At 50.1% G+C, this 70,423-nt stretch overlaps 4 protein-coding genes across 4 annotated transcripts; 3 read left to right on the forward strand and 1 right to left on the reverse strand.

Annotated features, from left to right (window-relative positions):
* Positions 1-6,837: 6,837 nt before the first annotated feature.
* LOC136470365 (uncharacterized) lies at positions 6,838-8,216 on the forward strand. The gene is made up of 2 exons (XM_066468237.1): positions 6,838-7,167; positions 7,266-8,216. The coding sequence occupies exons 1-2, from the start codon at positions 6,838-6,840 to the stop codon at positions 8,214-8,216; spliced, it is 1,281 nt and encodes a 426-aa protein (XP_066324334.1).
* A 4,872-nt stretch (positions 8,217-13,088) lies between these two features.
* On the forward strand, positions 13,089-31,570 carry LOC136474333 (glutaredoxin-like). The gene is made up of 4 exons (XM_066471925.1): positions 13,089-13,826; positions 30,336-30,424; positions 30,972-31,070; positions 31,194-31,570. The coding sequence occupies exons 1-4, from the start codon at positions 13,534-13,536 to the stop codon at positions 31,295-31,297; spliced, it is 585 nt and encodes a 194-aa protein (XP_066328022.1). The 5' UTR covers positions 13,089-13,533; the 3' UTR covers positions 31,298-31,570.
* A 2,353-nt stretch (positions 31,571-33,923) lies between these two features.
* On the forward strand, positions 33,924-36,984 carry LOC136474334 (two-component response regulator-like PRR1). Its single transcript, XM_066471926.1, has 6 exons — positions 33,924-34,570; positions 34,772-34,933; positions 35,020-35,153; positions 35,269-35,436; positions 35,628-35,709; positions 35,824-36,984. Exons 1-6 carry the CDS (start codon positions 34,408-34,410, stop codon positions 36,678-36,680), a joined length of 1,566 nt encoding a protein of 521 aa, XP_066328023.1. The 5' UTR covers positions 33,924-34,407; the 3' UTR covers positions 36,681-36,984.
* Positions 36,985-61,987: 25,003 nt separating this feature from the next.
* On the reverse strand, positions 61,988-63,871 carry LOC136474335 (transcription repressor MYB6-like). Its single transcript, XM_066471927.1, has 3 exons — positions 63,627-63,871; positions 63,061-63,190; positions 61,988-62,961 (listed from the first exon to the last, which is right to left on the reverse strand). The coding sequence occupies exons 1-3, from the start codon at positions 63,763-63,765 to the stop codon at positions 62,412-62,414; spliced, it is 819 nt and encodes a 272-aa protein (XP_066328024.1). The 5' UTR covers positions 63,766-63,871; the 3' UTR covers positions 61,988-62,411.
* Between the last annotated feature and the right edge of the window lie 6,552 nt (positions 63,872-70,423).

Here is a 70,423-nt window from a genome sequence, read left to right on the forward strand (position 1 = left end):
GTCAAATTCTTTAGGCAAGGAAGCAAAAATCAAATGAATAAGAAACTCATCCTTGAGTGCCAAATCCATTGGTTTGAGCTTAGATGCCAGATTGCTCATTCTCAGTATGTGCTCTCTAATGCCACTGCCGCCACCAGAGTACCTTTCTGTAACCAGCTGCTTGATCAGCTGGGTTGCATATGTCTTTGAAGAGCCAGTGAACTGACTCTTTATTCTATCTAGGTACTCTGTGACCGTGTCATAGTCTAGAATTGAGCCCACAATAGCAGGCTCAATCGTGTTCTTTATCACTGCCAAACACTTCTTGTTGGTAGTGACCCATTTCCTATGCTCAAGGTCATATGACATCTTTACGGGAGCAAAATCCCGCTCTCTGTTCTGCCATGCAGCATCAGTCTCATCTGTCTCCCTCACCGGTGCCACAGGTTCTTTGGGACACGGTGTGATGACAACCCAGTCCACCTCAGTGAGGATAAAGGCCAGGTCTATCTTTTTCTTCCACTCAATATAGTTATCACCTTTTAGAGTGGGGATCTCTTTGATACAACTCATTAAGTTATATCCTCCTGAAAACATAATTCAAATAGGGTAAGAACAGAAATAACAACAATAATTGCATGCCTTAGTTCAACGTTGGTCAAAATTAAAACATACAATTATTTTCTACACTAATTCTACATCACCGTTGGGCAGAAATAGAATTAATGTATAACAAAAATATTATAATATTGCCATTAATCAACGTTGGTAAGAATAACAACAATATTATAATCAATTTAAATCATTTCCATTTTCAAAATTAAATTCTCCCGTTGGTTCGAATTTAATAATGAAAATTACATCTTTAAATACGCAGCGGAAACTTTAACATTTAATAATCTTTTTCCTATTTTCCAGAAGCAAATTTACTATTTACTGAACAAAAAATATCGTTGGATAAATTTTGTACAGAAAATTATCATAAAAAATCAATTCAAATTGATCAAACTGTTTTCTGGAAAATAAGAAAAACAAAAACTGTGACTTTACTATTTATTTGGCCATTTTGGCCCAGCCAGCACACGCGCGGCCCATGGCCTGCTCACGCGCGCGCGCGCCAGCGCACTCGGTCCAGCTGCCGCGGCCCATCCGCGCGCTCCAGCGCACCCCCGCGCCCAGCCGCGCGCGCTCTCTCCCCCGCGCCCAGGCCACAACCTGGGCCTGGGCCGCGAAACCGTTTGCCCGCCTGGGCCTAAAGCCGGTCCGGCGAATCCTGATCGCTAAATCGGATCGGACGGCTATCCGGCCATTTCGCCCGAACAAAACCCCTGGCTGGCCCCTCTCTCTGAACCCTAGGTTCATTTCCTCTTTCTCCTCTCCTCTCCCACGGCGACGGTAGCGAAAAACGAAGGGAGCGTGCGACCACCTACCTCGTCACCGGAGAAGAAGGGAGGACGACACCGGTGCTAAGCCCCTCGCCGGTGCGCACGCTCGCCCATGGCAGAGCGCGCCGCCGTCGAGCGGCTTTGGACCGCTGTCCTGAGCCACGGCCGAGTCGGGCCTTTGTCCGCTCGCCAACCATGGCGGCGGTGATCACCGCCCGCACGGTGGTGGCTTTCCGCGCGACGGCGGTGTCGGGAGGACCGGGTAGGTTCCCCTCTCCATCTTTTTCCTTCCCCAAAACCCAATCTAGGGTTAGGGTTTCATTTCTAGGGTTAGGGTTCTTTCTCATTCAATCCGAGATCGGGATCCTTTTCATCCTTTTCCGGTTTCTTTTATCCCGATTTTGCACGATTTCTCGATTAGGGTTAGGGATTAGGATTGGGGACGAAACTGTTTTCTTCTCCCCCCTGATTTGAAATCAGTTTATTTCTTTTCTGAGTCAGTCACCGAGCGGTCGCCGGATCCCGGCGTGGTTCTTTTGATTCTCAGTCAGTCCCCTTCCTTGGTTAGGGTTAGGGTGTCGAGACCATGTCTCATTCTGTTCTTACTTTTCCCGTACCCAGATCTACCGCTAGAAAAAAAATAGCTCCGATACCATTGTTGTGATTTTGTGGATCGACTAGGGTAGATCTAGACGGATGAACACTTAGATCCGTGAAGCACATGCATATTTAGATCTAGAACACTACACCGAGAGGGAGATAGGGTAGAGAGGGGCTGGTGATGAACCTGAGCCTCCGGATGAAGTCGCGGTTGTGCTGGCCATCGCTGGTTCGGTGATGGAGGCAGCACACAGGCAGTGACGGGTGGAGTAGAGGTTGCACGGACGTCGATGCAGTGCGGTCGGGCGTAGCAGTGACGACGGCGAGGATCAGCGGAGCTTCCTGTCGCTGGCTGCGCGCCCTCTTAGATCGGAATTAGGGTTTGTCGGGGGGGTTTGCGGCTCACGGTGAACCTCGTGCTTTGAGCCGCCGGCCCCCACCTCTTTATATAGCGCAGTGCGATGGGGCCCACCAACCATGTAGGGTTGGGCGCCCCCGATCAGGGCGCGAGACCAAGGCCCAATAGGCCGTTGGGCTTATTGGTCAGGAGATCAATCTAACAGAAACAAACGGGAACTTTGATTTGTTAGGAGTGACTTGTAATCGGACCTCTTTAGTTAATCAAGCATCAAATTCATGCTCCACTTGTTTCTCTTTTCAAATCTGAAATTATTCTTTTTATGTGATTTCGCAGCTATTTTTGGTGAATTTTCGTTCGTCGAATTTGCCTGTGATTGGGGTGAAATTTCTTTGAGGGATTTTGGTGCAAGGACATGTGGTGATGCTACGCCATGAGTGAATCGAACAAATTGTTATGCAGTCCAGCCATCACCGATCATTTGTTTTAGTCCGAGTCGGTGTCTGTAAATAGCATTTACTTTTATTAGTCAGTAGCTAAATTTAGTTAAGCTTGCGACAACTGGTGAGTCGTGGGATGGCACGACTAGTAGTGCGCTAGGTGCTGCGCGTTTTGTGGAGAATACCTCCCCACTTATGCATGTAATTTTTCTTTAAGTAATGTAATTATATATGAAAAACGCTGCCAGTTGATAGCACCAAAAAACCTGTGGTAGAACCTCCTAAGTTATAGGGCCCACATGCACCTGTCACTGTCCGATGACCTTTGACATCTATGCATATGTTTCTATGAACTTAAAAAGACTGTTGGGTGTCCTTGGGGAACCCCGAATCATCCACGATTTTCGAGCAGGATCACGTTACAGAGTCATTGCAGTATTACAATATTTATTCAAATATCAAAACCAGAGTAAAAACAGCGGAAGTCTTACGGTAACATAGTTTACAAACTAGTTGTTTCAAACCTTACACACTAAGTTCAATAATTATTACAAACCATAGTAGTAGTGGAGTGGCATAATTAACATATACTTAACACGCAAAATAAACATCCTGCCCAAGGATCACACATTTACTTCTCATCGTCAGATCGAACGATAGTCATGCAGCATGATCCAAAACAGATCTGCTCATGAGGCTCTCCTACAACAAGGGTCAACGAACCCTGAGTACAAAAGTACTCAACAAGACTTATCCGAAATAAAACTGATAAACTCAGTAATGTAGGCTCAGGGATTCAAGGTATAGCTATAACAATGATCAAAGTTCTTTTGCATAAAAGCTCTTTTAATAAAATTCTTTATATAGAAGACTTCTTTAAGAATTATATACAAAACTGACATGATCCACACTGAGATCATGAAACTTCATATCCAACACTTTTGCAAGCCTTATTCAAGTTCCAGTTATTAATACTACGATGATGAACAGTGTGTTGAGTCTCCATAACCGAGGAGCAACGACGATTTGAACCGATTAAACCCAGCTGGGGATTCCAGACCACACGACATATGCAGGTCCCCAACCTACATATACCAACCTACCCTTGGATCCTCTAAAACAAGAACGGGTCCACGCCACCTGAGAACACAGTACTCCACCATTTCAGCCTATGGCCACGTGGGTACATGTTATTCCCGCCATCTCTCCACTCCCAGTGCACGAGTAGCCATTCTCGTAATAGAATTGCCAAGCTCAGGCTTACCGGAGTATGTGGTTAGTACTACAAATTCTCACCTCATGCAATTCAACAACGGACGTGCCTTAATCGACACAGGCGGAAAAAACCCGCTCACAAGACCTCCATGTCTTGTGGCTCACACACACCGAGTCCGTCCGGTCTAGATTTATTACTCCACATTCCCATATCACATGCTAACATAGTTAACCAATGTTCCGTTTAAAACTTGCAGGTAACAGGTAGTCATCCGACTTTCATCGTTCTACGCATAGCTAAGCAAAACTAGGCATATACAAGTTTAAAACTAGTAATATGGTAAATATGGAATAACAAGGGTGGTAATGCACCAATTAGGCTTTTACTTAACTCCTAATCACTTAATGCAGTAACGGAAAGCAAAAGCGAAATTAATTTATAAAACACAAGGTAGAGTTGTATGCATCCGGAGCTTGCCTTCGTTGATGGAAAAGTCTGATTCCTGCGACGTTACACAAGGATTCGATCCGACCTCAACAGACGGATTAACCTCCTCAACAGCTTGATTAACTACCATATTTTTACCTTCGTTCACTACACGTAATAACAATGCCATGTTTAACATGATGCGGAATACGAAACATAATGCTCGATGATGGATGCAAAATTAACAATTTGAATACAACTTTTTTTCGCGGTACAGTTGCAAGTCAAATAACTAAATCTTTTTCATAACACATACATCAATTGCCAAGGATCATCATCAACTAATGACCCAAGGTCATCACTCAATCCAAAATTTCAAACAAAACCTAAATCATTAAAGGTTACTATTTACTTTTATGAATTAATTATTTAATTCAAAATTATGAAATAAATCAACTTATTCTAATTGAGCTCAAAATTTTAGTACATGTTCATTACATGATAAGTAAGTGGCAAAACAAATTTCATAATTTTTGGACAATTAAATAAGCCTAGAAAAATTATGGAAATCCATTTATTAATAAATTAAGCAATTTTTATCACATTCAAAAAGTACTTAAAAACATTATTTCATATTTTTCTTAAATACTATACATCACAGAGAAGTCACACAAAAATTTTCATAATTTTTGGAGCTTTAAATAAATCTACACAAAAATAACAAAAACAGACACTATTCATTCAAATCTGAAAATAGAAAAATCCATTTGAACACTGAGTCACTGACAACCCGACCCCACCTGTCATCCCTAACCTCGCGCGCTGACCACGACGGCGACGACGCTGACCAGCGATTTCTCACTGACGGTGAGTCCAACGGTGACTGCAAGAGTACTAACATGATCACTACGTCATAGCGCATCGATCTATGGCACTAACACAACCAATTACGGCCCGAACCGAGTACTACGCCGACCATGGCGGACGCGGTGGCACGGCAGCGTTATGCCGGCAGTTACAGACTGGTAGAGCTCAAACAAGGGATCCAGGAAGCACCAGTGGCTCACCCCGAACATGTTGAAGCAAGGAGCGATGTCGGAGAAGCAACGGAGAGGCGTGACGACGATCACGGTGATCACGGCGGAGCAAAACGTCGTCGGCGATGGTGTACCGGCAACTGCAGTGGTCAAAATGAGCAACCAGCTATGGATAAAGTACTACAGCATCGAGACGAAACAAAATCAGCCAAAACCAGAGATAGAGATGCACCATGGAGCTCTAGCCGCGGCGAATCGTGCTCGGCGGAGGAATTGCCGGCCGCGAGGAAGAAGGGCGTGCATCGTGAGTTTCCGGTGAAGACAAGCCACAAGGACTGGTTTGCTGGACGCACAAGGAACTAGCGGAGCTAGAACACGCTTTGCTGCGATGGCGTGGGCGCTGGTTCGACGGCAAAAGCTCGACGGAGCTGCGATGGCGGTGACTGGAAAACAGAGGAAAGGGGCGGGGGCAAACGGCGACGGCTCTGGTTATAAAGGATGGCCAGGAAGCTCAAGAAAGCGACGCAGGAGACGTTTTCACGCCAGCGCAAAGCCGAGGACGTCCACGCGCGCGCCTGGAAGCGAACCGAAGGTCGCCGGCGGTGTAGCTACGGCGGTGAACACTGTTCACAGTATTTATAAGTTTGTCATTCGCTAAAATTCACAAATTACTCCTAAATTTTCATAACAACTCAAAAATCTCCAAAAATAAAAGTTGTTCAAAATCAAAAGTTCTACAACTTTGCTTTTATAACCATCTCCTAATTTGGTCTAGATTTTGAAATGAACTTTTGAATTTGAATCGGGAAATTTAATGAATTACGCCTTTTTGAATTACTCGAAATTTTTCTAAACAACTTGAAAAACTCCAAAGATAAACTTTGCTTAACTTGCCAATCTCTACACTTTTGCTTTTGGGCCTAACCCCAAAATATGCTTAGATTTTGAAATGGATTTTCAGGGTAGGATTTAAATGTTGAAAAACGGGGTTTTCTCGAAAAATTCAAAACCCAGACAAACTTTGAACTTGAGTCAAACAATACAATTCAACACTCATTACACAAATGTAAACTTGTTTTAGTAAATGCATATCAAAGTTTTCACCGAATGCCAAATGCTTTGCAATGCATATGATGACATGTCAGATTTTAATATTTAAACACCAGAGGTGTTACAAAACCCGACTGTGTTTTCTGAGTGCGTCTTCCAAGGATCACCGGCTGCTTCTCACCGGCGGTTCTCCAACATTTGGTATCAGAGCGGTTAGAGTCCGGGAACGATGTCCGTCCCACTGTCCGGTGGTCGTTCGCCATCGCCACCACCGCGTCGTCGAGTTTCTCAATCGCCAGCGTCGCGCTGAGGGCACCGAGGTCGCGGCGAGGTCATCATCGAGCGCATGGTCAAGGAGCAGACGAGCGGTGCCATCCAGTACCCCATGCTCATGCGCTCCAACTATCAGGAGTGGGCGCTCCTGATGAAGGTTAATCTGCAGGCGACGGGCTTATGGCACGCCGTCGAGCCAGAGGAAGGGGAGGAGGTGCTCATCGAGTACCGTGAGGATCGCCTCGCCATGGCAGCCATCCTATGGTCTATGCCCTCCAAAATGCTGGGCTCACTAGCCCGCAAGCGGACGGCGCGATCGGCATGGGCGGCGGTCAAAACCGTTCGCTTGCGGGCTAGTGAGCCCAGCATTTCAGAGGGCACGGACCGCATGATGGCTGCCATGGTGAGGCGATCCTCACGGTACTCGATGAGCACCTCGTCCCCTTCCTCCAGCTCGACGGCGTGCCATAAGCCCCCCGCCTACAGATTAACCTTCATTAGGAGCGCCCACTCCTGATAGTTGGAGCGCGTGAGCAAGGGGTACTGGATGGCGCCGCTCGTCTGCTCCTTGACCATGCTTTCGATGATGACCTCGCTGTGACCTCAGTGCGATCGGCATGGGTGGCGGTCAAAACCGTTCATGTCGGGGTGGACCGAGTGCGGGAGGCCAACACCCAGCACCTACTCCGGCAATTCGGCGACATCGGCTTCAACGAGGGTGAGTCCGTGGACGACTTCTCGCTCCGTATCATGTCTCTCGCCAACACCATCCGCACTTTGGGCCACGACATCACCGATGCCCAGATCATGAAGAAGATGCTCCAGGTGGTTCCTGAACATCTCGAGCAGATTGCTTACTCCATCGAGACGCTCCTCGACGTCAACGAGCTCTTGGTGGAGGAAGTTGTCGGCCGTCTACGCGCCATCGAGCAGCGCAAGAAGAAGCCAGCCTCCGCAGGCGCGTCGTCCACCGCCAACAAGCAGGGCCTCCTGCTCCTCGCGGAGGAGGAGTGGATGGCGCGGCTCAAGCTGCGCGAGTTTGGCGAAGGCTCCGGCAGCGGCAAGCGCGACAAGACACGCCGTGGCCACGGCGGCGGCTCTGGCGGTAGCTCCGGCGGCGGCCAGGATGGCAAGGGACACGACGGTCAAGGGAAGCCTCAAGAGAGGAACCCTGACAAGTGCGTAAACTATGGCATCAAGGGCCACTACGCCAAGGACTGCCGCAAACCGAGGCGGGAGCAGAAGGCGCATGTCGTGGAAGGAGAAGAGCAACATGCGCTCATGATGGTTTCGGCAACCGCCACGACCATCAACGACGCGCCGTCTTCTTTTTCGTCGCGGCCCGCCACCTGCGTCGAGATCCACGAGGCGGAAGTCTTCGCTGAGCTTGGCCCCATACCGATCGAGACGCTCGCAGGTGGGTGCTCGACACCGGAGCGACCAATCATATGACCGGTGCGCGCTCGGCGTTCGCGCACCTCGACACCAATGTGGGCGGCACGGTCCGTTTCGGTGACAGGTCCATGGTCGAGATTGAGGGATGGGGCTCCATCATCTTCGTCCTCAAGAACGGCGAGCACCACACCCTCGTCGGAGTCTACTACACCCCTCGGCTGGTGGCGAACATCGTCAGCCTCGGTCAGATGGAGGAAGCCGGGTACCGCATCGACCTCTACGATGGCACCCTATGGATCTACGACGAGGCGCGGGATCTGCTCACCAAGGTACCATGTGGGAACACTCACCTATACATCCTCGAGTTGGTGATCAGGCGTCCCGTGTGCCTCATGGCGCGCAGCTCGGAGACAGCCTGGCGGTGGCACGAACGTTTTGGCCACATAAGCTTCAAGTCGCTCTGCTCCCTCGCCACCAAGCAGATTGTCCGTGGACTGCCGCACCTAGATCACATCGATCAGGTCTATGATAGTTGTCTCGCCGGCAAGCAACGCAGGACCCCCTTCCCCAGCCATGCAAAGCGGCGCGCGGAGCACGCCCTGGACCTTGTCCACGGTGACCTGTGCGATCCAGTGTCCCCACCGACTCCAAGCGGTAACAAGTATTTTTTGCTACTCGTTGATGACATGAGTCGCTATATGTGGCTCCATCTTCTGTCAAGCAAGGATCAGGCGGCAGCGGCCATCAAGAACTTCTAGGCCACGGTGGAAGTGGAGTCGGGCAGGAAACTCAAGGTGCTCCAAACCGATCGTGGGGGGGAGTTCACCTCCATCGAGTTCGGCGAACACTGTGCGTGCCGTGGCGTGCAGTGGCAGCTCACTGCCCTGTACACTCCGCAACAAAATGGGGTGGTGGAGCGCCGTAACCAAACAGTCGTTTGCATGGCGCATTCGATCCTGAAGGCAAAGGCACTCCCGAGCTTCTTCTGGGGTGAGGCCGTCCACACCGCGGTGCATCTCCTAAACCGGGCCCCGACGCGGGCACTCGATGGTAAAACCCCGTTCAAAGCCTGGTATGGAGAGCGTCCGACGGTCCACTACCTGCGCACTTTTGGGTGCGTCGCGCACGTCAAGACAACAAAGCCGGGGCTACAGAAGCTAGATGATCGAAGCACGCCCACGATCTTCGTCGGCTACGAGAGCGGCTCCAAGGCATACAGGTGCTATGATCCTTCGACCAAGTGCGTGGTGATCTCCCACGACGTCATCTTCGATGAGGCGGCACGCTGGGACTGGTCGTCGAGCCCCGACTTGCACCCTGGCGACAATGAGCCGTTCACCATCGAGTACGTCACCGAGGCGGTGTAGGTCCCCGGGGCAATGCCGTCAGCATCCCCACCTCTAGCACAGTCACCATCGCCCGGATCTACTGCAACAGCCACGCCACAAGGACCACCAGGCAGGGCCTCATAGCCATACTTCACCATGCCACCGGCGGACGTGGACCATGACACCCTGGACGCGGACCATGACGACAATGCCCCGCTACGGTTCCGCGCCATCGACACCATCATCGGGCCAGCGTCTCCACCTAGCCTCGCGGCTAGAGTACTAAACGAGGAGCTCATGTTCACCTCTGCTGATGAGCCAGCTTCCTTTGGCGAAGCCGAGCGCGCGGCGTGCTGGCGTCAAGCAATGCGCGACGAGCTACGTTCCATTGAAGAGAACGCGACCTGGGAGCCTGTCCCACTACCTGCTGGGCACCGTGCCATCGGGCTCAAGTGGGTCTTCAAAGTCAAACAAGACGAGCTCGGGAACATCATCCGCCACAAGGCCCAACTGGTGGCGAAGGGTTATGTCCAGCGCGCTGGGATGGACTTTGACGAAGTGTTCGCCCTGGTGGCCCGCATGGAGTCGATCCACACGCTGCTGGCCCTAGCGGCGCACGAAGGTTGGAAGGTCCACCATATGGACGTGAAGAGCGCGTTCCTGAACGGCGATCTCAGGGAGGAAGTGTACATGTCACATCCACCGGGCTTCATCGTCGGCAACGACGACGGCAAGGTGCTACGCCTTCGCAAGGCGTTATACGGACTACGTCAGGCGCCGAGGGCCTAGAATGCCAAGCTCGACGAATCAATGATTTCGCTTGGTTTCCAGAGGAGCAGCTTAGAGCACGACATCTACACCCGCAGCACTGGTACGTCGCGGCTGGTGATCGGCGTCTATGTAGACGATCTGATCATCACCGGCACCAGCGGCGACGCGATCACCGACTTCAAGCGCGACATGATGCGACTGTTCTCCATGAGTGACCTTGGGTTGCTCTCATACTACTTGGGCATCGAGGTGACACAAACCAAAGCTGGCATCACCCTTTGCCAATCTGCCTATGCAGGGAAGCTTTTAGAACGCGGCGGTCTGGGCACCTACAACCCAAGTGCGCTGCCAATGGAGCCCCGCCTGAAACTGAGCAGATCAAGCACCACTCCCACAGTGGATGCTACGGTGTACCAGCGCATAATTGGTGGCCTGAGGTACCTAGTTCACACGTGGCCTGATTTGGCTTTCGCGGTGGGCTACCTTAGCCGGTTTATGGAGGCGCCGCATGAAGAGCATATGGTGGCTGTGAAGCGAGTACTTCGCTATGTGGCAGGGACACGCACCCATGGCCTCTACTACACGCGCCGTGAAGAAGGACGGGCACGACTGACCGGGTTCAGTGATGCTGACATGGCCGGGGATATCGATACCCGAAAGAGCACCACCGGCATCGTCTTCTTCCTCAGCGGGAACATCATCACCTGGCAATCGTCGAAGCAAAAGGTTGTCGCTCTATCCTCATGCGAGGCGGAGTACATAGCAGCAGCAACGGTAGCCTGCCAGGGAGTGTGGCTCACTCGACTTGTCACTGACATGGCCGGCGTCGAGCCTGGAGCACCGGAGCTTAAGGTGGACAATCAGTCTGCCATAGCTCTCAGTAAGAATCCTGTGCATCATGATCGGAGTAAGCATATTGACACTAAATTCCACTACATCCGTGAATGCACTGAGGGGAACAGGATTGTCTTGGGACACATCTCGACGGAGAAGCAATTGGCAGACATCCTGACCAAGGCGCTGGGGCGAGTGCGGTTCTTGGAGCTGCGTGAGCTGATCGGCGTCACTGCGATCGGTGGAGAAGGCATGAACTAGGGGGGGAGAAATGTTATGCAGTCCAGCCATCACCGATCATTTGTTTTAGTCTGAGTCGGAGTCTGTAAATAGCATTTGCTTTTATTAGTCAGTAGCTAAATTTAGTTAAGCTTGCGGCAACTGGTGAGTCGTGGGATGGCACGACTAGTAGTGCGCTAGGTGCTGCACGTTCTGTGGAGAATACCTCCCCACTTATGCATGTAATTTTTCTTTAAGTACTGCAATTATATATGAAAAACGTTGCCAGTTGACAGCACCAAAAAAAAACCCGACTGTGTTTTCTGAGTGCGTCTTCCAAGGATCGCCGGCTGCTTCTCACCGGCGGTTCTCCAACACAAATTCCAGAATCGGGGGATTTTCGTTTTTGGGAGAAAACTGTGTTTTTGGTTTCGATCTGAAATTTCCCGAAGTTTGAGTTGATTTCGGGCGATGATTCTTTCGGGTAGCTCACCAACTCCATAGTGATCTCCTGTGTAAAGTTTGAGAGCGAATCATTTTGATTTGGAGGAGATCCGAGAGCCCGTTCGTTTGTTCGTATACGATTGTAGATTATAAGCTGGAATAGTATTTTTCTCTCACACCAAACTAGTCAGCGGTAAATCACCCTATTCGCTGGTTGGTGCTGGTGCTAGTTTTTTGTGAGAGAAAAACACTGTTGACTGGTTGAATAAACCTGACTGAAACCAATAAGCGAACATGATGAATAATCTATGATCGTTTACGACGAAACTGGTCATTCTTGCTTGAAGCCGTCCCGCTGTTCGTTCTATTCGTGCGTGGTGTCAGGCTCTGTTCTTCTAGGTCTGGCTTCAGTTCGTGCGTTCCTGTTTGGAGACGGGTGACCTCCGGTGAGGGCCAGCCTGCCGTGGAGCACCTCTTGTTAGTCGCGCCCTGTAGGCTCGGTCCTGGAGTCCGGCGTACAGCAGTTCGGGTTGATTTCGTTTTCTCTCTGTTCGCTGCTTGCTTCCTGGTCCGATTCCCTCTTTGCTCGGCGGTGTGCATCCCCTCCGCCCGAGCTCTTTTCTCTTGCGTGTGTCGCAGAGCAGGAGAAGCAGGGCGCTCTCAGCGACGAGCGCATCATCGCCGTGCACACCAGGCTCAAGCCGGAGTTCGCTCGTCACAGGTTGGCAGTGCTCAGCAGTCAGCACCAGTGCTTCAAGCACCAATCGGTGCTCATCCAGGAACCTGTGCACGCACAGCACCAATAGCAGGAGCAGCAGCTTCTCGTGATTTTCAATCCTGGCTTTTGGAGATGTCTCGATCAAGCAATAGTGTGTGCAATATTTAATTCCTTCTCAAGCTAATTGTTGTTTAATTCCTATTGCTTGAGTTGCTCTCTCGGTTAATTTTCTTTGTGACCGGTGCTGCCTGTGCTGTGACCCTGAAATTTCCAGCCTTTGCTCTCTGAATTTCCGGTTTATTATTCCCGAGCTCGCTTTTTATTCTCCGGTTTATTCGTTTGAGCTCTGATTCGTGTTCAGTCTTTTGCATTGACTGTCTACCGATCCAAGGAACCTATGCCCCATTCGTTTGTCTTATAATCCGTATTTTTCGATTTGTCTTTTCAACAGAAACAATATTTTTCTCTCACAGCAAATCAACCGGAACAATGTTTTTCAACGAAGCGAACGGAGCCTATCTAGGTACTCTCATCACCAGTTGGCTTGAGTATTTTAGATTCGAAAACTCGCTTCTTCTCAATAGGAGTTGAGTATCCTCTTTTCTGTTCCTCCATTCGGTGCGAGTGCTTCGTGGTTCGTTTGCTTTGTGGTGTGTCGCTGTATTCCTAGGAAACGTCCACCGACTTATTTGGGTTGTAGACATCTCTGTGATTGTTTTTGTGCGTTTGGTGGTGATTTGGAAAACATTTTGAAAGAAAATTTAGGGCTCCCATTCATTCATCTGGTCGCCATTTTTTTTGTCCTTCAGTTGTCTTTGTCAGAGGCCCCTCGTCGTACGACTGAATTGTGAAAACTATGCATGCCCCTCGCCGTACGGCTGAATTGTGAAAACGAATGCTCTTGGGGGTCACGCATGACGTAAAACGTAATCGCAGCTGCGCCCGGCGAAAGCATGCTGTTCAATCGTGGATCCAGAATGTTCCATCCAGTTGCGACTGGGACGAGAGGAAAGGACGAGCCACAATTTCTCTTCAGGTCGTGCGTTAGTGCGTTCGTGGCATGGATTTGCTAGCGTGCAGGGTGCGTCAACGCGGCTGCCGCCGGCCGGGCAAAAGAAATTCCAGTTGCCGTCGACAAATCGTCGCCTCCCGCTCGCGTATAAAATTGGACGGGAGGGGGTTCGGCACGGAAAGCACACAGCCGTCTAGTTTTTTTTTTTTCTGGATCTGGAAACAACATATCCGTCTTCTTTCCTTTCCCCATCTAGCTCCGCGCTCGGACAACTTTGCAAGCCACATGGCTGTCGAGAAGGCCAAGGAGATCGTCGCCTCCTCCCCCGTCGTCGTCTTCAGGTCTTGCAAATCAAATCTTTCTTTCTAGTATTACCGCAGTTGCAAAACCAGTGCAAAGCTTCGTGTTGGGCCATCTGCTACATAGGTGATCGTGTAGTTATCCGGTAGCAGGTTTCTTTTCTCCCTTTCGAATTTGCAATCGTTCGAATTTGCAATTGACTGGGACAGAACAAATAGTTTTGCTTGGTATAGACATGATGAATTGGGGCTGGGTGGATAAGGAAATTGGTTGTCATTTGTCCTTGTAGCTTGAACTTTGCCTCAACTTTGTGCCAAAGACTGAATATAGTAGTTTTGCAGAAATTATATATTTTGACTTTTTTGGCGCATCAATTTTTGTGACGTATTTAGGTATAACGTATGTCTAGATATATATAGAAAAAACTATATACCAAAAACATCAAAGCGACTATAATTTGGAACAGATGGAGTAGTATAGATTGAAGTCTCCACTATTCCTTATAGACTACTAGAAAATTTTGGATTTAGTAAAGTAGCACTTATTATCTTTCACTTTTTTTTTGTTCAGGACTCATTCTTACCCTCTTCCTTTACTATTAATATACATGCTTCCGCCCTCATAAAACGAAAATAAATAAATGTTTCCTCAGTTGGTTTGTTCTTTGTTTTTATGAGGTAATTCTTTACTTGTTTGTGACGATAACAAATGATTTATTAATGTATGATCACTTTACACATTCGTTATGATGAAGTGTCATAACAAAGAAAAGGAATGAATATTGCTGTGCCATAGAACAAACTCTTTGTATTATTTGAAGTGTTAGAGTTGCTCTATGAGTTATTTGTATAAAATTTTCCTTACGTTTTAATCTTATAGACACTTATACTAATTCAAATAATAATTACTTTGTGTCGGGTACCTTAGAATGGGGTACCCCAAGCAAAACATCAAATGGGTTGCCCAAGTCCCATCTAAAAAATAATAAAAGCAAAAAGGTAAGTCGTGGGCCCCTCCCCGTCGCGATCAGGCCCACTAGGTCCTCCTCCTCCTCGCCTCGAGCCCCGAGAAGGAGGTCTCGGCATCCTGGCAAGGCTCCCCAGGGAAGGCCTCGGCAGGGAACGCCGTCTCCGCCTCGCCCGAGGCTCTCCACAGAAGGCCTCGGCAGGAGGCGCGTTCTCCGTATCGCGCGAGGCCTTCCGCGCGAGGCCTCGGCAAGGAGCCTAATCTCCGTCTCGCGTGAGGCCGCGTTCTCCGTATCGCGCGAGGCCTCGGCAACGAGCATTCTCCGTATCGCTCGAGGCCAGCTCGTCCGCGGTCCCTCGCCCCCCGCCTCGGCCGACCCTCCCGACAGCGCGTCACGTCTCATTAATACTTTCAACCACTCCCGCAATCTCAGCCGGACAACAGCTCAACGTCACAGAATGGCCGACGCGACCCGAAGTCGCATCAGCGCCATACCGACCAGGACAGGGCACTGGCGGGGATTACCGGCCACTGTGTCCCAACACTATGCCCACGATCAGCGCCTGGGACAGGGTATGACGGGGGTTACCGGCCACTGTGTCCTACCACTGTGCCCACGACCCGCCGCCCGCTCGAGGCCTCGGCACTGTACACCAGGGCCTCGACAGTCTCGGGGTTCGTGCCTGCCGAGACCCCCCACCGCAGTACAAGCCTCGGCACCGACCAGGCCTCAGCCTCGCGCACAATCTGTCCACCGTGGCTTGCACGTTCGCCGCCACGTCTGCTCCGAGACACTCCCTGGGCTCCCACGACGCACAGGACCTGATGTGACGACCACGCCGCCCCTTTACTCCCAGGACGGACTACTCCGACGGCCACGCCGCCACAGGAACAGGCCACAGGGTTCGGACATGCCGCCCCTGTTGGCACGATGCCGCACAGTAATACATGTACTGTCCCTGCCCTCCCTTCAACTATAAAAGGAGAGGACTAGGGCCACTTAGGGGGAGACCGAAAAACACACACGCACACATTCCAGCCGCTTGAGAGCAACGTCTCAGACGGTCTACACGACACCCTGCCGAGACCTGGGACTAGTTCCCTCTCTCCCTTAGCTTGTAACCCCCTACTACGAGCACTTCGGTGCAAGGAATACAAGTTCGATCTCTCAGACTGGACGTAGGGCACCGATTGCCTGAACCAGTATAAACCTTATGTCTCTTTGCATCACCATCCGGAATTAGGAGCACGCAGAACAAATTCACTAGTCGGTTGAGGACCCCCCAGTCCGAAACACCGACAGTTGGCGCGCCAGGTAGGAGCTCTCTGCGTGCCAGTTTCGTCATCCGAGCAGGTTTCGGATGGCAGACCCCGTACGACCATTGCGCCTCGGCACCGTAGTTTGGTTTGGGAGCCTAGAGTTCATGTCTCTAGGGCATGAGTACGACATGGTACTCCTCACTCCCCGAGCCCCACTGTCCGACAATGAAGTTACGCATCGGCAGCCCAGGCGCAGGCAGCGCCCGGGCGACCGCTCCCGCTGCGCTCGCCAGGCACGACGCGAGCAAGGCCACCCCGATGCTATGCGAACCCGAGGTGGCACGCCACTCCCCGCTGATACCCTACGACCAGCTGTTGGTACGGGGTCCCTGGCTGGGGACCTGTCTGGCCTGAGCCTGGACAAAGGGAAAACGCCGGTGGCTTGCGATGGTGCCCAGTCGTCAAGCTCCACTCCACCACTCCCTGGAGAACTGACCCCGGCGGAGCAGAATCCGGCGACGGCACCATCCCCATACCCCTTTGGGTTGAGAAATGCCGCCGTTTCTTACGCCTACACCTACGCTGCCGCTCGTGAGGATCCCTCAGAGCGCTGCCAGCGCTTCGGTCTCGACCTAAGCACCCACGCCGACTCCTCGGATGAGGACGAGGCATGGCCCGGAGTGGATTTCTCCGGGCTCCACGACCCTGGGACTTTGCGCCAGTTCTTGGCCGCAAGCGATTACTGCTTCGGTCACTCCGACTCCGACGACGAAGGCACTTACGACCCTACTCGCGAGTGTTTTCACGTCGGGCTCGGGATGCCGAGGGCAGGCGAAGAGGATGAGGGAACAGGTAGCCGCTCCCCACTTCGTCCAGGGGCGGGCGCCGTCATGCCCCCACGCAATGTCCTGCCGGCCGCACGAAATGAGAACGTCGCTCTTGCACGACCTCAGCGCCCAGACCTAGAGCAGCTCCGTGAGCTCCAGGCCAAGGTCGAGCAAGACCAGCTCCTTCTGCAGCAGCTTCGAGACTCTCTCGAACAGGAACAGCGAGGCCGCGGCGAAGGCGGGGGAGCCCGACGAAGAGCCCGCGATGTGCATCACCGCATCCATGACGACGAAGGGAGCGAGCAACCCCCAGTCTTCAATCGCGCCAGCCAGAACGTCGCGGCTGCGGCAATGCTGGTCCGCGCAATGCCCGAGCCTTCTACCACGGAGGGGCGGCGGGTCCGCGGCGAGCTCCGCGATCTCCTAGAGACCGCTGCGGTTCAGCAGGCCGAGAGTTCCGCCTCCCGACGGCGCGGGGGCGCCTCGAACCTTCTCACGGCACCGCCTCGGCAGGACAGGGAAGCCCCGGCTCGTCCCGAGCCCGACCGAGCGCCAATAGCCCACAGGGTCCCCGTGCTTCTGGACCGCCTCGGCAATCGACGCGAGGTGCAGGGAGACCATGAGGTGGTCAGCAGGCGACGACGCCACTGACAACGAGGGGCCCGCTCGGGGCTACCACCCACACCGAGGCGGTCGCTACGACAGCGGTGAAGACCGCAGTCCTTCCCCTGAGCCGCCAGGCCCTCGGGTCTTCAGCAGGGCCATCCGCGCTGCTCCTTTCCCCGCCCGGTTCCGACAGCCGGCCAATCTCGCGAAGTACAGCGGCGAGACCAACCCGGAGCTCTGGCTCGCCGATTACCGCCTGGCCTGCCAGCTAGGTGGCGCGGACGATGACCTGCTCATCATCCGCAATCTCCCTTTGCTCTTGTCGGACTCGGCGCGAGCCTAGCTCGAGCATCTCCCTTCCTCGCAAATCCACGACTGGCGCGCCTTGGTTAGGATCTTCGTCGGGAACTTCCAGGGCACATACGTGCGCCCTGGGAATTCCTGGGATCTCAAGAGCTGTCGCCAGAAGCCGGACGAGTCTCTCCGAGACTTCATCCGGTGCTTCTCCAAACAATGCACCGAGCTACCCAGCATCGGCGACTCGGAGATCGTCCAGGCTTTCCTCTCCGGCACCACTTGTCGGGACTTGGTCCGAGAGTTAGGTCGCAACGTCCCGCGCTCTGCTGCCACGCTCCTCGACATCGCCACCAGCTTCGCCTCAGGGGAAGAGGCCGTCGGAGCCATCTTCCCCGACGCCGACACCAAGGGTAAGCGGAGGGAAGAGGCCCCCGAGGCCTCAGCCTCCCACCTCCCTAAGAAAAAGAAAAAGGGGCGCCTAGGGAGGCAGGAGGTACTGGAAGCTGATCTGGTCGCGACCACAGAGCGCAAGAATCCCCGAGGCCCCAAAGGCCCTAGGCCCTTCGACGACATGCTCAAGAAACCCTGCCCTTACCACCAGGGCCCGGTCAGGCACGCTCTCGAGGATTGCACCATGCTGCGGCGCTACTACGCCAGGCTCGGGCTCCTCGACGACGACGCCAAGCAGAAGGGTGCCGGCGGTCGGGACGAAGACAAGGACGACGGGTTCCCCGAGGTACGCAACGCTTTCATGATCTTCGGTGGGCCCTCGGCATGCCTTACGGCGCGGCAGCGCAAGAGGGAACGCCGAGAAGTCTTCTCGGTCAAGGTGGCCACCCCCTAGTACCTCGACTGGTCTCGAGAGGCGATCACCTTCGATCGAGGCGACCACCCCGACCGTATTCCGAACCCCGGGCAATACCCACTGGTCGTCGACCCGATCATCGGCAACACCCGACTCTCCAAGGTGTTGATGGACGGAGGTAGCGGCCTCAACATCCTCTATGCCAACACCATGGAGCTCTTGGAGATCGACCAGTCGAAACTACGAGGCGATGTCACACCCTTCCACGGCATCGTGCCAGGGAAGCGCACGCAACCCCTCAGGCGCATCGACCTTCCTGTCTGCTTCGGCACCCCTTCCAACTATCGCAAGGAAGTCCTCACCTTCGAGGTAGTCGGGTTTGGGGGAGCCTACCATGCCATTCTGGGGCGACCGTGCTACGCCAAGTTCATGGCAGTGCCCAACTATACCTATCTCAAGCTCAAGATGCCAGGCCCTAATGGTGTCATCACAATCGAGTCCACGTACAAACATGCGTACGACTGCGACGTCGAGTGCATCGAGTACGCCGAGGCTCTTGCAGAGGCCGAGACCCTCATCGCCCACCTCGACCAACTCAGTGGCGAGGTGCCTGACTCCAAGCGTCGCGCAGGGGCGTTTGAGCCCGCTGAAACCATCAAACTCATCCCGGTCGACCTCGCCTGCCCCGACGACCGGGCGCTGAGGATCAGCGCCACCCTCGACATCAAATAGGAAGCCATGCTCATCGACTTTCTCCGTGCGAACGCCGACATATTCGCATGGAGTCCCTCGGACATGCCGGGCATACCAAGGGAAGTCGCCGAGCACGCCCTGGACATCCAGGCTGGATCTAGACCGGTGAGGCAACGCCTGCGCCGCTTCGATGAAGAAAAGCGCAGGGCCATAGGAGAGGAGGTACAGAAACTCTTGGCGGCCAGGTTCATCAAGGAAGTATCCCACCCAGAGTGGTTGGCTAACCCCGTTTTAGTCAAGAAGAAAAATGGGAAATGGAGAATGTGTGTAGACTACACCGGTCTGAACAAAGCCTGTCCAAAGGTCCCCTTCCCATTACCTCGAATCGATCAAATCGTTGATTCCACCGCAGGGTGCGAGACCCTGTCTTTCCTCGATGCGTACTCTGGTTACCATCAGATCAAGATGAAAGAGTCCGACCAGCTCGCGACTTCTTTCATCACACCGTTTGGCATGTACTGCTACGTGACGATGCCCTTCGGCCTCAGAAACGCAGGAGCCACGTACCAGCGGTGCATGACCCAGGTCTTTGGCGACAACATCGGGCAGACCGTCGAGGCCTACGTAGACGACATCGTGGTCAAAACCAGAAAGGCTGAGAATCTCGTGAATGACTTGAGGGTAACCTTCAAATGCCTTAGAGAGAAGGGCATCAAGCTCAACCCCGAGAAGTGTGTGTTCGGGGTCCCCCGAGGCATGCTCTTGGGATTCATAGTCTCAGAACGCGGCATTGAGGCCAACCTAGAGAAGGTCTCGGCTATAACCAGCATGGGACCAATCAGAGACCTCAAGGGAGTGCAGAGGGTCATGGGATGCCTCGCGGCCCTGAGCCGCTTCATCTCGCGCCTCGACGAGAAAGGTTTGCCTCTGTACCGACTCTTGAGAAAGTCCAAGCATTTTTCTTGGACCCCCAAGGCTAAGGAAGCCCTCGACAGACTCAAAAGGCTGCTCACCAATCCTCCTGTTCTGATACCCCCGGCCATGGACGAGGCCCTCTTACTCTACGTCGCCGCAACAACCCAAGTGGTCAGCGCCGCCGTAGTAGTAGAGAGGCAGGAAGAAGGGCATACTTTGCCTACCCAGCGACCTGTCTATTTCATCAGCGAGGTGCTCTCCGAGACCAAAGCGCGCTACCCCCACATCCAGAAGCTAGTCTACACCGTGGTCCTAGCCCGGTGCAAACTACGCCACTACTTCGAGTCACACCCAGTGACTGTGGTATCATCCTTCCCCCTGGGCGAGATAGTTCATAACCGGGAGGCCTCGGGCAGGATAGCCAAGTGGGCTGTCGAGCTTATGGGGGAAACCTTGACTTTTGCGCCTCGAAAAGCGATCAAGTCTCAGGTCTTGGCCGATTTCGTGGCTGAATGGACAGATACTCAACTGCCACCTGCTCAGATTCAGACGGAGTGCTGGACCCTGTACTTCGACGGATCCCTGATGAAGACCGGGGTAGGCGCGGGTCTGCTCTTCATTTTGCCCCTCGGAGTACACATGCGCTACATGGTGCGGCTCCACTTCGCCGCCTCCAACAACATGGCCGAATACGAGGGCCTCATCAATGGCTTACAGGTCGCCATCGAGCTTGGAGCACGGCGCCTCGACATCCGAGGCGACTCGCGGCTCGTCATAGACCAAGTGATGAAGGAGTCAAACTGCCTCGACCCTAAAATGGAGGCTTACTGCAAGATGGTGCGACGCCTAGAAGACAAGTTCGACGGTCTCGAACTAAATCACGTCGCGCGAAAGTACAACGAGGCCGCCGACGAGCTGGCAAAGATGGCCTCGGCACGGGCCCCGGTCCCCCCAAACGTCTTCGCCAGAGACCTCCACAAACCTTCCATCGGCTGCACCTCGACAGCAGAGGAGGGCCCACCTAGGGAACCCATGGCAAAGCCCGATGCCCCCTCTGCTGCCGAGACACCCTCGACCGAGCCCGAGGTCATGGAAGTCAGCACCAAGCCTCCGTAGACTGATCAGGACGTGGATTGGCGAGTCCCGTTCCTCGATTGGCTTGATCGGGGGGAGCTTCCCGATGACCGAACTGAAGCACGACGGCTTGCGCGCCGAGCCAAGACCTACGCCCTCTACAATGGCGAATTATACAGGCGAAGTCCCTCAGGTGTCCTTCAACGATGCATCAGTTCCGAGGCGGGCCAAGCCCTGCTTTGGGACTTACACGCAGGCGCCTGCGGGCACCATGCGGCGCCTCGGACGCTCGTAGGGAACGCTTTCCGCCAAGGGTTCTACTGGCCGACGGCGGTCGCCGACGCTACCAAGCTAGTACGCTCCTGCGAAGGATGCCAGTACTACGCTCGGCAGACACATCTCCCGGCCCTGGCCTTGCAAACCATCCCCATCACATGGCCGTTCGCCGTGTGGGGGCTCGACATGGTCGGGCCTCTGCAAAAGGCCCCCGGGGGCTACACCCACCTACTGGTATCAATCGACAAGTTCTCCAAATGGATCGAGGCCCGTCCGATCAATCGAATCAAATCCGAGCAGGCAGTGCTGTTCTTCACTGACATTATCCACCGGTTTGGGATCCCCAACACCATCATCACCGACAACGGGACGCAGTTCACCGGCAAAAAGTTCCTGACGTTTTGCGACGACCACCACATCCGTGTGGCCTGGTCGGCCGTAGGACACCCAAGGACCAATGGCCAAGTAGAGCGTGCCAACGGCATGATCCTACAAGGCCTCAAGCCAAGAATTCACAACCGGTTGAAAAAGTTTGGCAAGAAATGGCTCGCCGAGCTCCCATCGGTCATCTGGAGCCTGAGGAACACTCCGAGCCGAGCCACGGGGTTCACGCCTTTCTTCCTAGTCTATGGGGCCGAGGCCATCCTCCCCACCGACCTAGAATATGGTTCCCCGAGGCTGCAAGCCTATAACGAACAAAGCAACCGCACAACCCGAGAGGACGCCCTCGATCAGCTGGAGGAAGCCCGAGACGTCGCGCTACTACACTCGGCCAAGTATCAGCAGAGCCTGCGGCGCTATCAGGCCCGACGCGTACGAGGCCGAGACCTAAAGGTAGGCGACCTGGTGCTGAGGCTAGCACAAAGCAACAAGGGTCGCCACAAGCTGACCCCGCCATGGGAAGGACCGTACATCATCGCCCAAGTCCTGAAGCCCGGGACCTACAAGCTGGCCAACGAGAAGGGCGAAATCTTCACCAACGCTTGGAACATAGAACAGCTATATCGCTTTTATCCCTAAATTTCCAAGCATTGTATATGTCGTTTCTCGAAATGCAATTAAAAAGCGTTCTTTAGTTGGTCTTTATTTTTCGAGAAACCCCTCGAGCCCACCGTAGGTCTTGGCAGTACAATAAACACAATAAGGGAGACTCGGCTCTGCCTCGGCAGAACCAAGCCTCCCTCGGGGGCTAGATGGGGGACTTCCCCTAGGTCCCACGCACTATTTTTTAGTTGCTTTTCAAAAAAATTCCTACGCCAAGTCTCTAGCAGGCTCTGACGAATCATTTGTAGAGACTCCTTGGACCAAGGTCTGTTTCCTAAGCAAGAGGCCGGTTGAGTCGCGAGACGGCCTACGCCCCCGGGCTACGGCACTCCCTCAATACCTCTCGCTCAAGGGACGGCTTAGGCCCCAAAGGGGTGTTTTGCAAACGAAATCTGATCAGGAGCAGCAGAGGGCAAAGGCTCGGAAACATGAGAAAAACAACTAAGAAACACAAATACGTCAGAAATAAAGGCCTCGACGGCCACAAACGTTATGGTACAAAAATAACCCCTATTCTATCTTTACATAGCCCCCGGGGCCTAGATCAAGGCTCAGGGCCTCCAGCGCCAGCAGATGGTAGGGGAGGAACCACCTCCTCTTCAAAGAGCGTCGCCAGCGCCGTGCCAGGGCCTTCCGCCGCCTCCAGCAGCTTCGCGACCACCGCGTGGGCCTCCTCGTCATCATCAGGCAGAACATAGCCATCACTGATGGCCGGGAGGTCGACGCCAAGGTAGTGAGAGGAGAAGACGGCCATCGCCCGCTTGACACCCGTGTGCAGCGCCCCTCGGAGCCGCTCGCGCATCTGGCTGCTCAGCGCAATCAAGCGGCTCCCAAGGGAGCTGCCCGACTGAACCCCCTCGACTTCCAGGGCCTCGCAGGCGGAAAGGGCAGCACACTTTAGCACCTCGTGCTCCCCGATCTCGGTCTCGAGCACCGTCTGCACCGCGCTGGAAGCCTCGACAGCCCGAATGATCTCCGCCTCTGACTTTGCACCACGGAAAATGGAATGAGGTCGAGCCAGAGAAAAAACAACCTAAGTTAGGGACGGAAGCCCACGGAGCTCACCCTTGGCCTTCAGCTCCCAGCGTCGGGTCTCGGCCTGACAGGCCTTGGCTTTCTCCTTCAACCGCTGGGCCTCGACTCGAGAGGCCTCGGCCGCCCTAGAAGCTTCACTCCCCAGCTCTGCGTCATACAAGGAAGTTAGGGAGCAAGCATAAGGGAAAGAAAACAAAACAAGGGGACTCAAACTCACCCTCGACCGTCCCCCTCAAAACCACAGCCTCGATTCGTGAGGCCTCAACCGCAGCAAGGGCCTCGTTCAGAGCGCCTCTGGTCAGCCGGTGCGCACTCTCCTCTGCCCCTAGCTGCCCGGCGAGGGCCTTGCTCGAGGCCGTCGCTTCTTCAGCTCGGGATCTGAAGGCATCCCGATCGCTGATGGCACGGGTAAGCTCCTCCTCCAGCTCCTTGATCCGCGCCGCCAAGGGGGCAAGCTGTGTCTGGGCGGTGGCCGCCTCGACCTTCGCATCGGCACAGCGAAGGCGGAGGTCTTCCACCTCCGTGCTTCGGGCCGACAGAAGCTCGTTAGCATCGGCAAGAAGGCCCCTCTGCCTCTGAAGCTGGTCCTAGATTCCCCTCTCCTGCCGAAGGAAGACCGACTTCCCAAGGGACCGGCTCTCGAGCTCCTGAGGAAGCAGAGCAAAGGTCCTCGATTGCAACAAAACCAAGGAAAGAACAACGTCGCGCGAGAAAGGGAAAACACGAACCTAGGCGACTCCGGGCAGTTCGTCGGCCACCATGGACAGCGGTCCGTAGCGACCGCTCCGCCAGCTCGCGGTACTGCTCGAAGGTACTCAAGCACCCGCCCTCGGCCATGTCCTTGAGGGCGAACAGAGGCTCCCCCTCAGGGTTGTCCCGGCTCCGCCACAGTACCCGCGGGTGATCCCACCCGCGGGGCTCGGGTCGCACCCGCATGAGGGCCGAGCTTCCCTCGTCTAAGAGCGGCGCCGGCTGCTCCACGACATCGGCCTCCTCGGCACCGACGACCTCCCGCGCCCGGGAAGTATCGTCGGAGGAGATCGAATAGACCTCCGTCTCCTGGGCACTCTCCCACAACAACAGTGGGCCCTGAGCCAAGGGCACGGCCGAGGCCTCCACCGCCGACATCTCTGCCTCCTGCACAGACAGCCTCGCTGCCGTCACAACGGCCGTGGTGACCTCAGGAGCTCCAGCCTCTGCAATCACGGCCTCGGCGGTCTCGGGGGCTCTGGCCTCTGTCATTATGGCCTTGGCAGACGCAGAAGCACCGGCCGCGGACACTGTGGTCTCGGCGGTCATGGGCACCGGGGCCCCCATCGCCTCAGCCCCAGAGGCCTCGGGAGCCTCGGCAACAAAGGGCACGATGGCCCCATCCGACCATTTAGGGGCCGCCTCGGCAACCCTTCCCTGGGCAGCCGGTTCCTGTGGGTCGACCCTCGCCGACGCCGCGCCACGCTGGATGGTGGCTTGTGCCTCCGCCACCCAGTGGGCAGAGGAGCTGGGGCTCGCCTTAAGCGCTTTAAGGGGCGTCAAGGGGAGGTCGTCCGCAGGCCGCTTCCGACTAAAGAAAATCAACCTACAGGGTCAGCACGAGACCAAAAAAGCGAATGGAAGACACCATAACCCCACCAAAAACACACTTACTTTGAACGGGGCAGCCCCAGCTTCACCACAGCAAACCTCCTCCGCAACGGCGGAGGCGGCGGCAGTGGTGTCGCATCCGCATCCATCGGCGCCGGTCGGTCCTCGGCGGACCCCGGCGCCCCTTCGACCCTCGGCGGGGCCGGCGGCGCCGCCTCCACCGCCACCGGCTCCGTCATGACCGCCGAGCTTACAGGGCTGACGGCGCGTTTGCCTAACGCCCGCGCCTCAGGCGTGTCGGCCTCGGCCCCGGAGGGGGCCACCGCCGGCCCCAGGTCCGCTTCCTCTCCCCTTCTCGGGGGTGCCGGGCTGCTTATCGACGCCCCGAGCGCCACCTCCTCGATGTCTGGAAGGTGGTCTAGGGGGCCTCGCCCCCCCCCTCGCCCTTGTCATTCCCGTCCGAGGCCTCCGTCGACAACGACGTCGACGAGGATTCCTCCAACGGGAGACCATCCTTCCGTTGCTGACGGCAGCATTTATCCAACGCCTCGCGCGCAAGGATATGCTTCGTGCGCTTCGCCGCCTTAGCATCCTTCCGCTTCTTCTGCGCGTCAGCATGAGCGCGGTTGATCGCCCGCTGCCCCGCGTCCTCAGGAACAGGCGGCGGGGAGGAGCGCACGTCCCTCATCCCCTAAAGAAACGACAAACGCGCATAAGGAAACAAAGGATAAAGGGAGATCGAGGAGGTTCAGAGGCTACAGCGGCGCTCAACTTACCAGCGAAAGGAACCCCCGCGACGGACGCATCGCGAAGGGGGTCAGGTTGCCACCCCTCAACTTCACATCTACCGTCTCCCCCACCCGACGGTGAATTTCCTCGTCGGAGAGGGCGGAGGAAGACATCCGGGTGCCCTCGACGGGCTCACCCGGCCTCATCTCGAACAGTCGCCACCGCCGAGCCATCAGCGGCAGCACCCTCCGGCGGTGGAAGGCGGCCACGACCACAGCGACGGTGAGGCCATGGTTCCGTAGCCTCACCAGCCCCTCCAGGAGCGGCTCCAGCTTGGGCTGGTCGACCTTTGGGACGCCCCACTTCCATTTCTCTGGGCAACTCCCCACAATCCGCTCGGTATAAGGGGGAAGTCCTCCGTCGTCGTTGCGGAGGTAAAACCAACTCGTGTACCACCGGCGGTTGGAGGACGCGAGTTGGGCCGGGATGTAGAGATGCAGGCGGTCCTGACGCACTTGGAGGGTGCAGCCTCCGGCCCTCGATGCCTTCCTCTTGCCCGACGTGCCCGTCGGCTTGGTAGTATGCCCCGCCCGGAACAGGTGGAGCCACAAATCCCAATGGGGAGCGATCCCCAAATACCCCTCGTAGACGGCAACAAAGATAGCCGCCTGAGCGATGGAGTTAGGATTAAAATTGTGGAGCTCCATGCCATAGTAATGCGTGAGCGCCCGCATGAACCGGCCCACCGGAACGCCGAGGCCGCGCTCGTGGAAGGAGACGAAGCTCACGACATAGCCGTCGCGGGGCCTCGGCTCTAGCTCGCCGTACGGAGCAATCCACTCCGGCCTACTAGAGTCTGTCACTGGGCGGAGGAGTCCACCGTCGATAAGCGACTGGAGCATCTCCTCAGTGACATCCGACGGATCCCAAGGATCCGCCTCGACAACAACGATGTTGCCGGCCATGGATGCGATGGAGGAATCGGGCGCGGCGGTGAGTTTTTCTCTCTCCCTCCACGCTCTCGCTTTTTTCTTGCTTTCCCCCTAGGCTCGCTCTTCTCTCCTCTTCTTCCCAGCACCCGCGGCTCTGGCGACGGCTCGACGGAGGTGGCAGGCAAGGTAAGATAGGAGGGGCGAGACTCTTCGGGTATTTATGCAGGGGGAGGTGAAACGAACAGGCGATGAAATCGGGGAGGTTTTCCCCGTCCGGCGTGGTTAACCACGAGCCGATTTCGGCGGCCCACGCACCCACGTCTCCCGCATTAAATGCGAGGACAGTTATGTCCCATCCATCACGTCGCGCTCGGCCACTACGGCAGCAGGCGTCGTTTCACCTCCCCACGAAACCACCTCAAAAGGCGCGTCCCCCGCGGCCGAGCCGATAGGGAAGATATTTCCCGCGGCCTGTTCCTTTCACAGGAAGGAACCGGGCTCTGAGCCTATTACGATCCAGGGGTTCGAAGGCTAGACCCCAAAGGGTTTCGACAGCCGCCCTAGGATAACAGAGTTAGGGTGACTGCGGGCGAGCCTGTACGAGGCCGAGACCCAAACGAGCGAAACGCTTGGGACGCCCAAAGTCGTGTCCGAGACCGGCAGGAAAGTATCCGAATGGGATCCCACCGTAGGGAGGCACCGAGCCACCGAGGCCCAACGAACGGCCTCGGCACCCACTAGAGAAATCCGCTGGTACTCTTGGAGTGTGTCTCTGGACCGCTAGCCGTCCCCTAACGAACGGGGTTCGGACCTCCACTCGGACTACCCGATAACAGCTCACCGGAAGTGCCACCGCTCGTGCCCATCGAGGGTAGCGAGGCACATTCCACCCCTCCTTCCGAGTGAAAAGGAAGCGCGAGGGTCGCATAAAAAGTCAGGGAACCCCCGATGGCCTTCTCACCCTATGCAGAGGCTAGGGGGCTCCTCCTGCAAATATGCCGAGACCTCACGACCCGGGCTCGCGCCCAAAGAGGCCTCGGCAAACAAACCCTTATGCGCGAGGGGCGTATAAAAAGTCAGGAGAACTCCCGACGGCCCTCTCACGCAGAGGCTAGGGGCTCTTCCTGCAACCTCGCCGAGACCAGAATGGGCTCGGCAAACTAACCCTCCGTTCGAATGAAAAGGACACGTGAAGACCAGGTGAAAGGGCCAGAACACCCAAGACAAAGACAAACAGTCCAAAACCGCGCTAGAAGTTTCACTACAAACACGATAAAAGGGCGCTGAGCCCGTTACGGTCCAGGGGTTCGAAGGCTGGGCCTCCAAAAGGTTTCGACAGCCGCCCTAGGGCAACAGAGTCAGGGACGACATCGGGGCGAGCCTATGAATGGCCCAGACCCAAGCGAACGGTCGCTCGGGGCGTCCTAAGTCGTGTCCGAGACCGGCGGGGAAGTATCCGAATGGGATCCCACCGTAGGGAGGCACCGAGCCACCAAGGCCCGCGAACGGCCTCGGCACCCACTAGAGAAACCCCCCGGTACTCTTGGAGTGCGTCCCTGGACTACTAGCCGTCCCCCAGCGAACGGGGCTCGGGCCTCCACTCGGACTACCCGCTAACAGCTCACCGGAAGTGTCCATGCTCGTGCCCATCGAGGGTAGCCTGGCACATTCCACCCCTCCTTCCGAGCGAAAGGAAGCGTGAGGATCATACCCAAAGTCAGGGGACCCCTGACGAACCTCTCGCTCCGCGCAGAGGCTAGAGGCCTTTTTCCCTGCAGCCTCGCCGAGACCCCCGCAACCCGAACTTGCGCTTGGGGGCTTGGCAAATGCAATAAGAACTACTCGTTCAGACACGGAAATGAAGAAAACCCCTGGAGGAGTAACTCCACTCCCCTAGGGGCTCGGGGGCTACACCCGGTGGGTGCGCGCGACAAACCTCAATTCCTACGGAGCAGGTATGGACCCAGCCTCGGCAAACCCTCAGGGGGAGTGCACGCACTCCCCCCGAGGCTCGAGGGCTACTATCGGGTACCTTAGAATGGGGTACCCCAAGCAAAACATCAAATGGGTTGCCCAAGTCCCATCTAAAAAATAATAAAAGCAAAAAGGTAAGTCGTGGGCCCCTCCCCGTCGCGATCAGGCCCACTGGGTCCTCCTCCTCCTCGCCTCGAGCCCCGAGAAGGAGGTCTCGGCATCCTGGCAAGGCTCCCCAGGGAAGGCCTCGGCAGGGAACGCCGTCTCCGCCTCGCCCGAGGCTCTCCACAGAAGGCCTCGGCAGGAGGCGCGTTCTCCGTATCGCGCGAGGCCTTCCACGCGAGGCCTCGGCAAGGAGCCTAATCTCCGTCTCGCGCGAGGTCGCGTTCTCCGTATCGCGCAAGGCCTCTCGCGCGAGGCCTCGGCAACGAGCATTCTCCGTATCGCTCGAGGCCGGCTCGTCCGTGGTCCCTCGCCCCCCGCCTCGGCCGACCCTCCCGACAGCGCGTCACGTCTCATTAATACTTTCAACCACTCCCGCAATCTCAGCCGGACACCAGCTCAACGTCACAGAATGGCCGACGCGACCCGAAGTCGCATCAGCGCCATACCGACCAGGACAGGGCACGGCGGGGATTACCGGCCACTGTGTCCCAACACTATGTCCCAACACTATGCCCACAATCAGCGCCTGGGACAGGGTATGACGGGGGTTACCGGCCACTGTGTCCTACCACTGTGCCCACGACCCGCCGCCCGCTCGAGGCCTCGGCACTGTACACCAGGGCCTCGGCAGTCTCGGGGTTCGTGCCTGCCGAGACCCCCCACCGCAGTACAAGCCTCGGCACCGACCAGGCCACAGCCTCGCGCACAATCTGTCCACCATGGCTTGCACGTTCGCCGCCACGTCTGCTCCGAGACACTCCCTGGGCTCCCACGACGCACAGGACCTGATGTGACGACCACGCCGCCCCTTTACTCCCAGGACGGACTACTCCGACGGCCACGCCGCCACAGGAACAGGCCACAGGGTTCGGACATGCCGCCCCTGTTGGCACGATGCCGCACAGTAATACATGTACTGTCCCTGCCCTCCCTTCAACTATAAAAGGAGAGGACTAGGGCCACTTAGGGGGGGGACCGAAAAACACACACGCACACATTCCAGCCGCTTGAGAGCAACGTCTCAGACGGTCTACACGACACCCTGTCGAGACCTGGGACTAGTTCCCTCTCTTCCTTAGCTTGTAACCCCCTACTACGAGCACTTCGGTGCAAGGAATACAAGTTCGATCTCTCAGACTGGACGTAGGGCACCGATTGCCTGAACCAGTATAAACCTTGTGTCTCTTTGCATCACCATCCGGAATCGGGAGCACGCAGAACAAATTCACTAGTCGGTTGAGGACCCCCGGTCCGAAACACCGACACTTTGTATATAAATTCCTTACGTTTTAATCTTATAGACACTTATAGTAATTCAAATAATAATTACTTTGTATATAAATTCCTTATGTTTTAATCTTATGACCACAGCAAAACTTACTGTCCTTTCTGCACCCGAGTGAAGCAATTGTTAGCACAGCTGGGGGCAAATTACAAGGCCATTGAGTTGGATGTGGAAAGTGAGTATTTTTCTTAATTTTAGCACACTTCTTTATTTTTGGTTCACTTCTATACTTCACAAATAGTCTGATTCCCAAATCTCAATTGTCATAAAATAAACCAACAAATGAAGGGTAAGGTTTACGATACCAAATGATGATGGCTGTAGAAGCGACTGGTAGACTTATCAGCTCATGTATCAACTGAAAGATATTGCAAAAGTTAGTTCTGATCAAACTGCAATGCTGAAAGTGTCCATGAACTAATGAACATACTACCATTCAATCAAATTGGAGATTAGTTTAGTACTTCTGCAACTGCAAACCATGTTTGAGTAATCTCTTTAATATTGTTAACACGTTGCGAAATGATTGCTCCAAGATTGATTAGACCGTCTTAACACAACTACACCAATGAATATTTGTGTGAATCTATAAATGTGACCGAACACAGTGAACATTACATGAACCATTTTAACATGTCTCGAGCACTCATCAAGAGATAACAAACTTATGCATTCTATGAGAACTGTTTGCTGAATTTTATCGTTTTAATCACTGTGCGAAGGTGATGGCGCTGAGCTGCAATCAGCTCTCGCTGAATGGACTGGTCAGAAAACTGTTCCCAATGTCTTTGTGAAAGGGGAGCGCATTGGTGGCTGTGACGGTGAGTTTACCTTCTGTAGTTCTGTCGATGTCATTCTCGCAAGAAACTAAAGTTGCGTTCACTTGGTTTCTCATTTACATCTGAATTGGTTTTTTAACGATGTATTTACCGCGTGCTGAGCAGCAACCATGGCAATGCATGACGGTGGGAAGCTGGTGCCTCTGCTGACCGAGGCTGGAGCAATTGTCAATGCAAAGGCCTCTGCAACTGCCACTCCGTCTTTGTAGACATGTTTTACAGCGTCACCCCGCTCGCTGGGTGGCTGTGTTGTATGGAGTACTAAACTCAATACGTAGTAATAAATAAAGATGAATAGACTTAAACGTTTCTTCATGTCGACTGTATTTTAATCTTTTTTTTTTTCTGTCGAGCCTCTCTGCAACTCTGTATACACTACCTCATCATCCTCTGGACTGCGAGCTCAATGTGTATGCCTCTTAATTTTCGTGTCAGTAAAGTGTACCGTGTGATTTGTGTCACCTAAACTTGTCATCTGAAATGGTGACTGTATGAGACGTTGTAGACCTGCTGTGCAAAAAAAGTCGATACCAATTCATGTCTCACTCGACTAAGCTGAAAGTTGACACCATCAGGTTTAATTAAACTCGTGAGAATGTCCTGAGGACCAATACTGCTTTGACGAGGACGTCTATTTGGGCGTGTCGGTCTAGACGCCCCCGCTCTTCGGTCTGCGTATCGATTGGGCCCAACACGTAACGTCTATTCTTCCGCTTCTGAATATTTTCCCCACTTGTGACCGCTATCACTTTCCGGTCTGTTTCGTCTGGGCTGGTTTGGCTTTATAAGCTACGATTAAAAGTACTGTTGGCTGATTTAGTATGAGAGGAAAATATTATTCGTTGGCTGATAAGCCATGACTTATAAGCCAAATACGACGAAGCGAACAGGCTGTTCATTGTGTCGTCCGAACGCAGTGCCGCGTCGACCGCGCATCCGCCCACAACAGTCGCGATGCGCCGTCCGCCCGCCTGCTCTGTCTCGCTGCCGCGCCCCATAGTGCGCCGCACCCGCCCCAATCTTGCATCGTGCCACGTCCTATCCCGTGCCGCGTGGGGCGTCCACCTCGCTGGGCGTGGCCATGGCGTGCAAAGCGCCACCACCGCCCGACGCCACCAGGAGGTCGCCAGCCATTGCTATCAACACCCCCTTAAATCCGAGTTTGTTGGCTACCGTAGTCCCCCACTAGGTGAGTCATCGTCGCCGGTGATGTCGTGTTTTGAGTGTTTCAGGTGTTTTGGACTTATGTTTCAAGTGTTTTATCTGAATGTTGCAAAAATAGAACTAGGATGTTTCATATGTTGCAATGACAATATACGTATGTTTCTAGCCTATGTTTAAAGTGTTTCAGTTGTTTCAGACGCATGAAGTGTTTTTATCTGGATGTTGCATATATTGCTATCACTGCACACCCATGTTTTAAGTGTTTGTTTTCACGTGTTTCGGATGGTTTAGACTTATATTGCAAAAGTGGATCCGGGTGTTGTATATGTTGATATGGCTATACATGCATGTTTTAAATGTTTCATCTGTTTCAGTGATATGTTGTAAATGTTTTGTCTTTATGTTTCAAAAGTAGATTAGATGCTGCACATGTTGCAATTCGTGCAGGTTGTGCTGCTGTCGGGGCGCCGTAGTGGTTCACGTGCGGACGCGGGCAGGCCTGGTGCTGCTGCCGTGGTGCCGACGTGGTTCACGTGTGGACACGGGGGCATGGTTCTAGATGCTGGCGTGCGATGCGGGCGAGCGAGGCGCAGAGCTCCGTCGAAACGGACGCTGTCTCTAGAGCGGGATTTGGCACGAGGCAAAGGGAGTTGCCTGCGTCCGACCCGGGTGCGGGAGCTGTGTCCGGACGCCGAAGTCGTCCCGTATATATTTTGTGTAAACCAAAGTTCCTGCTAGGCTGAAAGCCTGAAACCGCAATGGTCGACACGTAGTACTCGTGAGCTTGACACCTGAGTTGACCCATCCGCATCCGCAGCATCATCTCCGCTTCTGGCCCATTGCCGATTTGGCTGCCGGGCTTTTGCATCTCCTCCACACCGCAACAAACTTTCTGAATCGTCCAGATTGAACGCACGAAAGAGTGGAGTGGAGGGCCCCCCGCGCCATGAGCCGCCACCATCGCGGGCCACTCGGTCTCCGATCGGCAGAACGAAAGAGATCGCCATACAGCTGCCCGACTCCACTGGGGCCACGCGTCCGTCGTCCCCAAAGCCTCGGCGGCTCGGCCGCGCGGGCGAAATTTTGCTCGTCACGACGGGAACCTAGCGTACACGCACGTTTCTTCAGTTTTTTTTTTTTTGGCCGCGCGGGGAAGCCTGCCTCTAGCCTTCTAGCCAGCGCCGGCGCGCGTGGGGCGGGCCACCAGAAGGAGATTAGCGTCCGGTCCCCTCTCGTTTCGTTCCATCATCACCCGAAACGAAAGCCGAAATCTACGAGGCCCACGTCTGGCCCACCTAGCCGGTCTGTCCGTCTCCGTAAATAGTGTTACACGGTCCAGTAACCCGAAGCGTGGGCATGGCTCCACCTTGGCTTTTTTACTAATCTCACACGCACTACCGATGGCCGACGAGGATTAGATATTCCAGTGACGACTAGTTCGCGGACACGTAGCCAAAAGCGAAGCGTTTAACGGAGGCGAGCTAGATATTTTCGCCACTGCTTTGCCGGATGCTGGGCCCCGATCCGAACCGCTCAGGCTCAGCTGGCTGCTGCTTGCACGCGGGACGTCGGGACGGGCGGCCGAGATCGCGCGGCCGGCTCGCCCGAGCGCGCCCAGCCGTCGCTTTGCTTTTATTTTACTCCGCGCCCGCGGCGCCGTGCGGCTGGCTCTGGCTCATCCCCGTCCTCCTCCTCTCGGCCGCTGCTTGCCCCAACCCCACTACTCGCTGAGCAAAGCGGAAAAAGCGAGGAAAATATCCTGCTCCAGCGAAGCACCGCAGCAGAGAAGAGCGGACGCCATCCCCCGCCGCCGCCGCCCCTCAATAGATTAGGCGCGGATAATGGTGCGGGCCGGACCGCGACGGGCGGAGGAGGGCGCCGCGGCCCCCGGCGGCCCCAGCCGCCGCCGCTGATAGTAGTATACCTGCTAACCAGCCATCTGCAGGCACGGTGGTAGCCCGCGAGGGGCCCCGGCCGGATTTATTGGGCGGTACCGGCGGCCGCGGGGATGGAGGAGGAGGCGTCTGCAGATCCACCGACCGCTCTGTCGTACTGCGCCTGTGTCTCTGGTTCCGGCCGCTTCTGAATCCGACGCTTCGGTTCCTGTCCCCGGTCCCCTTGGCGGAGGCGTGGTTGGTGTGCTTGGGGTTTGGGTATGGTGGGCGGCGGCGAGGGGGATTGCGTGGGCGGCGGCGGTGTGGGGGTTGGGGGAGGCCAGCAGTTCGTGGACCGGAGCAAGGTGAGGATTCTCCTCTGCGACGGCGACGCCACCAGCTCCCGGGAGGTGCTGAGGCTCCTCTGCAACTGCTCGTACCATGGTTAGTCTTGGTCAACCTTTGTAGCCCTCGCACTTGGTTTCTCTAATCGTCGGGATTTCCCTAATTAGGATTATGTTTCCTTCTCACTGAGGTCTTAATCATTAGTAGTACCAATACGTTCGCTTCTAATGATAGGAATCTGTTGCTCGTCATGTGTGGTTACTGTTGTGCTGTTGGGATGGTGAACCCTTTTTTTTTCAGTAACCTGCGCCAAGTCTCCGCGGCAGGTGATCAATATTCTCAACTACGAGGGAGGCGAGATCGACATCATCCTGGCTGAGGTTGATCTGCCGGTCTCCAAGTGCTTCAAGATGCTCAAGTACATTGCCAGGAACAAGGACCTGCGCCACATCCCCATCATCAGTAGGCTGCCTTTCTATCCTGTGCCTTGTGCCGATTACTGTGATGTGCTTGCTGTGACCATCCTCCTGTTTGATGGAACTGTGCAGTGATGTCCAACAGAGATGAGGTGTCTGTTGTTGTCAAGTGCTTGCGGCTTGGTGCGGCCGAGTACCTGGTGAAGCCGCTGCGCACGAATGAGCTGCTGAACCTTTGGACCCATGTGTGGCGGCGGAGACGGATGGTAAAGGGCATTATGCTGATTCACCTTAGCCTCTGCGTTGCTCTAAGCTGAGATGCTTGTAGGCGTTGCTGTACCTGCATGAATTATTCTTTAAATTGAGTACTGGTGTTGGCAGCTTGGTTTGCCCGAGAAAAACTTCTTCCATGACAACTTCGAGTTGGTGCTCTCAGAACCTAGTGATGCCAATACCAACAGCACCACCCTCCTCTCAGACGAGACAGACGATAGGCCTAAAGAAAACATGAATCAAGAAACAGGCACCTCAAATCAACTTGAATACGAGGTAATGAACCCAGTATTCGTTTGGAAGCTTGTTGCAGTCCAAATATTCTTTTTTCTGTTTTAGTATAGTTCCATTTCTGCTCTTTGATGTTGCCACAAAGATCTGCCCTTTGGCTCTATATATGTTGTATGTTGATGAGATGCTAACAATATACTTGTATAAATGCCCTTCCATTTCTTGGCGTGTTTCAGTCTAATCCTTCTGTTGCTGAGCCCGACCAGAGAGACAAGATGGAGGGTGTACCAGGCTCTGTCCTAGATGCCAGCCAAGCATGTAAGATGTTTCAGTCGGACCTTTATTCTTGCCTGTAATTACCGGTCTTCCTTTTTTATTGTTAATCACTTCTATTTCTCCATCTGTTTTCTGATTAATTATTTTAATTGCCAGCCTCTCCGGGAAGAATGTTTTCACGCCCTATAAAAACCAACCTGAGGATTGCTGAGTCGTCTGCATTTCTAGCATATGTTAAGACAAGCACCCCAACCACCAGCTCGTTTGATAGCAAATTACAAAGAGGTGGCAGTTGGTTAGATTCTTTGGATAACCAGGGTAATTGCTCTAGTGCAACCGATAGAAGCGACACCGGTACTGATGTAAATATTCGGAATAAAGAAACTTTTGAGATGCCTGTGCAGTACCCTATGGTATGTTTTTCTTCCTCTAACATACATATGGAGCGAAGCAATGAAGGCCATAATGATACTTCAGGAACTCCACCTGTATACCATTTCCCATTTTATTATCCAGGGATGGTAGAGCACAACATGGCAGTTTCATCAGTGCAAAATTTTCAAGCAAACATAAACAATGCTCAAGCACACACACCACCAACGATGCTTCCTCAGTACAATGTTTATCCTCAATGCCATGGTTTACCTATGATATCATCATTTCAGTTGAATCCTGCTGGCATGAATATGCACTCAAGTTCAAGTCATTTACCAACGCAAAATGTGTGGTCATCGGCATCAAGCACACCAATGCCTGAGGAAACATGCAATCGCTCTGAAAGGAGGGCTGCAGCACTTGCCAAATTCAGGCAAAAAAGGAAAGAGCGCTGCTTTGACAAGAAGGTGAGGTATGTGAACCGGAAGAAACTTGCTGAAACAAGGCCTAGGGTGCGAGGTCAATTTGTTAGACAGGCAAGCAATACAGATATCACCAGCACTGGAGATGATATCTCTGAAGACGAAGATGACGATCCATTGTCCAGGGAGGTAGATATGGTTTCCTCTCCAGAGTAGTGGAGAGGTCCCTCTGTGAAAAAAATAGAGTGCATACATTCTTCTACTGGCAACAAGGCAATACACCCTTTTTGCTCACACACGGTATAACCTTTTTTGTCCCCAAACAATGTGGCTGTTACTCTGGTTACTTCAATGGAGAAATCATCTTTTGATTAAGTGTAGTTGTAGTTTTGCTAGTTATTGATGCACAGACCAGTCTAATCAATATGGTCTTATTGCAGTATAATCTTTGCTTTTTTGAGGTAAAACAGGGCTATTATTGTACATTCCGCCTGTCATAAGTTGGTTCTACATTTTGGTTTCCTATTCCATGTGTGTTTCCTACTACCTACACCCCGCGCACAATTTGCTCTGAGACGAAGGATCCATTTCTGGAGGAAGGGGAAACTAAGTTGATTAATACTAATCTGTTTATGTAATGTGCTCACTAGTTAGTTTATATGTATCACCCAAAAATTCAGCGGAGTTCAGTTCAGGCAAATTAGCCAATGTTAAGACTTAAGAGCTTTGCCTTTTAACCTTTAATTAAGATAGGAAAGAGTTCTAATTAAGACAAAACACAAGATACAATTCAGGGCATAACGGTACACAAGTTTGGGCGGAGAACACAGCCACGGCTGAAACCTAGCCAGAACAAGCAACCTGGGAGAGGCACGGGCTACATGGATAACGGATAACCTGAACGTTCTTCTACGTTGCTCCATGTCTTTTTTCACCTGCAACGCCACTTGTGCCGCAGGTGGCAAGGATAATAAGCGGGCCGGCAGCCAGACTAGTTACAGTCGGTTTGTATACTAAGGGCATGTTTGGATGCCAAAATTTTTGACAAAGTGCTACTGTAGCATTTTCGTTGTTATTTGGTAAATAGTGTCCAATTATAGTCTAATTAGGCTTAAAAGATTCGTCTCGTGGATTTCGTCTAAACTGTATAATTAGTTTTATTTTTTATTTATATTTAATACTTCATGCATGCGTCTAAAGATTCGATGTGAAACTAAACTGGCCATAAGCAGACTTGTAGGTTGGCTGCAAGGAATAAGTAGCAACAGTAAAAAGATGCATGGGATTGGGAGAGGATGGAAAAAAAAAAACATCTTTTTCTCGCTGCTTGTGTCTGCAGCCAGGCTGTTAGCTAATAGTTGGCTTCCTTCTCTCTCCTTAGTTCTATCACCTCCATGTAGGATTTTGATGACATAGAGCCTGCTGAGTAGTATGATTTTGTGACTAAAATTTAGGAGGTGTCACATGAGGGTGTCGCATGGGGTGTTCGGATACTAATAAAAAACAAATTACAGAATCCGTCAGTACTCCACGAGACGAATTTATTAAGCCTAAGTAATCCGTCATTAGTACATGTTTACTGTAGCACTACAATGTCAAATCATGGACTAATTAGACTTAAAAGATTCGTCTCGTAAATTAGTCACAAGCTGTGCAATTAGTTTCGTAATTAGTCTATATTTAATACTCCATGCATGTGTCCAAACATCCAATGAGACAGCGACTAAAGTTTAGGAGAAGAAACCAAACACCCCCTTATTATACTTGCTCTAGTGCAAGTAACTTGGTATTTGTGCCACCAGAGAGCTAATTCAAGTCTCTTTGATATTTATGCACTTGTTAGAATTTAATGTCTAATGTACTGTGTAATGACATCTAATCATTTAACTATGTGAGAACTATATGTCTACTATCTATGTCATTATGTCAGTCTAATTATCTGTCTTATTGTACGAACCGTGTGCATGTCTCGAGTCATATATTAAAATTTTAGATGGAATTAGTGTTTGTACGCATATTTAGGCAGGGCAAACCATTTAAACCGTCTAATTTACCGTCTACACCTACTAAACGCTAAATGAACTAATGAAGGGTGACTGACCGTAGTGTTTAGCATTTAGGTAAACACACTGGTGCCACACACCTCGTGTCGTGTTGTAGCTAGACTAGACCTCATGCATCCGGATCCAGAGGGACATGAACTCAATTTACACCGTGCTTGTGATGTTTCCACGAATAGTTCTCATGCAAGCATTGTTCATCGGCCTTGCTCCATCAGTTTTTTTTTTTCGTTTTGCTAGTTCTAATACATGCAACGCGAGATTCTTAGGTGCCTCCCCATCAAGCCAATTGCAGTGCCAAAAGAGTGTCTTCTTCCCGTTTCCAATATTGATTGTGGTGAAGGCGTTGAAGAGCAATACGTCCACCGAGTTAGAGACCTCGCTCCATGCCCATGGCTTGGTGTCATCAGACCTCGCTCCTTGCCTATGGTTTGGAGTCATCAGTCCAGTCTTGCCACAATCAGCGCAGTCATGTATGCGCAATGCTCTTCCAAATTTATAAATGTCACGCGCATGTAATTTGTGCATTTCTTTATATACCATTAGGCCCTGTTCGGCTCGCTGAAATTTGGCTTATATTATTGTTTATGCTGATTTGATGTGAAAGTTATGCTTCTGCTTATGCCAATTTGTTGCGTGAGAAAAACAATATTCTTCGCTAAAAAGTCTTGTGCAAATTAGGTAAACAAGATTGATCGTTGAGCTATGAGATGCGAGTTCACTTTTCACATCGTTTCGTTCATGCTCCAGTTTGTTTCGGAAGATAGAAGTTGAATTTCATAGTTTCATATATGTAGTACAAAAATGGTTGAGGTTTCATCTTTTCCAACATCGGCCAAAAACCAATTTTCATCAACCAGCTAGCACACGTGAATTGGCCAACTGGGAAACGTTCAAAGGCTCTTATATTACACACCAGTGGGCTTGCTGGTAGAGATGAAAACAGGCGGAAACCTTTATCATTTCCGTTGCCCTATCTTATCACAGGAAATACGAACATGATGAACCAGCAATAACTAAGCATGTCAACAGTCAAGATCAAAAGAGGACGGCAAGACGATGTTTTGGCCCACGCACCAAGTACATATTAAGGACACGACCTGTCAATCACATAGCATTACATATAGAGCCTGAATGTGCTGGAGAGATGCCATAGTAGTGCCTAGCAGTGTTTGATTTATGTTCTTAATACCCATTCAACATTCCAACCAACAAGCCGTGACACTAACTGAACATGCATGGTTGGACAGTTGAAGCTTCAGTACTTCGGTGCTGGCTGCTGAGTTGGCAGAAGTCCAAATCTCTTCTTCAATAGGAACCGCTGGCGAGAGTACTTGTCATCTGGTGAGAAGCGAGCTGCACCACAAGGAAATATTTTAGTAAATCATGATGCGAGGTCCATGGTCACCCAAATTATTAAACAATCAAAACCACAAATGCAACCATAAAAAAGAATGAATTCCACATGTTTCAGTTCTGCAGGTTACATCTTTGTTTGGTCCTATACATCCACAATACAAGTGTTCGCCTCAGGTAAAGTACGATAGCTTCTCTCTCTCTACAGTCTATTTACATCTAGTCCAATGATACAACAGAATGATGCTTTAACCTGGCAGACAGTGCTCATGGTAAAGCCATTCATGATTGACTAGAACTCTAGATTATGCGAATGCCTAGTGAGTTCATATTGATCATATAAAGCACAGGGAATTGTCACAGGAAAAGAAAGAATGATCTGTAGCTTTGATAGGTACCGGTACTCTTAACTCCATTCTTAAAAGTTGTGCAAGCAATTTTTTATTTGTCTGCTCAAAATATCCAGAATCTAAACGCAGAAGAAATTGAAGATACAACATACTATTGGATGAATGACACAAATCGGTCAGGGGGTCTAGAAACATGCCAACTGCTCATAATTAGACAACCATGACTCTGCATCCTTATAGCCAACAAAAGAAAACTATCCAACTATCATATCTTGACAGGTAAGTTATAACAGAAGCAGCAAAGGTAACTCCAGTGAACAAAGGCAGTGTACCTGGGTGAGCAGACTGCGTCGGCACGCCAAGAGGCGACTCCTTCTGCAAAGCAAGAACAAAGATACCCAAATTAGCAGAGGCTAACAAGAAACACCCAAAAATTATCAGCCATTCAGAGAAACTTAAGCGCAAGCTCATACACAAACCTTGGTGGTGTAGACCTTGTCCCCCTTCTCGTTGATGTAGTACTGGAGATACATCTTGAATCAGTGCGCAGGGATGATACCTGATAAATTCAATGAGAATAAAGAGGAATTACTCCCAATAATAATAAAAATTGCAGCAAACAAAACCAGGACAGCCAGCGGAGGGGGTACTGAAGTTTTTTTTATCCAGTCTGGTACAGAATTTAGGAATTAGACACTAATCAATTTCTCTCTTATTGTTGCAATAGAGTTGGACCCTTCTTTGTGCGGTTTAAACTTACGGCTGTAGCGATTGGCACGATTTTTCTCTGATCTTTGCTTGAATTCTAGACTGCTCCACTCTGTGGCCAGAATGTCCCAGCAAGATTGTTTACACCAAGGTTGGCATCGTGCAGCATACTCCTCTCGCGTCCACATCTGCCATACAATCAAAATAGGCCAAGCCACCGTGTGTTGACCATCCAGAGAACATACCCAATCCAGGATAGTCATGGATGGAAGTATGATATGCAACCCTCATTTGAAAATTTTGCTTTGAGAAGCTATCATAGGTGAGAACTCCTGCCCAAGCTTCCTTGATCTCATCAACAAGTGGCCGCATAAAGACATTCATATTCTTGCCAGGATGCTCTGGTCTAGGAATCACTAAACTAAGAAATATATTCTCCTCCTTCATACAAAGAGCTAGAGGTAAGTTCAGAGGAATTGAAAAAACTGGCCAGCAAGAATATTGAGCTTTTCCATAGCCAAATGGGTTGAAGCCATCTATCGCCATAGCAATCCGAACATTCCTCGGGTCCATTGCAAACTCTGGGCAAGACGTATTGAAATGTGTCCATGCCTCAGCATCAGAAGGATGCACCGTAACATTTGTGTTGGCATGTCTACCCTCCTTGTGCCACCGTGTGTGCTTTGCAGTGTTTGGCTCCATGAACAACCACTGCAACCTTGGTATGAGTGGGAGATAACATAGAACCTTACGTGGTATTGGTTTTCATTTATGCCCTTGGTGTGCTGGTTCAGTAACTACATATCTACTCTCCCCATAGAAATCACACTTATCCTTGTTCTCATCTTATTTGTAGTATATCATGCAATTGTTTGTACAAGCATCTATCTTGATGTAAGGCATTTTTAAACCACAAAGAAGACACTGGCACTTGTACAAAGTTTTTGGCATCTTATGGTTCTCAGGCAGAACATCACCAAACAAATCCAATAATTTATTAATGCATTCTATAGGGAGATTGTATTGTGACTTAACTACCATCAAGCGTGCTATAGCTGTTAGCAGTTGAAAGCTCTAGTTTGGTTTTGGTGAATTGATGAAACCCTAAGTGCTAACCTAGTTTATCAAGTGATCATGACATAGGTAGCACACTTCAAGTAGAAGAAGCTAATGAAGATCATAGCATGACAATGGTGATAGCATGGAGATGATCAAGGGCTTAAACTTGAAGAGAAGAAAGAGAAAAACAAAAAGCTCAAGGCAAAGGTATAAACCATAGGAGCTATTTTGTTTTGGTGATCAAGACACTTAGAGAGTGTGATCACATTTAGGTTTGATAGCCATACTATTAAGAGGGGTGAAACTCGTATCGGAATGCGGTTATCAAAGTGCCACTAGATGCTCTAACTTATTGCATATGCATTTAGGATCTAGTGGAGTGCTAACACCCTTGATAACATTTGTGAAAATATGCTAACACATGTGCACAAGGCGCTTTTGGAAAAATGAAATGTCTATTTTCTATTGCGCCGGATGCAAAATTCTTGGTGATTGGCTCATTGGAGCAAGGGTGAAGAAGTTAGAAATGAAAACGAGTTGGTCGCAAAGATGCCAGCGTCGGTCAACTGACCGGACGCTGGATCTGAATGCACCGGACGCTGGCAGGCCGCGTCCGGTCGCGCTGACGTACGGTGACACAGTAGCTGGAATGTGACCGGACGCTGGCTGCGTCCGATCCCATTCGACCGGACGCGTCCGGTCATGCTCGGGAGCTTACTGGAAACGACCGGACGCTGGGCCTTCAGCGTCCGGTCAGTTTATACCGGAGCGTCCGGTCAGGTCAAGTGACCGTTGGAATCAGGACACGTGGTCGTCTGCGAGCGACCGGACGCTGGGGTCCAGCGTCCGGTCAACACGACTGGAGCGTCCGGTCAGAACGCGTTTTGCCCAGTGAAGGGGTATAACGGCTCTATTTGATTGGGGCTCTATTTATAGCCCCATGGCCGGCTGTGGCTCACCATCTTTGGCCATTTTCATTGACATAGCAACCTTGTGAGCTAAGCCAAAGGACTCCCACTCATCTACATCATTGATTCATCATCATAGTGAGATTGGGAGTGATCCAAGTGCATTGCTTGAGTGATTGCATCTAGAGGCACTTGGTGTTCGTGTTTTGCTGCGGATTTCTCTTGTTACTCTTGGTGGTTGCCGCCACCTAGACGGCTTGGAGCAGCGAGGATCGTCGAGCGGAGGTGGTGATTGTCTCCGGCTCCGATCGTGGTGATTGTGAGGGGTTCTTGACCTTTCCCCGGCGGAGCGCCAAAAGGTACTCTAGTGGATTGCTCGTGGCTTGTGTGATCCTCATCTTGTGTTGGTTGTGCGGCACCCTATTGAGGGTTTGGCGTGTGAAGCCAATTAGCGCGTGAACCTCCAAGTGAGTGAATCGCCACAACAAGGACTAGTTTGCCGGCAAGCAAGTGAACCTCGGTAAAAAATCATTGTCTTCATCATTGATTCCGAGGTGATTGGTCTTCATTGTTATTCATCTTTGTGATTGATTGGCTCTTCATCTACACGGCGGTATAACTATCCTAACCACTCTCTTTACTTTACCGCAAACTAGTTGACAAGCTCTTTAGTGTAGCTAGTTGTGAGAGCTTGCTTGCTTGGTTGGTGTGGCTCTTTAGTTAGTCTTTGAGAGCACACTAACATAGGATAGTGTCTTTGCTATTGTGTGAATAGACACTATCTAAACTAGAATTGTGGTAGGTGGCTTGCATTTTAAGTAGGCTAGTGCAACACTCGCTTCGCCTCATAATTGTCTAACCATTTGGTTAAGTGTTGTTGTAGAAATTTTTATTAGGCTATTCACCCCCCCTCTAGCCATTAGGACCTTTCAGCAGTGCAACACTAGTGTAGCTATGGAGCGGCTCTTTTGAAGCTGCTAACAAGGCATAGAATGCCTTAGCATCTGTTGTTGGTTCGCCTTCTACACTATCTGTATGCATTGCATCACCGAAATCAGCTAACATTTGATCTAAACCATCAGTAGTATCATACGCATACTCCATTGTAGGCTGACTAATAGGTTGTTGACCATGTTAAGTCCATATATTATAGCTAGGCAAAAATCCTCTTTTGGACAAATGCATGCTCATGACGGCTCTTCTGCGTCTAACTCTATTGCGACAATCTGAACACGGACAAACTACTCTAAGTTTTTTAGAATTAGAAACATGACCGAAAGCCTGGTCTAGAAAAACATTTGTATTTCGCACCCAATCCAAGGAATGACAACCATTGTCATTCCAGCCTTCATACATCCAACTACAGTCTTCTATCGACATGGCTATTGTTGTGACAATGAACTGAAACCGAAAATTTGCAAGTAATTGTTCACATAATTTAGTGCATGTCTTCTAATACTAATAGTCAAACAAGTTTATATAGAACATATACTGATTACTAGTATCAAAATTAGGGAGATGCCAAACTACAGAAAACACTAAGCAAATTTCTAGACTGCATCAAATGAGGTATACATGTGCTTCCATTAGTAGCTTTGTTGTCTCGTTTTACAAAGAGAGACAGCTGCACTCATTTTCTGTTTAGATGTTGCGAAAATATCCCTAAATTTAATTTTACAAGTGATCTTTGTATCACTTTTCTGTTGCATTGCTTCATATATGTAACTATGTAAACAATGAGTAGCTGCACTCATTTTCCAGTGCCACACAAATTAATGCATTTGCATGATGCTATTTACTTGCAATAGTGTCAAAATGTAGTGAAATAACAAATAGCTTTAGCTACCAGCAATATAAGACTACAAAAAAGGATTTATGCACTTAAATATAAATATTCTTCGGCATGAATATTTTTGTGTCAGAAATACAGTTTCATAGCCTTGATACTATGAGTAAAGGGTCAAGTCGGTTGCATTGGTGCTCAAATATTATTGCCAAATGACAATGGAGTAGGTTGTAGGTTGCAGGATTCAGTCAGCCTCAAATAGTGCGGCATGTGTAGATAATGGGCAAGCCATTTTCAAACATACCATCTTTTTCATCTCACTTGCCTAAATTTTTCATGCACAAGCTTTTATAATCATATTAGCGTGCAAATTAATTTAGACATGCCAATTCTGTTTTGACTTAATTAACAATACAAAAAGAACCAAGAAAAGGAAAATTTCCTTCTCTCTTGAAACCCTTTGTTCAGGAGTGACAAGCAGACCGTGAAGCCTTCTTTCTACAGATGTGGTGCTCCCTTGCCCTCTTTTTGTGCACAACTGAAAGTCAGACTCCCTTGCCCTCCTATGCAGATGTGAACATGTGGTGACTTCCTTCACAACAGAGCTTTAGGCAAGACCAAGCAGTAGAAGGGTGCCTCGACTATGGAATGGGAGGACCTAAAAATAATACATCCCTATCAATTGTTCGTCAATCCTCTTACTGATGTCCACAAAAGAATGCACTAGGAATCCCAAGAACATACCTTACCTCCTCTGTCAATCCATCCTTTGCTTCCTCGGATCTAAGGAATAGGACATGGAGAGAGGGAATGGGAGGCAACAGCAGATCGAGAATGGGAACGGTGGCGACTTAGCAAGGTCGGACGGTGGCTTGCGGAGGGCGGCGGCTTGGGGAGGAAGGGCGTTGGCCTTGGGAAGGAAGGGCGGCGGCTTGGGTCAGGGATGAAGGGCGGTGGCTTAGGGAAGATGCATGGTCGCTGGGGGCGACCGGCCGACCAGGCGCTAGGCAGGCAGGCGATGGGGAGCTTGAAAGGTCCTTGTGTGGTTTTGGTAATTAAGTGACAACCTAGGTGCACTAATTATGTTTATGTGAGATACATAGGTGATTAGTCCACAGGTACATATGTGTGAGCAACATATGCCATGAAGGTGAAAATGGCTTAGAGATATTGCAAAGCTCACACATGTGATGATGAAGGAGCTCATTGCAAATAAGACATGACATTGAGTCATGTGATCAAGGTGGAGAAGATCAAGACATGACTTAGCTTGATGGACCAGTTGCAAGCGTAAAGGGCAAGTTGGAGGCTTTGGAGCGATGGACCGCGTGGCGGTGAAGGTTAAGCAAGACTTGACGCCGATGGACAAAGGCAACGGTTAAAAGCATGTGAAGTCAAGATCAATGAACCAATATAATCACGTGATGATATGAAGTGGATCATATCATTGTTGATCGTGTTGGTGCATGTGTTGCATCAACATTAGAGGAGATGGAATGGAATGTGCAAGGCAAAAGTATAACCTAGGGCATTTCATTTCACCGGTCATAGGTGTGTAGAGAAGTTGATGACCGGGTTTAGGATAGATGGCCATACTATCAAGAGGGGCAAACTTGTTTGCATATCGGTCATCTAGTGCCACTCGAGTGATCTAACTTTGCATCGTCGCTAGGATCGAGTGGTGTGATAAGTTGAGTGGCTAATCCTTTGGAAAATGATTGTGACAATGCTAACACACATACACATGGTGGTGTATACTTGGTGGTGTTAGCACATTTACAAAAAGGAGATGAAGTTGGAGTTGATGTGGATCAACTCGGCGATGGAATGGAGGCGAGAAAGGTTCTAAACTCCACCGGCGCCCTATATAGAAAAGACAGGGTTTCACAGTGTGCACCAGACGCTAGGGTCTTGCGTTCGGTTAGTGGCAGCAGTGAAGGCACAAGCGTCGGTCTTTGACCGGACGCTGGATGGCTACGTCCGGTCTTGCTGACGTGGTAGCATAGAGAAGAGGAGAAATGACTGGACGCTAATGCTGCGTCCGATCGTGACCGACCGGACACATCTGGTCATGAATTTTCACCTCTAGAAGCTTACTGGAAGTGATCGGACGCTGGGGTCCTACGTCCGGTCACTTTGAGTAGCTTGAAAGGATCAAGATGCCCAAGAGGGGGGTGAATTGGGCTACTTCTAAATTCTCTTGCAATAATCAAATCCTACGGATAGCCCAATTAACCCCTTGTGCCTAGAAAAGTGTTTATATCAAACTAATGCACAACAACCTCGCAAACTAAGTTCCAAACTTACTCTAGCAAGCAATTCTATGGATGTAAAACAAGTATTGAATTGCTCAAGGTAAATGCTCAAAGTAAGTGCTCAAAGTAAATAGAGAGAGAAAAGGAACGCGGCGATGTTTTGCCGAGGTATCAGAGAGTCGCCACTCCCCACTAGTCCTCGTTGGAGCACCCGCGCAAGGGTGTAGCTCCCCCTTGATTTGCGCAAGGATCAAGTGCTCTCTACGGGTTGATTCTTCGACACTCCGTCGCGGCGAATCACCCAAAGCCGCTCACAACTTGAGTTGGGTCACCCACAAGCTCCACCGGGTGAACACCAAACTCCCGATCACCACCAAGCCGTCTAGGTGATGGCGATCACCAAAAGTAACAAGCACGAACTCTCACTTGACCACACGAAGCCTAATGAGAAGATGGATGCACACTTTGCTACTCTTGATTTGCTAGTGAAGCTACTCTCTTGGATTCTCAAATCACAAACACCTCACTAGGACCTTGCTCTTCTTGGCACTCACAAATGTGTTTCTCAGCTGTTGGAATGAGCAAAAGTTACTCCACTCACAAGTGGAGCCTCTATTTATAAGGCAGCCTGAAAAATGAACCGTTATGAGCTTCTGCGGGATGACCGGATGATCCGATCGTTTTGACCGGACGCTCCGATCAATTCAACCTGCGAATAGTTTTCAAATGATGACCGGACGCTGTCAGGGTCCGGTTAGTACCGACCGGACGCGTCCGGTCGCTCTTGGATGCTTATTGTAAACGACCAGATGCTAGATACTCAGGGTCCGATCACCACTGACCGGACGCGTCCGGTCACTCTTTCCTAAGTCTGGACCCTTACTGGAGTCAACCGGACGCTAGCCCTCAGCGTCCGGTCACACGACCTTCCAGCGTCCGGTCACTCCAGACTTGTTCTTCACGGTCAAATGAACTGACCGGACCCTGCGGCCAGCGTCCGGTCGCACTGGAGCCAGCGTCCGGTCAGTGTTTGACCCTCCATTCACTTCCAACTTTTGAACATATGTGAATAAAGTTTGCTCCAAAGGATCTTAGGCATTCATAGGAGCTACCTAGAGCTAGTTTAAACAAGTGTGCACCACACCTAACTCACTAGACTCAACTAGGTCAAGCTACCCGTTCATACCCCCCTTCTTAGTATGGCCAAAGGAAAAACAAAGTCCTAAACTACTCTAAGTGTCTCTCCAACTCCAATCGACACTTAGAACTAGTTATCCTTAACCTTGTCGTCCATCCTTTGAAAACCGAAACGATTTCCATCATAGGGGCATGACAACCTCGATTGCCCAATCGATCTCTATTACCATGACCTAACTTAATTGCCTCTGCAAAACACACGTTAGTCATAGTAATCTTGTATTGACATTAATCACCGAAATCCAACTAGGGGCCTAGATGCTTTCAATCTCCCCCTTTTTGGTGATTGATGACAATACTACCTCGAGTATGTTGTGGAGTGAGGTTTTTGACGGGCTTGGTTCATATAAGCTTTTGTCAATAAGAACAAAAGAGTTAGTCAAGCTTATATGACCCAAGCCAACACAATGTACTCAAAGGATATGAATTAAGCATGAGTACAAATAACAAAGTTCATTTGCTTCGAAGTATAAACGCGGAAGCAAAAGGCAAATGAGCATTACATAAGTGATATGACATATAGATAATGCAAAGTAGAAATCACACATGTCGAATATCACAATCACGTAGATAGCACTATCACATATATATAATAGTATGCATGAAAGTAAACACACGAATGCATAAGTAATAGTGTATCACACAAATAAAACTCCAAATGTATATAATAAGCTAATACTAGATAACTAGCTCCCCCTAAAACTCGCTCCCCCTAAGTCTACATACTCAAACCCTCTCCCCCTTTGGCGTCAAACACCAAAACCTAAGGGTCGGTTGGCGGGGCTGCAGCGGACGAGTCGGGCGCTGAAGTACGTGGAGCAAGATGGAACTGGGCGCCATCATCATCGGACCCTGAGCTCTGAACTGACTGACCCTCTGAAGCAGGAAGTGTCGCTGAAGCGGTCTGGGTCTGAGCTGGGGCTGGTGCTGCCTGTGAAGCTGCAAGTATGTCTGTCGTAGGATCTGATGAGGCGACAGACGAGGGGAGCCTCTGAGTAGTCATGATAGCTGGAGCTACTGTAGACGGACCGGCAGTATGCATGTGAGGCAGAGTAGGCATGCCGGTCAACTCGCTGAAAGATGCTCCAAGACTCCTGGAGACTGACGTGTCAGGCACGAATAGCGAGGAAGACTACTCTGGTGAGAAACCCGTGTGATAAGGAGTGAACTGCAGGGCTACACCAGGTGAGGCTAACCACTGGGACACCTGTACAGGAGGTGAAGTAAACTGAGCTGGAGGCTGTCCCTGACTCTAGAGCTCGATGGGCTATACTGCTGGAGTCGTCGAAGTGGTAGGAGGCTGTGCAAGCTAGGGCGAAGTCTGTGGCAGTGGGATCCCAATGGCTGTCACTACATGCTGCATGAATCCCATGAGCTACTACTGCATAAGTAACTGCTGGTGCTGAAGGAGCTGCTGCTGCCGCTGAAACTCGTCCTGACGAGCCTGAAACTGTGCGAAGTTGGTAGCTGTCTCTTGTGCCTGTCGTGTCTGATCCTGCTGCATCCACTCAAGAATAGCTACGAGAGCGGGGTCTGTCTGTGAAGCAGGTGGTGCAGAACTGGAGCTACCGGCCTCTGCATCATGTCTGTGTGGAGGCATCTGAGGTATAGGCTGGTAGTCGTCGTCGGAGCTGTCACTATACTCGCTCAACTCCTACTGTGCCTCTAGCTCCTCCTCCTCAGTGGTTGCAATCCCTCTGATGATCTCATCCTGCTGAGCTGCGGACTCTGGCACGTCGGGATGATGGCTAGGCTGTCTGGGTGCCTGAGGAGTGGTGTGTCTGATCCTCTGTGACAGGTTGTAGGCTGGGAACTCTGTAGTGGCACCTGTATACTCATCCATCATGCCAGGGGGCTTATCAAGCACAACTCTGCGGATGAGGAATGTGATCCAGTGAGCATAGGGAAGCTGCCTGCGACCCTTGAACCCCTTAGCTATAGTGTCCTCCATCTCTGAAAGAAGGAGGTCCCAGATGTCAAATGCTGTCATCTACATGATGGCATTGAGAAGCCAGAGCTGTAAGCGAGTTAGGCCCTCCCTGTATCCCAACCTGGGAAGCAGTGTCCTCTTGATGATGGCCTCTAGTATCCTCGCTGTAGGAGTCAAGTCACTGGGGTTCCTGCTCGACCCCTCTCCAAAAGGCTCCTTGAAGCAATGCCACACTAAATCTGTAGGGGGCACCTGCCCTCCATAAGGACGCCTGGGAGGCTCCTGATGTCCATAGCAAACCTCATGCATCTTTACAGGCTACTCCTGTAGTCTCAGTATCTCCCTAGCTCTGCCACTAGTCATTCTGTAGTCTTTGCCTTTGAAAGCAAAGTGAATGAATCTGTGATGAGGATCGATGTAGAGCGAGGCATAAAACTAACGGACCCAAGAAGGTACATATATGCCCGTCCGTCCAATCAAATCTGTTAGTCCTGGCAAATATGACAAGTATTGCCGAATGCTCTCTCCGGCTGCTGCCACAATGGACTCTATCTGACAGACCCTCTGTGATCTGAACACTGCCCCACTGTTAAGATATGCATTGTAGAAATCCTCCTGCAGTGGCGTGTAGAACCCCTCAGCTGCTCTCTCATCCCTCCTCGGAGGAAACCAAACCTCAAACTCAACAAACTGCAGCTGCTGAACCTGCCTAGTTATAGTGGCCCTCAAGTCGAGATGAACCACTAGAGGCAGACCCTGTGGTCTGGGCGGAGGGCGTGAACCCCTGCGCTGTGTAACTGGCCTCGGTGGAACTGCAGCACTGGTACGACTCGAGCGGCGTAGCTGAGGTGCCGGCTCGGTCTCCTGACCCTCCTAAGTCTCCTGGGCTAGCTGAGGCTCTGCTGGTGGGGGCTACTGCTGTGCTGACGGACCCTCCTCAATGGCAACCTGTCGTCCTGCAAGCGTGGCAGTCCCAGCTGGACTACCGTGACGATGCTCAACATCCTCGATCGTAGCTCTGACTATGGGTGAAACTGGCTGATCTGCAATAACAACTCCGCTGCGGGTACCACCTCTCTCGGCACGCTCTACGGCCTCCGCAACAGCTACTGCTCTCGCTGTCTCTGCATCGGGGTACTTCCGCTTCTTGGATGTTACCTGCTTGGTTGACTTGCCTTTAGATCCGGCTGGCTGGCGAGGCGGGGGCCTCCGATCATCATCACCTAGGCCACCACCAACATTCTTGGTGCGAGCCATCTGAACTGACAAGATGTTGAACTGTCGCTGATGAAGATCAACTGTCAAACTGCCGCTTTCGAGGCTTGGCCTCGATCCTTACTCGCGAGCTTGGCTCTGAGTTGACTGCCAACTGCCAGATGAAACACAACGGAACCGACTCGCTGCACGATAGAATAGATGGATATACAAATAAATACCATATGTCTAATAGATGCGAAACCCTAATAGAGAAAGCAATGTAGATGCGAAATTGAATCGTATGGCTTTCTACCTGACGATCCGCGAACCGAGAATAGATAAGATGTCACGCGGGGGATCCTCGGAACCGGGCTAGGGTTAGGGTAAATGTCCTGAATGTAATGGAGAATCAGAGACTGCAAATCGATCTAGGTCACCATTGAAGATCAAGATTGAAAAATAAAGCTTGCCTTACCAATCAAGGGGATGGTAGGGCTAGGGCACTTCGGCGTGAAAGACGGACAGACTTGGCGACGGTGGAGCGGCGAGCTGGGGCGCGAGGAGGCTGGAGCACGGTGTGGTGCTGAGCAGGCGCGGTGGCGCGCGGGACGGCGGCGCGTGGCTGCGACGGGCCGGTGGAGGCACGCGAGGACGGGGCTCATAGCTCGGCTGCGGGCTCGGCTAGAGCGCGGCTGGCGAGCGGGGGCCGAGCGCGGTGGCATGGCGAGACGAGGGCACGGCAGCGCAGGCGTGAGGTGACAGGTGCAGGTGGCGCGCGGCTAGGCTGCGGCGGCGGCTTGAGCTAGGTCACGGCGGGTGACAGAGGACGCGGGTAGGTTAAGTAATCCCCCAAATCGTGACAGAAAAGGAAACGGAGAAAAGAGTCCTTAAGACGCGCGAGATCCACTGACCGGACGCTCCGGTGGTAGCGACCGGACGCTACCACCCAGCGTCCGGTCGATTCTAGAGAGGTCCAAATCCTCTGGAATCGGGACCGGACGCGTCTGGTGGTCCATGACCGGACGCAGGCAGGGTCCGGTCAGTACAACTTGATCATCCTTCGATCGACCGGACGCTGAACCCTTCCTGACCAGACGCACAGACGTAGCGTCCGGTCACTCCTTCAGTAGCAGTTCACCTCCTGTGATCTGACCGGACGCTGAACAGCAGCGTCTGGTGCAGCGTCCGGTGCACCTTTTTTAGCAAACCTTCAACCTTCCTTCGCGCTGCCTTTTCCCAATCAAGTCCCAACATGAATAAGATCCAAATAAACACCAATTGGGACTGATGTGAGTGACCTCTCTCAAACCCTCATATTTTTCAAAATATTTTGCCTTAGGCTATAATTCTTTTTAAGAAAATAGGCAACAAGAGGGCAAATGGAACAAAACGACAAAACAACATTCATGCATATGTAGTACTTGTAAGTAAATCTAGTTGCTTGTCAAGTTTGATCCAAGGTTAAGCTTCTTCACACGCTTTTTGGCGGTTATCTTAACCATGTTAGACAAGCCCTATATGCATTACCATAAATTAAACATGTTGTATATTACAATGAATGCAAGGGACAACACGAGCTCAATTTTTAGTGAAGTTATTAAAATCAAGTACATTGAGCTCATTCCGCAATCTACAAAAAGTAGCCTCATCTAGCGGTTTAGTGAAGATATCCGCTAATTGATCTTCGGATCTTACACCTTCTAGTGATATATCATTTTTAGCTACATGATCTCTTAGAAAGTGATGGCGGATATCTATATGCTTGGTGCGAGAGTGTTGAACCAGATTATTTGCAAGTTTTACCGCACTTTCATTGTCACACAAAAGAGGTACTTTCTCTAGAACTACTCCATAGTCTAGTAAAGTTTGTTTCATGTATAATATTTGTGCACAACAAACACCCGTGGCAATGTATTCCGCTTCGACGGTGGACAAAGCCACACTATTTTGTTTCTTGGAGGACCAAGACACAAGTGATCTACCAAGCAAATGGCACCCACCGGATGTGCTCTTTCTATCAACTTTGCATCCGGCGTAATCCAAATCAGAATAGCCAATTAATTCAAATAAAGCTCCTTTGGGATACCAAAGGCCAATGCTTGGTGTGTGCTTAAGATACCTAAGGATTCTTTTCACGACAATTAAATGTGTTTCCTTAGGACTAGCTTGAAACCTAGCACACATACACACACTAATCATGATGTCGGGCCTAGATGCGGTTAAATATAACAAGCTACCAATCATAGAACGGTAGAGAGTTTGATCAACCGAGTTACCTCCCTCATCTAGGTCGAGATGTCTATTGGTAGGCATTGGGGTCTTGATTGGCTTACATTCATCCATCTTGAATCTCTTGAGAAGATCTTTTGTGTACTTCTCTTGAGAGATGAAGATGCCTTCTTTCATTTGCTTGACTTGAAAACCAAGAAAGAATGTAAGCTCACCAATCATTGACATCTCGAACTCCTTAGACATCAATTCACCAAATTCTTTGCATGAGTCTTCATTTGTTGATCCAAAGATGATATCATCAACATATACTTGACAAATGAAGATATGTCCATCAAGCTTCTTGGTGAATAGTGTGGTGTCGACCTTCCCAATGGTGAAGCCCTTCTCAATAAGGAAATCCCGAAGGCGCTCATACCAAGCTCTTGGGGCTTGCTTAAGCCCATATAGTGCCTTGGACAACCTATAAATATGATTAGGATATCTAGGGTCTTCAAACCCGGGAGATTGATCAACATAGACTAGTTCATTAATAAAGCCATTTAAGAATGCACTTTTCACATCCATTTGATATAGTTTCATTTCATGATGTGATGCATATGCAAGAATGATATGGATGGCTTCTAATCTTGCAACCGGTGCAAAGGTTTCTCCAAAATCTAAACCTTCAACTTGAGAGAACCCCTTTGCAACTAGTCTTGCCTTGTTCCTCACAACAACACCTTGATCATCTTGCTTGTTGCGAAACACCGACTTTGTTCCAATGACCCTTGTACCTTTTGGTCGCTCTTCAAGATTCCAAACTTTATTGCGAGTGAAGTTGTTCAACTCTTCATGCATGGCATTGATCCAATTCGGATCTTTAAGAGCTTCTTCTACCTTGGTAGGCTCATAGCAAGATACAAAAGAGTGATGAGCAATAAATAAAGTAAGTTTTTGAGATCGAGTCATCACCCCCTTTGTTGGACTCCCTATGATGAGATCTTGTGGATGATCTTGTAGGAGAGGTGTATTTCTTCTATTGACCACTTGAGGAGGAGGTTGTGGAGCATCAACATCTTGTGCTTGTGCCACCATTTGCTCATGGGAGATATGAGTATCTTCATTTTCTACTCTCCCAAGTTTTTCGCCATCTTGTGGTACATTTGATGAAGAAGGTTGGTTAATGACTTGTACATCATCTTCATCATCTTTTGGCTTGATGTCTCCCACCGGAATATTCTTCATAGCCTCCCTCAATGGTTCATCACCTACATCATCAAGATTCTCATGTGCTCCTTGGGAGCTGTTAGATTCATCAAATTCCACATCATATGTTTCTTCAACCAAGCCGGTGGCATAATTAAATACTCTATATGCTTTGGACTTCAATGAGTAACCAACAAGAAAACCAATATCACAACGCCTTTGAAACTTCCCTAGGTGTTGCCGCTTCTTGTAGATGTAGCACTTGCAACCAAACACCCTAAAGAAGGAGACGTCCGGCTTCTTCCCATTGAGCAACTCATATGGTGTCTTGACAAGGAACTTTTGAAGAAATAGGCGGTTGGATGCATAACATGCGGTGTTGATTGCTTCCGCCCATAGAGCTTCAGGGGTGTTGTACTCATCTAGCATTGTCCTTGCAAGAGTGATCAAAGTCCGGTTCTTCCTCTCAACTACACCATTTTGTTGAGTATAGGTTGCGGAGACTTCATGTTTGATTCCAACTTCCTCACAATAAGCTTCTATATTTGTGTTGTCAAACTCTTTGCCATTGTCACTTCTTATCTTCTTGAGCTTCACTTCAAATTCATTTTGAGCTCTCTTGGCAAACTTCTTGAAACAAGATGCAACTTTGGATTTGTCATGAAGGAAAAACACCCATGTATATCTTGAATAGTCATCTACAATCACAAGGCAATAGAGATTTCCTCCCAAACTCTTGTATGTTGTTGGTCCAAATAAATCCATGTGTAGGAGTTCTAGCACTCTTGTGGTTGACATGAAAGCTTTGGTTGGATGAGTGTTTGCAACTTGCTTGCTGGCTTGACATGCACTACAAAGCTTGTCCTTCTCAAACTTCACATCCTTCAATCCTCTCACCAAATCATTCTTCATAAGCTTCTTGAGTGAGCTCATCCCAACATGAGCAAGTCTTCTATGCCATAGCCACCCAAGTGTTGTTTTGGTGAATAGGCAAGTCTTCAAGTTTGCATCTTTGGAGGTGAAGTCAACTAGATATAAGTTGTTGTATCTAAATCCATTGAATATCACTTGATTGTCATCTACTTTGGATACAACAACCTCATTCTCGGTGAATAAGCATTGAAAGCCAAGATCACACAATTGCCCAACGGATAGCAAGTTGAAGCTCAATGAAGCAACATAGAGCACATTGGAGATGGAATGATCATTTGAGATTGCCACTTTGCCCAATCCTTTAACCTTGCCCTTTGCATTATCTCCAAATGTTATTTTCTCTTGTCCATCTACCTCTTCATCTAGTGAGGTGAACATACGAGGATCACCGGTCATATGTTGAGTGCAACCACTATCAATAACCCAATGACTTCCACCGGTCTTGTAGTTCACCTACACACAAGAGATTCAAGCTTTAGAGATCAAGCTTGTTGAGGGCCCTTCACCTTCTCAACAAGTGACTTAGCCACCCAAATTTTCTTAGGCCTACTCTTATTGGGGGACCTAAGAACATGACTTTCATCTTTCCACTCGAATCTTTTCTAAGCATGTAGTGAGTATTGAAAGCAAAGGGTCTAGCATGCTTGGGCAAGGGTTGTGGTGGTGGAGTTTGACACTCATGAGCAAAGTGGCCTTCTTGTCCACACTCAAAACATCTCTTTGGCTTTGGCTTTGGCTTTGATTGTTGGTGTTGAGCTTGAGCCTTCTTCTTCTCTACATTTGCCATATATCCAATGCCACTTCTATCCATCTTCATGACGGTATTCATGAGTAGCTCACTTTGGAGATGCTTGCCTCTAGCAAACTTGCTCAATCCCACCTTGAGATGCTCTTTCTCCATCTTGAGCTTCTTGTTCTCTTCCTTGAGAATATCATTGTTCTTCTCCTCCTTGAGTTTCTTGTTTTCTTCTTTTAGCTTCTCATTCTCAAGGATCACCTCTTTGTCATGATCAAGAGTTTCTAGCACGATGGTGTTGTGACTTTTCATCTCTTCAAGATCTTTCATGAGCTTCTCATTGTCACTCTTGAGCTTGACATACTCATCATAGTCATTGCACTGAACCACTTGCTTGCCTTTGCTACTAGATCCATGCTCAATGCTTTCATCAATTAAATCATCACATGAGGTAGCTATATCAATCTTAACAACATGGTTAGTAGCATCATGTGGCTCATTTGGTAAGAATTCTTGTGCAATAATAAGGGTATCGTAATCGATCTTTAGAGTTGTATATTCATCTTTTAGCTTGTTGTGACTAGTGATAAGCTCATTGTGCACCCACTCAAGTTTATCATTTTTATCTTTAAGCTCTTTCTTAGAAGATTTTAGCTCCTTGAGTTTGGATGATATAGAATTATTTGTTTCTTTGAGCTCATCATTAGCCTTTTCTAATGTATCACACTTAGCTAAGAGTGAGTCATTTTTAGCATCAAGTTTTTCATTTGTAGCTCTACTCTTTCTAATGATCTTAGTATATTTTCTTAGTATTTTGACAAGATCATCATATGTAGGTGAGTCATCATCATCACTATCACTATCATCATCACTAGCATGTTCATCATCACTACTATCATCACTCTTAGTTACCTTGTGTTCACCTTTGGCCATAAGACATAGGTGTGTAGAGGATGATAGCGATGATGGCGGTGAAGATGCAAGATCAATAGCAATGGCGGCCACCTTTTCATCGTCACTATCATCATCGGATGATCCACTTGATGAATCAATGTCCGTGAGCCAATCACCGACAATATAGGCCTTGCCACTCTTCTTCTTCTTGTAGAACTCCCTCTTTTTGCCATCTCTCTTCTTGTATGGCTTGTTCTTCTTCTTTTCATTTTCATCGCTTGAATCATCTTTCTTGCCCTTGTTCTTGAACTTGTCTTTCTTGAGCTTCGTGCATTGATGAGCTAGATGGCCAAGTTCGCCACAATTGTAGCAATCCATCTCAGAGATTGGCTTTCTTCTTGAGTTAGTGAAGAACTTCTTCTTCTTGCCATCAAACTTGATGCCACTCTTGTTTAGCCTTTTTAGCATCTTGGTGGTCTTCTTCACCATGAGGGCAAGGCTTTCTTCATCATCTTCATCACTTGAGCTCTCATACTCAAGTCTTGCTTTGCCCTTGTCTTGGCTAGCTTTGAATGCTAAGTCCTTCTCTTTCTTCTTTGTAGAGGATGAGCCATCTTGTGGTGTGATGTGCATGTACATCTCATGAGCATTGATCTTTCCCAAGATTTGTGTCGGTGTAGCGGCAGAAAGATCACCTTGATGTAGCACGGTCACAATGTGCCCATATTTGTCAATGGGGAGGACACTCAAGATTTTTCTCACAACATCGGATGGTGACATTTGAGTAAGTCCAAGCCCATTGACTTCCTCTACAAGAACATTTAATCGAGAATACATTTCATTAGCACTTTCTTTGGGAAACATCTCAAAAGAATTTAGCTTTTTAATCACAAGATGATAGCGTTCCTCACGCTCACTCTTGGTTCCCTCATGGAGCGCACAAACGTCCGACCATAGTGCATGGGCGTCTTTGTGGTTCCTTACACGATTGAACACATCTTTGCAAAGGCCTCAAAAGATGGTGTTGCGAGCCTTTGCATTCCATTTTTCATAATTCACTTCATCACCTTGAAGTTGTGCGGCATTCCTAGGTGCTGGGAACCCTTGAGAGGCGGCTCTTAGAATTCCAACATCTAGAGCTTCTAAGTATGCCTCCATGCGGATTTTCCAATATGGAAAATCATCTCCCTCAAAGATAGGAGGAGGTCTATCCCCGTGAGACATCTTGCTCTAAGCGATTAAGCTTAAAAACGTGAGCACGAGGCTCCGATACCAATTGAAAGGATCAAGATGCCCAAGAGGGGGGGTGAATTGGGCTAATTCTAAATTCTCTTGCAATAATCAAATCCTACAGATAGCCCAATTAACCCCTTGTGCCTTGAAAAGTGTTTATATCAAACTAATGCACAACAACCTCGCAACCTAAGTTCCAAACTTACTCTAGCAAGCAATTCTATGGATGTAAAACAAGTATTGAATTGCTCAAGGTAAATGCTCAAAGTAAGTGCTCAAAGTAAATAGAGAGAGAAAAGGAACGCGGCGATGTTTTGCCGAGGTATCGGAGAGTCGCCACTCCTCACTAGTTCTCGTTGGAGCACCCGCGCAAGGGTGTAGCTCCCCCTTGATCCGCGCAAGGATCAAGTGCTCTCTACGGGTTGATTCTTCGACACTCCGTCGCGGCGAATCACCCAAAGCCGCTCACAACTTGAGTTGGGTCACCCACAAGCTCCGCCGGGTGAACACCAAACTCCCGATCACCACCAAGCCATCTAGGTGATGGCGATCACCAAGAGTCACAAGCACGAACTCTCACTTGACCACGCAAAGCCTAATGAGAAGATGGATGCACACTTTGCTACTCTTGATTTGCTAGTGAGGCTACTCTCTTGGATTCTCAAATCACAAACACCTCACTAGGACCTTGCTCTTCTTAGCACTCACAAACGTGTTTCTCAGCTGTTGGAATGAGCAAAAGTTACTCCACTCACAAGTGGAGCCTCTATTTATAAGGCAGCCTGAAAAACGAACCGTTATGAGCTTCTGTGGGATGACCGGACGCTCCGATCGTTTTGACCGGACGCTCCGGTCAGTTCAACCTGTGAACAGTTTTCAAATGATGACCGGACGCTGTCAGGGTCCAGTCAGTACCGACCGGACGCATTCGGTCGCTCTTGGATGCTTACTGTAAACAACCGGACGCTAGATACTCAGGGTCCGGTCACCACTGACCGGACGCGTCCGGTCACTCTTTCCCAAGTCTAGACCCTTACTGGAGTCGACCGGACGCTAGCCCTCAGCGTCCGGTCACACGATCTTCCAGTGTCCGGTCACTCCAGACTTGTTCTTCACGGTCAAATGAACTGACCGGACCCTGCGGCCAGCGTCCGGTCGCACCGGAGCCAGCGTCCGGTCAGTGTTTGACCCTCCATTCACTTCCAACTTTCGAACATATGTGAATGAAGTTTGCTCCAAAGGATCTTAGGCATTCATAGGAGCTACCTAGAGCTAGTTTAAATAAGTGTGCACCACACCTAACTCACTAGACTCAACTAGGTCAAGCTACCCGTTCATACCCCCTTCTTAGTACGGCCAAAGGAAAAACAAAGTCCTAAACTACTCTAAGTGTCTCTCCAACTCCAATCGACACTTAGAACTAGTTATCCTTAACCTTGTCGTCCATCCTTTGAAAACCGAAATAATTTCCATCGTAGGGGCATGACAACCTCGATTGCCCAATCGATCTCCATTACCATGACCTAACTTAATTGCCTCTGCAAAATACATATTAGTCATAGTAATCTTGTATTGACATTAATCACCAAAATCCAACTAGGGGCCTAGATGCTTTCATAGCTGTATCTGGTCATCACTTTACCGTTGAGATCAAGCGACTGAGGTTGAACAGAGGTGACACGTGGTGAGCATCCGTTGACCGGATGCTGAGGTCCTGCATCTAGTCGATATGACCAGCGCGTCCGGTCAACCCGAAAAACACCCAGTGAACTGGTAACGGCTATTTTAGCCCATGGGGCTATAAATAGAAGGGAGTCTCGGCCATGGCTTGTGAGCACCTTGGGAGACTTTGTGTACATGCTTGAGAGTGCTTGAGAGCCCTCCATGTCACATATGCTTGATAGTGATCATCCGATTGTGTGAGAGAGCGATTCTAGTGTGATTGCAGCGTGAGGTTGCGTCGAGTGGCATTAGGTGATCGAGTTGCAAACTGGTGGTGCTTGTTACTCTTGGAGGTTGTCACATCCTAGACGGTTTGGTGGTGGTCTCCGTTGAAGGCCGCAAGAAGCTTGTGTGGTGCTCCGGAGAAGAGCTTTGTGAGGGGCATTGTGCTTGCTCCGTGGGAGCCATGAAGAGCAACTCTAGTAAAGCGTGTCATTGAGCTACCCTCACTTTCGGGGTAGGTTCTTGCGGTGCTCGACGTGCGGGCTTGGCGGGTGATGCCAATTAGCCGCCAAACCACCAAGTGAGCTGTCGACACAACGGGGACTAGCGTGTTGGCAAACACGTGAAGCTCGGGAGAAAAATCACCGTGTCAACTTTATTCTTCCTGTTGGTTTGCATCCTCGTTACACAAACTTGTAATTACTTTCACATACATTGTGCTTGTGTAGTTGCTCTTGTAATTAGTTAGCTTGTGTAGCTCACTAGTTATCTTCTTGCTTGTGTAGCATAAGAAGTAGCTCCCTTGCATGGCTAATTTGGTTTGTGTAACCTTGTTAGTCATATTGCTTAGTTTGTGTAGCTAAGTATTTGCGCTCTCTGATTTGGCATTGGTTGCCTTTGTTATTGAGCATTGCTAGTGAGCTTAGTTGGCTTTGTGCTTTTGCTTACTAGCATGTGTAGGAGCTCACTCGTTGCTTAAAGTACTAGTGGCATAGGTTTGTGTGACCTTGCTCCTAGAATTGGATAGGTGAACTCTAGCTAGCCCGGCACCTTAGTTGCTTAATTAGGATCTTTGCAAGGTGCTAGAGAACATAGATAGAGGGGTATAGTCTTGGCTAGACCGATTGTTTTAATTCCGCACTTATTTCGGTTAGCTGACGTGACTAATCATATAAAGAACTATTTACCCCCTCTAGTCCGCCATCTCGACCCTACAGCGCTCTGGGGCGGCCGGGCGGCTCGCGTGCTTCGATGGGAGAAGAGAATACGAGTGTTCTTTCTTTCTTTTCTTTTTCGTTTTTTTGTTGTGGACTTGTGCTGGCTTTAGACGTAGACGGAGGCAACTGAACTTTGGGCGGCGGCAGGAGAAAGTGGCGCCCTAGAGATTATTAGGATTCCGATCTGATTCCCTAGGATTTTCTATCCACCTGCTAGGGAAAGGTTCCACGTTGGCGATGGCATGGCTTGCTGAAGGACCACTCCTCTTTCTGCTCCCGACGAAATTACGCAGTTCCTAGGGAAATATAGGATTCCCTACGGTTTTGAATGGGACCCTAGGGAGACAGATAATTCCCTAAGACTGATAGAAAACTGTAGGGAATAATAAAACCCGTAGGGAAACTCGTAGTTTCCAGTAGTGAGTGTCATTAGTGAAAATAGCTGAACAATTATTTTTTAGATAATGAAAAAAGTTCTAGCTTCAGCCCTCTTCAAAGAAGAGGCATCAGTCCAAAATAGATGTACAATTAGCAATATCATAGTAGTAGATCCTATGAAAAAGTTATAATGAAACTATAGCTGTGCTATTTCGGGCTATTTAGAACCCCGCTCCCTCTCTTCGGTCCCTTGTCCACGTTGTCACAATAGTTCCACTATTAGGAATTATTGGTGATACTACCAAACTCTTGAAGATGCTCTCATGGCAAAATAACTATGCACCTAAACACATGTTGAGTTTGGGTGGGTTGTAAAATGGAAGTACATGAGCTAAGTTGCACTTTCAACACACCATGATCTTATAAGGAGAAAAAACTCTCATCCCTCGGGGAAAAAAGTGGTTAAAGACGAGCTAAACAAGTCATGAAGACATGCTACTCGCTCGAAGTGGGCTTTGGTTGGTGTTGCATCGTTTTCCAACGCAACAATCAGAGTGACCTCTCGCTCTCACCCTCCACACATAGGCCGCAGCAGGAAGCAGTCGAAGACGAAAAGAACATCTAATTGTAGCGGGCTATATAAAGTTGTAGGGTACGGCAAGCAGCTGCTAGTAGAAAGCGAGCCCTTGATCCTGCAGCAATGGGAAGCTGCTGTCCCAGCCGCAGGCGCCGCCATCGACGTCATCCACCACGTCGTCGAGGTTCCACAGACTGCCCCACCCCCACGTGGCGCCGCCGTCGAGCTGGTGATCCCCGCTGGACCCCTCCTCGCTCGCCGACGCGCTGCCGCCGGGGAGGAGGCAGGAGGAGGAGGTGCAGGTGGCCATTGGGCAGAACTGGAACAGCAGGTCGTCCATGTCCTGCTGCAGAATCCGCAGGTCCTCCTCGTTCTGCTGCGCCAGTGAAACGGCCGCCGGCACCGTCTCCCTGCTGGCGTCGCCATCGTCGTCGTCGTCGTGATCGATCTGTTTCTCCTGCTGCTGTTGGTCTTGTCCCTGCAGCAGCAGCTGGCTCTGCATCTCGCGGCGCTGCTTGAGGAACCGCGCCCTGGCGCGCTCGATGTTCTTGGACGGCTTGCCCTTCTTGAAGTGCGTCCGCCAGTAGTTCTTGATCTCGTTGTCCGTCCGCCCCGGCAGGCTGCGCGCGATCGTTGACCATCTGTGTATACATGATCAGAGCATAACGTGATCAGCTGATCATCATCGGTGAACTGAAAAGGTACCAGCTGATCGGTGAGAGCGAGAAGGGATTTATTACCTGTTTCCCCACAGGGCGTGGAGCTCGAGTATGAGGCTCTCCTCCTGCGGCGTGATCTTGCCTCTCTTTAGGTCGGGCCTCAGGTAGTTCACCCACCGAAGCCGGCAACTCTTGCCGCTTCGCTTCAGACCTGCATCATGCCCGATCGACAAGGTTAAGACTAATAAGAGTATAAAATAGAATCACGTGGCATGTTTGCTTGGCTGATAAGTCATGGTTGAAAGTACTGTTGGCTGATTTGTTGTGAGAGAAAAATATTGTTCGTTAGCTGAAAAGTACTACTTATAAGCCAAACGAACGAGGCGATAGACCTCTAGCAAGTTGGCAATCGTGTGCAGGGGAATAAATATAATCTAAATTCCCATGTAATTGGAGGTTTGACTGCATCAACTAGCTGAATAAGCAAATGCAAGTATGCAACTTGCAGCTTCAGGTAGGTTGGCTATGGTGAGTTGGTAAAGAAAGGAAAAAAAACTAAAGAGACAAATGACTGTCAGAACAAACGTTTCCCTCAAAAAAAAAAACTGTCAGAACAAACGAGAATAATCAGTAGCAGTGTTCATTACCAGTCAGCTTGGCGACAGAATTCCACCTCCCTTCTCCATGCTGCCTGACGTACTCGACCAGGAGCTTATCTTCCTGCGCCGTCCATGGCCCTTTCCTCCACCCTCCCTCCTCTCTTCCCCAACCAAACTGCCCTTCCATTCCTGCCTCGTCCCCTCTTTTCTATCTCTCTGTCTACCTCAAGTCAGGAGAGATGGAGCTTTAATCTTTCAACTTCAGTGATCTTAGAGAGCTAATCAATCCTTAATCCTCCCGAGTTGTCTCCCCAGCGATGTGTAGTGAGTGAGTAAGCTAAGGTGATGCGGCAAAGGAGTAAGCTATTGCCACATATATATCCAGCACGGGCTTTGCCGAGGCCGTGTCGCTGTCAGTGGTATCCCACTGCCACTACCACGGGAGGCCGCCGGAGGATGCCTGAGATGCCCCCTGCCCCCCACGCTTCTTTTTTTCTCAATGGATATGATGACGGATTACCGACCTAAACACAACATCCATTTATCTGATTTGGCTGTTGCACGGTAAAAAGGATCCGCACCTAAAATTTATCTTCTCCAATGGACAACCCAAATCACTGTACACCGGTAAAAATATCTCCTCTCCTCTCTCTCTCCCCCCTCGTCACTTCTCTTTCCCTCCCTCCCTCTTCCTCCCGATCTCCCCTTGCCCTCTCTCTCTCTCTTCCTTGCTCCTCGCCGGCCACAGATCCCGCGCCTCCCTGTCGCGCCGAGGAGGCTCGCGGTGGCGGGGAGGTAGGACGCCACGCCGGGGCGGGCTCGGCGTGCCAGGGCTGGGCGGCCGCTCTGGGGCCAGCTCGCCTCGCCGGCCAGGGTGAGCAGCGGCGGGGCCCAGATCCACGCACCCCCGCCTCCTCCTCGCCGCACCGGAGTAGGGCAACGCGCGGAGGTGGTGGTGGACCGCCGCGCCGAGGTGGAGGCAGGCTGCTGCGCCGGGCCCGGGCTGCCGCCCAGAGCAGGTCAACGCGCCCACGCTCGATCCCGTGCGGAGGAGGGAGATGGCGGAGGTGAGGAGGATGGCGTGGCCGAGGTGGAGGCAGGCCGCGCGCCGGGGCAAGCTTGCTGCGCGCGGCGGCGGGGAGGTGGGCCGCAGCGCGGGGCAGGGCGCTGCGCCACTGCAGCTCCGACGGGCCCACCACTACATGTTTGCGTCGTCTCTCTTCGAAGACGCAGAAATGCCTTCCGAATCGCCGAGTACCCAGAATGCGTACGTGGTTTCGGTCTTCCGTTGGAGGATGGTTTTGGCTACCCTAAACACTGTGCAGGACGCGTTTTGTGTTTAGGTCACGCCGTTGGAAACCGTCTTACTGTAGCATTTTCCTGCCGAAAAGCGCAGCTAGCTTGGCACCTGGGTTGTTTTTTTCGGCGCTGCGTGGAGTAGCCACGACAGGGATGAAGACCCGATTTTTTTCGTTTTTCAGCCTTTTTTAAGATTTTCACAAATAAGTCCCTGGCAGTATCATTTTAAAAAATAGACCCTGACCTCGGTGCCGTGATAATTAGCGTCGAGGTCCAGGGTCATTTTCTGCGTGTCGTTGACGTGACTGCTTGCGTGGTGCGGACGTGGCATGAGCTCGGCGTCGTAGATCCACGGCGCTGAACTCGGCGCCATATTTTCTGGCGTCGACCTTGGCGCCACTTTCTCTGGCACCAACCTGCCTGACATGGCTGGGCCTAACGTGCATGTCTCCGGAGTACTATTATGTCTACAGTAGAGCCATGTCATGATAGACTAGAGGGAGTAGTACTGGCCTGGTAGACTCTACGAGTACTGGCTCATGAATGAATACCCTAGCCAAGGAGAAACGCCATGCATTTTTTGGGCTCACATCCCCATGCGGTTCATGACAATTTTGAGCTTTAGTGTGGATAGTAGCTGGCTGTAGCAGCAAATTTTCACTTTCTTTTTTTTTTTAAACAAGCAACTTTGACTGAACAACACAAGCGTAATAGTCAGAGAAATAGTAGCCCTTCAAAGTAGTACTCCGTCCTAAAAAAAATAATGCAATTCTCGACTTTACGAGGAGCCAAACAATTTCAACTTTGATCAAAATTATACAAAAAATACTAACATTTTTAATACAAAATAAATATCAATAGATTAGTGACGGAATATATTTTTGGAATAAAACTTATTTCAGACATAAATATTAATACTAATCATTGTAAACTTGGGCCCTGTTAGCTTGAATTCAGTCATGGTACATTATTTTTCTCTCGTATAACAAATCAGTGAACAATATTTTTTAATCTGACTTTTCAGCTAAGTGAACAGGAGCTTGGTCAAATTTTAGACAAATTGATCCGCACGAATCCTATAGTTACGTTCTTTTTGGACGAAGGTAGTACTCGTATGTAAATGTCATAGCACAGTTGTTGACATAATGGACGTGAAGGCTGAAGGATATTAATACTCCTCTGCTCTCTCTCTCTCCGCTTGGGTTCCTCTACGTTCTTTTCAGCTAAGAAGGGAGTAACAGACCCTGGCTGGCCAGGAAATTTGCTGAAACTAGTTCTCAGTGAGGTACCCGGAGTCTTTGAACATCAGGGTTCGAGCTCAGGTGGGTACTCTAATAAACGAACAATTGCTCGGTTCTCAATTCATTATAATGAACGCCATGTAAGTGAGATTCTGTATGTGCCACTAGCTGTAGGATGAAAATGGACAACTAGTACATAAGTGGGCAAAATATTTCAAGTGTATCACCTAAGCTCACTATCTGCAATTTACTCGATCTGACTGTCTTCAAGTTATTTTAAGTTCTCAATAATACTAAGAGCATATTAGCAAGTCATTTAATAATAGTCAATCAACATTGAGCACCTTTTATACTTAGTCCTTTCTGTGAATTTGAACAGGTATTACAGCCATAGTAGCTTCGCTTCAATATTGAGCTGTCTTTTCTTAGTAAACATGAAATAGGACAACGGCAGCTTGCAGTATTAGAAGTTACAAGATGACAATTGGAGCAATATTATTTTTGCATTGGTCCAATTCAAAACTGGGCAGTGGTGTGAAATGGGATCTTTAGCAGATAGGCAGATGTAGGCAATATCTTACTTTGACATGCATCTTTCTCTTTCTTTTTCATCAAAAGATGGAGCTCGTGTTTCAACAGTGTTCTTCCTCCATTCAACGATATTTGTTGACCTCTTTATCAGAGCCTCGTGTTACATGTCGCTTGGACCACCGGGTTACAGTTACTTGGTCATCAACCTGCACGTCACTAATTTCAGGTTTATGTATATGACTATTTGCTTGTTTTATCAGATGTCCTGCTCGTTGAAGGCAAGTAAGACAGAAACAACATATCTGTTATATGGTTATACCCTACCACTTATTATATCCTTTTTTTAAAACCCAACCACCTAGTGTATGAACAGAAAGGTTTCTTAAAAAGACTACCGAAGGAATATTTCAGACTTTTTAGGTTACAGTAAGCAATGTCTTAAAAATCACTAGATCACTTAGGCAGTCGGGTGGGCTGATTCTTAAAGCAGTGACCATAAGCCTAGGCGACACGTAGGCAGTGATAAGACGAGGAAAGGCGACGCCATACCAATATAATAAAAGTTGCAAAACAACAGCATGGAGTGGAAAAATAAAGGAAAAAAAAAGAAAAAAAGGAGTAATAAGGGCTGGGTCAGCCCACCGTGGTCCCAAAAAGAACGCAACTATAGAATTCGTGTCGGTCAATTTGCCTAAAATTTGACCAAGGTTCTGTTCGCTTAGCTGAAAAGCCAGACTGAAAAATAATGTTCGTTGATTTGTTGTGCGAGAGAAAAATATTGTACCATAGCTGAGTTCAAACTAACAGGGCCTAAGTTTACAGTGATTAATATTAACATTTATGTCTGAAATAAGTTTTATTCTAAAAATATATTCCGTCACTAATCTATTGATACTTATTTTGTATTAAAAATGTTAGTATTTTTTATATAAATTTAATCAAAGTTGAAATTATTTGACTCCTCAGGAAGTCGAGAATTGCATTATTTTTTAGGACGGAGTACTACTACGAGGGGCTACTGTTTCTCTGACTATTACGCGAGCGTTGTTCAGTCAAAGTTGCTTGTTTTAAAAACAGAAAGTCAAAATTTGATATATGGCATTTCTCCTTGGCTTGGGTGTTCATTTACGAGCTCGTACAGTCTACCAGGCCAGTACTACTCCCTCTAGTTTACCAGGACATGGCTCTACTGCAGACATAATAGTACTCCGGAGACATGCTCGTTAGACCCAGCCATGTCAGGCAGGTTGGCGCTAGACAAAGCAGCGCCGAGGTCGACGCCAGAAAATATGGCGCCGAGCTCGGCGCCAAAATCTACGGCGCCGAGCTCGGTGTCAAGATCCACGCCGTCGAGCTCATGCCACATCCGCGTCACACAAGCAGCCACGTCAACGACACGCAGAAAATAACCCTGGACCTCCGCGCCAAAGCAATTGGCGCCGAGACGTGTAAGCTCGACGCCAATTGTCACGGCGTCGAGATCAGAGTCTATTTTTTAAAAGGATACATAGGTATATTTATGAAAAACTTTAAAAAAAAAAGCTGAAAACAAAAAAAAAATCGGGACAAAGACAGTCCGTGTTTCGTAGCTCGTAGCCAGGCCAGCGGCCAACGCCATCTATCTTGATCGGGTGCGGCAGCAACCGGGATCGCAACCTTTTTTTTTTTTTTTTGCTCGCGATTGATGGAGTCATTATGGATCGTATGAAGTGATCTCTGTATGAATCGCTCCGTGTCAAATAATGATACAGTCGATTCTGGTGGTGTGCCGCTTCAGCTACTGCTGATCTAGATGCTGAACAGGAGAACTGAAATAGCAGGCGTACATGTGAACAGTACTGGTCCAATCTTCTGAGGCAATCTCACGTAAACTTTACAGGAAATCAGCATAGGTCCGTACAAGGAGGCAAAGTCACCCTCAGCCATGTAACACTGACACAACTACATGGTGCATGGACCAGCAGACAAATAAGGCCGAGCAAGCAAGCACTCTTGCTAGGGTACCGTTTAGTTCCACTTTATTTTGCAAAAAATTTTAAGATTTTCTGTCACATCGAATCTTTGGATGCATGCATGAAGCATTAAATATAAATAAAAAATAAAACTAATTATACAGTTTAGACGAAATTCACGAGACGAATCTTTTAAGCCTAATTAGACTATGATTAGACACTAATTGTCAAATAACAACGAAAGTGCTACAGTATCATTTTTCAAAAAATTTCGCCAACTAAATAAGGCCTAGCTTGTCCCAGCCCAGGTGCTCATTGTGCTGGACTCTGGACCCAGCACAGTTGACCTGCATGCTTAGCTCGTTTCGATATGCACGGTATCGCTCTCGTAGTTTGGCAGTTGACTTGGGCTCCCAACTTGCGTTATGGCCTACCATACCCATATACGGAGTACATACCAGTTCGTGCTGGTCAAGGTTTCATACCTCATGCATGTGGCTCGAGTCTAGTAGACATCAGCCATGTCTGTTTTCACGTGTACGACCTTCTTCAGAATTTGATAGTCCAAATTCGAAATGACGTTCTCCTTGCGGTCATGACTAAGGCCCCTTGTTTGGATGGGAAAACGTTTCGGTTTCTTTGGAGAATCGGGAGAAACTCTTCCAAAGGGGATACTAGAGCTCAGAAGATCGGAACCGTTTCACACTTCCTTTGTAAAAACGCGAAACCGTGATTACCCGGTTTCGCCCGTTTCGTTCCGCCTTCCGTTAGCTCCATCTTCATCTTCCTTCCCGGCGCCGGCGGGAGTGCTCGTGCGGGCCCCACGGGCTCCTCCTAGCGGTGCGAGTAAGGCCGTGAGGGAGCTCCTCTCGATGCACGGCTTGGACACGGGGGCAGGAAGGTCCTCTCTGCCGCAGACGCATGAGCGAGGGGGGGTCCTCCCGGCGGTGCGGGAGAGGGATCGGAGCTCCTCCCCGGCGCGGCGACGGAGATCCTCCCAGCGTGGACGACGAGCGGATGAGGGAACGCCTCCAGGGCGGCGCGGACGGACGGGCGAGGGAGCGCTCCTGGGCGGCGCGAACTGGCGAGCGGACTGTGCTCACGAAGAAGAGGAAGAGGAGGCAGCGGCTGACTTGCCCGCAGATGGATAGATAATAGATGGAACCTGAATCAGTTAAGTCGGCCAAACGGTTCCATCAAATGATTCAATTTCTGTGCAAAACGTTTCTGTGGAGAATCTGGATCCCTTCCAAACACACCTTTAGATCAGTTTCAGTGGAGAGTTTCATTACGTTGTTTTCAAGATTACCATGTCATATAGGATGAAATTAAATTTTGGATGAAACCACCACTCCCGATGCAAAGTTTCATTCTAGAGTTTCATAGACATTTAATTCTAAGACTCATATAGAATTAGTAATTGTGCCAAGAAAATTTTACCCCATGAAACTCATTTCTTCTCCCTCCTCGTTAAAACATCGCCATATCATCAAAAATGCATATGTGGTAGGCTATTAAATACAAATGAAACCTCTACTAAGACTGGCCTTGTGCATTCCGAACTGCTAGAGTTCATAGACAAGCAAGTTGTCCAAACTGCTGAACCGAAAGTTTCTTCCACTGTAATAAATCCCCTCCGATCCAGGCTGGTAATTGACGTGGAGGCACCGGCCGGTAAATCCAGGAGTCCATCGTAATTCCACTGCTAAATGGTAGATAGAGTAGAAAGTTGAAGCTCACCAAGCAGCAGGTCGATCGATTCCATCGATCAAGATGAGGTAAAATAATCCTAAATCTGCTCGGATGCGATCGCGTGGTTTAG

This window comes from Miscanthus floridulus, chromosome 8 (assembly GCF_019320115.1).
Source record: "Miscanthus floridulus cultivar M001 chromosome 8, ASM1932011v1, whole genome shotgun sequence".
Classification (NCBI taxonomy): Eukaryota; Viridiplantae; Streptophyta; class Magnoliopsida; order Poales; family Poaceae; genus Miscanthus; species Miscanthus floridulus.

What these genes read in the sequence shown, in the direction of transcription:
- LOC136470365 (XM_066468237.1), top strand. Translation starts at nt 6,838, where the DNA reads ATGGTCAAGGAGCAGACGAGCGGTGCCATCCAGTACCCCATGCTCATG. An exon ending in ACCGCATGATGGCTGCCATG is followed by an intron (nt 7,168 to 7,265) that starts GTGAGGCGATCC and finishes AACCTTCATTAG; the next exon opens with GAGCGCCCACTCCTGATAGT.
- LOC136474333 (XM_066471925.1), top strand. Translation starts at nt 13,534, where the DNA reads ATGGATTTGCTAGCGTGCAGGGTGCGTCAACGCGGCTGCCGCCGGCCG. An exon ending in TCCCCCGTCGTCGTCTTCAG is followed by an intron (nt 13,827 to 30,335) that starts GTCTTGCAAATC and finishes TTATGACCACAG; the next exon opens with CAAAACTTACTGTCCTTTCT. An exon ending in GCGCATTGGTGGCTGTGACG is followed by an intron (nt 31,071 to 31,193) that starts GTGAGTTTACCT and finishes CGTGCTGAGCAG; the next exon opens with CAACCATGGCAATGCATGAC.
- LOC136474334 (XM_066471926.1), top strand. Translation starts at nt 34,408, where the DNA reads ATGGTGGGCGGCGGCGAGGGGGATTGCGTGGGCGGCGGCGGTGTGGGG. An exon ending in GCGCCACATCCCCATCATCA is followed by an intron (nt 34,934 to 35,019) that starts GTAGGCTGCCTT and finishes GGAACTGTGCAG; the next exon opens with TGATGTCCAACAGAGATGAG. An exon ending in TGTGGCGGCGGAGACGGATG is followed by an intron (nt 35,154 to 35,268) that starts GTAAAGGGCATT and finishes TGGTGTTGGCAG; the next exon opens with CTTGGTTTGCCCGAGAAAAA.
- LOC136474335 (XM_066471927.1), bottom strand. Translation starts at nt 63,765, where the DNA reads ATGGAAGGGCAGTTTGGTTGGGGAAGAGAGGAGGGAGGGTGGAGGAAA. An exon ending in TTCTGTCGCCAAGCTGACTG is followed by an intron (nt 63,191 to 63,626) that starts GTAATGAACACT and finishes GGCATGATGCAG; the next exon opens with GTCTGAAGCGAAGCGGCAAG. An exon ending in CACGCCCTGTGGGGAAACAG is followed by an intron (nt 62,962 to 63,060) that starts GTAATAAATCCC and finishes ATGTATACACAG; the next exon opens with ATGGTCAACGATCGCGCGCA.